This window comes from Drosophila virilis, unplaced genomic scaffold, assembly GCF_030788295.1.
Source record: "Drosophila virilis strain 15010-1051.87 unplaced genomic scaffold, Dvir_AGI_RSII-ME tig00000574, whole genome shotgun sequence".
Classification (NCBI taxonomy): Eukaryota; Metazoa; Arthropoda; class Insecta; order Diptera; family Drosophilidae; genus Drosophila; species Drosophila virilis.
In genome coordinates this window covers 232,824-304,912 of record NW_027212813.1, presented here as the reverse complement: position 1 = coordinate 304,912, position 72,089 = coordinate 232,824, and the positions used below count along the sequence as shown (strand labels likewise).

General features: G+C 36.9%; 2 protein-coding genes and 2 pseudogenes across 2 annotated transcripts; all 4 read left to right on the top strand.

Annotated features, from left to right (window-relative positions):
- The first annotated feature begins 27,967 nt into the window (after positions 1–27,967).
- Positions 27,968–28,344, top strand: LOC6636884 (peptidyl-prolyl cis-trans isomerase Fkbp12-like; annotated as a pseudogene).
- Positions 28,345–34,298: 5,954 nt separating this feature from the next.
- Positions 34,299–34,689, top strand: LOC116652151 (peptidyl-prolyl cis-trans isomerase Fkbp12-like; annotated as a pseudogene).
- A 19,613-nt stretch (positions 34,690–54,302) lies between these two features.
- Positions 54,303–56,350, top strand: LOC138911483 (uncharacterized). Its single transcript, XM_070210785.1, has 2 exons — positions 54,303–55,986; positions 56,070–56,350. Exons 1-2 carry the CDS (start codon positions 54,303–54,305, stop codon positions 56,348–56,350), a joined length of 1,965 nt encoding a protein of 654 aa, XP_070066886.1.
- A 1,171-nt stretch (positions 56,351–57,521) lies between these two features.
- On the top strand, positions 57,522–58,478 carry LOC138911482 (uncharacterized). The gene has a single exon (XM_070210784.1). It carries the CDS (start codon positions 57,522–57,524, stop codon positions 58,476–58,478), a length of 957 nt encoding a protein of 318 aa, XP_070066885.1.
- Positions 58,479–72,089: the final 13,611 nt, after the last annotated feature.

Genomic DNA, 72,089 nt, shown 5'->3' with positions numbered 1-72,089 from the left:
TTATTAATGATCTTAGTATTCAACCTAAATGATTAATAGAAGAAAAAGCTATAAGTTTTCGTAAAGAAGTTTGATTTAAACCTCCAATTGCTCCAATAATTACTGAAAGAATTACTCTAATAAGTAATAAATTTTTTAAATTTAAATAAGACATTAATATTAGAGGAGCAATTTTTTGTCATGTTATTAAAAGAAGATCATTTATTCAAGTTAATCCTTCTATTAAATTAGGGAATCAAAAATGAAAGGGGGCGGCTCCTCTTTTTAGCAATAAAGTTGATAAAATAATTATTGAAGCAAATGAGTTATTAATTTCAATTGTTATTCTATTGTTTAACATTAATAAAATCACTGAAAATAATAAAGCAGTTGAAGCTAAAGCTTGGGTTAAAAAATATTTTAAAGAAGCTTCCGTTGATTTAAAATTATTATTATCTCTTATTAGGGGAATAAAAGATAACAAATTAATTTCTAAACCTATTCATGCTCCTAACCAAGAATTAGAGGTTACTGTAATTAATATTGCGATAATTATTATTGTAATAAATAAAAGTTTTGAAGAATTATTAAAAATTAAAAAGAAAAGGATTAAAGCCTTTATAAATGGGGTATGAACCCAGAAGCTTAGTTAGCTTATCTTTTTATATTTTGGTGTACGATGCACAAAAGTTTTTGATACTTTTAGTAATAGTTTAATTCTATTAAATATAAAATCCTTCAAAAAATAACAATAAAATCAATCAATGAATGTAGAATCCTACATAATTTACACTATCAAGGTAATCCTTTTATCAGGCAATTCATTTACAATAAAATCCCGTCTATTTTTTTTTTTTTTTTTTTTGTATAGTTTACTAATATATTTTGGAAAATACTTTAATTTTTATTATTATAATTATTCAAATTAAATAATACATTTTAGTAGTAAATTTATTTTAATATAGTTTTAATTATAAATATTTAACATGTTCTATATAGATATATATATTATAGTAAATCATCAACAATATATAAATATATAAATATATAATAATTTATAGGATCTATATTAATTTATATAAATGAAAAGAATTATTAGATAAATCTTTAAAATATAGATTTTTTTTACCATATTTGTAATGATTTTTGGATTGCGAAATTTTTTATTTGAATTGTTAATTATATAATAATATTTTAAATATTTATATAAAATTAAAAAATCATTGTATTTTTATTTTACTAAAATGTAGTATTATTATTTAATATTAATTATTTTAAAATTATGTAAAATTTTAAAAATTTATGTATTAATATGGAAAATTAAATAATATTTAATTTTCATTTTTATTTTAAAATGAAAATTATATTAATAGGGGTTTATTTTTGATTATTCTGAGTTTTAGTGATTAAATAAAATTATTATAAATTTATTAAATTATAAAAAAAATAAAATTTTAAATAAATTATTATAGAGGAAATTTATAAATAGTTTATTTTATATTAAATTATTTAATTATATTTATAAAGTTTTATTTCGGCTTAAAAGTTTGTTATTAATTTGATTTATATGTAAATTTTTGTATGAATATTTAATAATTTAAAAAATTATTAAATTTATTATAATCGCAGTAATTAATTTTATTAGTTAAAGAAATTTAGAAATAATATTAAAGAGTATAGTTTAAATTGGTGCCAGCAATCGCGGTTACACCAATTATACAAATGAATTTTTTTAGTAAAAGTTAAATTGGTTTGATTTAAATATAATTAAATTTATTAAGTGAAATTTTAAATTTAAAATTTTTGTTAAGTGAATAATTGAAACTTGAAAATTTTAAATAAAAACTAGGATTAGATACCCTATTATTTAAAACGTAAATATAAATACTTAAGTAGTAATAGTTAAGTTCTTGAAACTTAAAAAATTTGGCGGTATTTTAGTCTATCCAGAGGAACCTATTTTCTAATCGATAATCCACGATGGACCTTACTTAAGTTTGTAACCAGTTTATATACCGTCGTTTTCAGAATATTTTATAAGAATATTAATATTCAATAATTTTTATTAAAATTTATATCAGATCAAGGTGTAGCTTATATTTAAGTAATAATGGGTTACAATAAATTTATTTAAACGGATAAAATTATGAAAAAATTTTTGAAGGTGGATTTGGTAGTAAAATTATAAAGATTAATAATTTGATTTTAGCTCTAAAATATGTACACATCGCCCGTCGCTCTTATCATTAAGGTAAGATAAGTCGTAAAAAAGTAGATGTACTGGAAAGTGTATCTAGAATGACAATTTAAAGCTTATTAAGTAAAGCATTTCATTTACATTGAAAAGATTTTTGTGCAAATCAATATAAATTGACTAGATTTTATTTATTAATTTTATTTATTTTATTTTAAAATATTAAAAATAATTATATAGGAAAAAGTTTTAGTATTGTTTAAAGAAAAAATAATTTTAATAATAGTTTAATAGTATTGTAAAAGATAATTGAAATATTTTGAAAAATTTTTATTATAAAAGAAAATTTAATTTATTGTACCTTGTGTATCAGTATTAAATAAAAAATATATAAGTATATTTTTCTCGATTTTAAAAGAGTTAATATAATATTAAAGTTAATGTAATAAAATTATTTTAAATATTATATTAGAAATGAAATGTTATTCGTTTTTAAAGGTATCTAGTTTTTCAAGAAATAAATTTAATTTAGAAATTATAAATTTATTTAAAAAAATTTTTAATTAAATAATTTATAATTTTAATATTTTATGGGATAAGCTATAAAATAAATTTTTAAAAATAATAAATAAATTTAAAATATATATGCTTAGAATTAGCAATTATTAAAAATTGTGTTATAATTTATTTTATAAATTAAATTATTTACTATATTTTAAATTTTTATTGAAATATTAATTTTAATTTTTTAAGAAATAATGATAGAATTAGTATATTTTATTGTAAAATAAATTTAAATGATAAGCTTAAGTAAAGAATTCGGCAAAAATAATATTCGCCTGTTTAGCAAAAACATGTCTTTTTGAATTAAATTTATAGTCTAACCTGCCCACTGAAAATTTTTAAATGGCCGCAGTATTTTAACTGTGCAAAGGTAGCATAATCATTAGTCTTTTAATTGAAGGCTGGAATGAATGGTTGGACGAAATATTAACTGTTTCATTTAAATTTTTTATAGAATTTTATTTTTTAGTCAAAAAGCTAAAATTTATTTAAAAGACGAGAAGACCCTATAAATCTTTAAATGTTATTTATTTTAATTATAAAGATTATTTTTATTATTATAAATTAAAATATTTTATTGGGGTGATATTAAAATTTAAAAAACTTTTAATGAATAAAATCATTAATGTATGAATATTTGATCCATTAATAATGATTAAAAGTTTAAGTTACTTTAGGGACAGCGTAATTTTTTTGGAGAGTTCATATCGATAAAAAAGATTGCGACCTCGATGTTGGATTAGGATATAATTTTGGGTGTAGCCGTTCAAATTTTAAGTCTGTTCGACTTTTAAATTCTTACATGATCTGAGTTCAAACCGGCGTAAGCCAGGTTGGTTTCTATCTTTAAAAATATATAATATTTTAGTACAAAAGGACCAAATATTAGAATAATTCTATTTTTATTTAGAATAATATTAATTAATATAACTATTTTGGCAGATTAGTACAATAAATTTAGAATTTATTTATGTAATATTTATTACAAATAGTACTTGTTTTATATAGAATTTATTATATATTTAGTAGGGAGTTTATTATTAATTATTTGTGTATTAGTTAGAGTAGCTTTTTTAACTTTATTGGAACGAAAAGTTTTAGGTTATATTCAAATTCGTAAGGGTCCTAATAAAGTTGGTTTAATAGGAATTCCTCAACCTTTTTGTGATGCAATTAAATTATTTACAAAAGAACAGACTTATCCATTATTATCTAATTATTTAAGATATTATATTTCACCTATTTTGTCTTTATTTTTATCTTTAGTGGTTTGAATATGTATACCATTTTTTGTAAAATTGTATTCTTTTAATTTGGGAGGATTATTTTTTTTATGCTGTACTAGATTAGGGGTTTATACAGTTATAGTAGCTGGGTGATCATCTAATTCAAATTATGCTTTATTAGGAGGTTTACGGGCTGTTGCTCAAACTATTTCTTATGAAGTTAGTTTAGCTTTAATTTTATTATCTTTTGTATTTTTAATTGGAGGGTATAATTTTTTATATTTTTATTATTATCAAACTTATATTTGATTTTTATTTATTTTATTTCCTATAGCTTTGGTTTGGTTAACTATTTCTTTAGCTGAAACTAATCGAACACCTTTTGACTTTGCTGAAAGAGAATCTGAATTAGTATCGGGGTTTAACGTTGAGTATAGAAGAGGAGGGTTTGCATTAATTTTTTTAGATGAATACGCAAGAATTTTATTTATAAGCATATTATTTTGTGTGATTTTTTTAGGGTGTGATGTGTTTAATTTATTATTTAATTTAAAATTAATATTAATTTCATTTATTTTTATTTGGGTTCGAGGTACTTTACCTCGGTTTCGTTATGATAAATTAATATATTTGGCATGAAAGTGTTTTTTATCTTTTTCATTAAATTATTTAATATTTTTTATTGGATTAAAAATTTTATTATTTTCTTTATTATTATGAATTAAAATTAGTAATTTATTAAGTTAATAGAAAGTAAGATTTCTATCTTATGTTTTCAAAACATATGCTTATTCAAGCTCATTAACTAATTTAAAAGATTATCTCATCATTTATATACTAAAGGGTTAATAATATAATATAAAAAATAAACAACGGTTAAAATTTGTCCAATTAAAACATAAGGTTCTTCTACAGGGCGAGATCCAATTCAGGTTAATAAAATTACTGTTACTACTATAATTCAAAATAAAATTTGATTAATTGGGTAAAATTGAATACCTCGGAATTTTCTTAAGTTATAAAATGGAAGAATTATTAAAATTGCAATTGAAAGAACTAAAGCAATTACTCCTCCTAATTTATTAGGAATAGATCGAAGAATTGCGTAAGCGAATAGAAAATATCATTCTGGTTGAATGTGGGCTGGTGTTACTAATGGGTTAGCTGGGATAAAATTATCCGGGTCTCCTAATAAATTTGGATTAATTAAAATTAAAGAAATTAGTAAAAAAATCATAATAATAAATCCTACAATGTCTTTGTAAGTAAAATATGGATGAAATGGAATTTTATCTCTATTTGAATTTAACCCAATTGGGTTATTTGACCCTGTTTGATGAAGGAATAATAAATGAATTAAAGTTATTGCTAATACAATAAAAGGTAAAATAAAGTGGAATGTAAAAAATCGAGTTAAAGTTGCGTTATCAACAACAAATCCTCCTCAAACTCATTGTACATGATCAATCCCAAGATAAGGTACTGCTGATAATAAATTTGTAATAACTGTTGCTCCTCAAAAAGATATTTGTCCTCATGGTAATACATAACCTATAAAAGCAGTTCCTATTACTAAAAATAAAATAATTACTCCAATTATTCATGTAGGTGTAAATAAATAAGATCCGTAGTAAATTCCTCGTCCTACATGTAAATAAATACAAATAAAGAAAAAAGAAGCACCATTAGCGTGTATTGTTCGTAATAATCATCCATAATTTACATCACGACAGATATGATTAACTCTATTAAAAGCTAAATTTACATCTGCGGTGTAGTGTATAGCTAAAAACAATCCAGTTAAAATTTGGATAATTAATAATTTGTTCATTAATTTATAATTCGTAATGGTCCTTTGAATATTTTAGTAATTTTTACAATAACAATCAGGGTAATTAATAAATAATTTATTAAAAGAATTGTAATTAAGTTGGTAGGAAAGTTATAAAGTTTATTTAATGATAATGAATTTTCTATAAAATAAGAATAATTTGATGAAATTGATTCTATTTCATTATTTAATAAAAAAAATCTAATTGAATTTTTGTCGATAAAAAAAATTAAAATTAAAGATATAAAAAATAAAGATTTTGAAATTATTGTTAATTTAATTGATAAATTAAATATTTCATTAGAAGCTTAAGATGTGACATAAATAAATAAAACTAGTATACCTCCTAGAAAAATTAAAAATAAAATATATGAAAATCAAAATGTTTTTGTTATTAACCTTGTAATTAAAGAAATTAAAATTGTTTGAATTAAAAGTGTAAATCCTATAGCTAATGGGTGAATTATATTCATAAAAATAATTGAAGTTAAGAAAATTAAAGAATATAAAATTATTTGAAGAATTTCAAGAGGTAGTTTATATAAAATATTAATTTTGGGGATTAATGAAAAAGAAATTCTTTTCTCTTGAAGTTTTAAAAGAATTAATCTTATTTTTGTTTTACAAGACCAATGTTTTTATTAAACTATTAAAACTAATGATTATAGTTTTGTACTGAAGTTTACCAATGATTTTATTTATTTGTGGATTATTTTGTTTTGTTTCTAATCGAAAACATTTGTTATCAATACTTTTAAGTCTTGAATTTATTGTTTTAATTTTATTTTTTATATTGTTTATTTATTTAAATATAGTAAATTATGAAAGTTATTTTAGTATAATATTTTTAACTCTTAGAGTTTGTGAAGGTGCTTTGGGCTTATCTATTTTAGTATCAATAATTCAAACACATGGGAATGATTATTTTCAATCTTTTAGAACTATATAATGTTAAAATTAATTTTTTTTTTAGTATTTTTATTACTTCTTTGTTTTATTAATAATATATTTTGAATGGTACAGGTTTTATTATTTTTTATTAGTTTTTTATTTTTATTAATAAATAATTTTATAAATTATTGAATAAATATTTCTTATTTTTTAGGTTGTGATATACTTTCTTATGGGTTAGTTTTATTGAGTTTATGAATTTGTTCATTAATATTAATAGCAAGAGAAAGAGTTTATGAATATAATAATTATAGGAATTTATTTTTTTTTATTAAATGTTGTTATATTATTATTATTACTTGTTTTAACATTTAGAAGAATGAGTTTATTTATATTTTATTTATTTTAATTTTAGGTTGGGGGTATCAACCTGAACGATTGCAAGCTGGTATTTATTTATTATTTTATACTTTATTAGTTTCTTTACCTATATTAATTGGAATTTTTTATTTAATAAATAAAATAGGAACAATAAATTTTTATTTAATAAATAATTTTATATTTAATTATGATTTATTATATTTTTGTTTAGTGTGTGCTTTTTTAGTAAAAATACCGATATTTTTAGTTCATTTGTGCTTGTGGTTACCTAAAGCTCATGTTGAAGCTCCTGGGGTTTATTCTTTTAGAAGAGGTAATATTCGTGAATATTTATTAATATTATTACATTGATTACCTTTAAATATATTAATTATAAAATGAGATATATTTTTATTGTGATTATATTTAAATAGTTTAAAAAAATACTAATTTGTGGTGTTAGTGATATGAGTAATTATATTGTGACATCGTCCACCCATACAAATTTTTTGAAAATAAATACATTAAATATTGAGAGGGTTTTATGCTATCATAATTATTTATATACTTATGATTAGCAATTGAATATCTCTGACAAAATTGTACTAATCCCCCCCGAATACCATTTTGTATAAATACTTTCATATCTATGTCTATAAATAATTCTAATTCTATTCCAGTTGATTTTAGCATAGCAACCCAAGATAGCCCCGGAGCAGTGTAATAATGGGCTGGGTCCAAAGAATAAATATTCCTGCAAATTAAACGAAAATTTTCAAAAAACATCTGCAAGCAAAAGTACATCTGTCTTTAAATACAGGTCCAAAAAAACTTTGAGGGTTTTACAATTAAGAACTCTCCACACGTTCTGAGCGTGTAAATAATCATCATCTTAACATTCTCTATTTGCAAGACTGTTAAAAAATTTTGCCGTTGGTGGAAGTGCAGTTTCTTGCAAACATTCAAATTTAGTAAAGTAATCATATGGGAAAACTCCTTTTCTATGTACTAGATTAAAGTGTGTTTCGTCCGAGAAAAGCCGTTTAACAGTTGTGAAATTATTACGTTCTAAATTTGAGCTAAGACCAACCAAACTTGCAGCCATAAATCGAAACTAGTCTAAAAAACGTATATCCAAATTTGTATTATGCTCTGTAATACATGTGTATTTTTAAACGGAAATGTAAGCTTTTGACAACTCTATTGCAAAAAAATGAGTATCCTAGTGTGAAAAAGTATGGCGATAAATGAGGCAATTTTGTAATTTATGTTACAGGCATTATGAGCTGCCCCTCTAAATTTACCAGTTAGTGCAAAGGTGGCAATTTATAGCATTTTTAAATTTATGCTCGTCTTATAAGCACATTTCGATTGGCTTTACTGTAGATAAATACTTACTGTAAACCTCTCTTGCATCAGCAATGAGAGATGTTACAAAATGTAATCCTACATTTTCTCCACTATATATAACGAATATATCTAAACTAGAATCATATGCAGATTTTCTAAAATATGCATATGCAACAGGAATGTGTTCTTGAATGCTTATTACATTCTCGCTCACATTCCTGTGGATTGGTTTTAAGACGCACTCGAAAACTGCATGAATTATAAAAGGTATATCTAAACTATTTGCATAATTCTTAAATTTTACACTCGCCTTATTCGCTGTTGGAAGCTTCGCCACCACACTGCTCGCCATGCATCCTGTCGATATGCGAATATTTTAAGCATACATTACAGAAATGTAATTTCCTCGTATGCGAAGTCACATCCATCGTAAACAAATGTGATCTTGCTCCCCACACACAAATGGAAACAAAACACCGTCCACTTCCTCAACACACACACAAACAAACACACACAAATGTCAAACTTAACACAAATAATCATGATCTTGTGCATGCGTTGCCAACGCAATCCCTCTCCCCTTCTCCCCTTCCATTCCAATCACATCCAGCGTAAGCAAATGTTATCTTGCTCCCCACACACACACACGCACAAATGGAAACATAACACCCGGTCCCATTCCTCATGTCCAACCAATTCCCCTTTCACTATCCCCCCTTCCCGTTTTGCGCAAGCGACACCAACGTACTCCCCCTCCTCCTCTATGTGATCTTGCTTCCCACACAAAAATGGAAACATAAGACCCCCCCGCCCACCTCACCAGACGTTCTTTGGGCAGATTACCCATCATATGCTCTACTAGCAAGAAGTGCCCGTGGACTAGCGTGTAAATCCTGGCTATAAAATCGTGTGATGACTGAATCTGTGATGGGATGGTGACACGGGAGATTATTGGATGGCGAGCGTCAAAATCCAGCGAAGAGTTTTTCAAGCGCCCATTAACTCTAAGTATGCCGAAATCGTTCAAAAAAGGGTTAAGTGATGCTATACAACTGGACGCTTTAACAATTCTTTTCGATTGCAATGCTTTGATCTCTTCCCACCGGTGTGCTCTCTGGACAAGCCTTAGTAAGAGTTGGGTCCCATGTTGTATATCACACACTGTTTGTCCGGGATGCCCGCTTCTGTGTATGAATTTATAAATATATCCGAATATACGCTACATTGTATTAAATGGGTTGACGTACTTACAAGTGGCAGTTATATCAACGAAGGGAGATGACGCAATAACGACCTTTTTTTTATGTTCGTGTTATGTCTTTTCTGACAAGCAAGAAGCAGGCCAGTACAATTTGGTTTTAACTAGAAATTCTGGGCCGTTGAACCACAGTGACGATTGATCTAATTCACTGGGCGTAGATCCTCTCGTGAGTATATCTGCCGGGTTGAGTAAAGTAGGCACGTAACGCCATTCCATCCCATTTGTTAGCTCTTGAACTGATGTGAGGCGATTAGCCACAATCACGTTGAGCTTGCAGGACTCGGTCCTTATCCAGGAAAGGCATACAGAAGAATCCGACAAAGAGATTCATTTTAGATATCTCACGTTTGAGATTAGATAGAAAGACGGCGCCACAAAGCTCTAGCTTTGGAACTGTAATTGTTATCAGAGGAGCTACACGCGATTTGGAACACAAGAGCTGACAACTGGCTGATGTTCGTCGAGAAAACACGTAGACACAGGCCTCATATGCTTCGATCGGCGTCGCAGAAACCGTGAACTTCTAACGCTGCTGCAGGTATTGACACGAGACGAGGAAGTTTAAGAAACTGTGCCTTCTCAAAACTGCAGCAAAGATCATGCCAAGCTGTTGCTAGTGATAATGGCAAGCTCTCGTCCCACTCAAGCTTTTAGCCTTGTCGATTACCGGCCCTATGAGTCCAAGCGGGTCATACAAGCGAGCTATGGTCGTTAGTATTGATATTTTGCTTCTGAATGGACGAAAAAGAAAACAGCAACCGATCTGGCGCAGAGTCCAAAGCGAGTCCAAAAGTTTTGGTGATGTCGATACCATCATCAAGCTTCAGAGCTCCCACTTGCAAAGATTACAGCCGTCTGATTAAGAATTTCGTTTGCTTCTTGAATTGAATCACCCCCTGAAATGAGGTCGTCAACGTAGTAGTCTTGCCGCAGAATCCGAGATCCAATTGGAAAATTAGTTTCCTCATCCATAGACAAGTGATGCATAACACGGACAGAGAGGAATGAAGCTGGCTTTGTTCCGTATTTAACTGTATCCAGGTTAAAAATCTTTATATCCTGTTCTGGCGAGTCTCGCCACAGAATGCATTGGAGAAAATTGTCCGGTGCTGAAACACATCGAAACATTCTTCCAATATCTCCTGTTAGGGCGATCGGGAAATTACGAAAGCGAAAAAGGAGATGAAACAGCGAGCTTTGAATAACAGGTCCAGCTATCAATATTTCATATAACGAATAACCTGATGAGGTAGCTGCTGAGCCGTCGAAAGCAACTCGCAACTTTGTCGATAAACTGTCTTCCTTAAAAACACAATGATGAGGTAGAACTAATTGACAAAGTCCTTTAGACTCTGGAGCTGAAGGCCACATATAACCAAGATCCAAGTACTTCTTAAGAAAGTTTGAATATTGAATCTTCAGGTCAGGACGATTTTGTAGTTTGCGTTCCAGGCTCAGGAACCGACGAAAGGCTTGTTGGTATGACGTCCCCAGACATTCCAAAACTTCGCTTGAAGGGTAAACGTACTAAATATTGGCCACTAGGCAATCTAATTTGAGTCTTTACGAAATGTTCTTCACAAATATTTTCTTCCTTTGAAGTGGTAGGTGTAATTTCCAAGCAGTATTATATCTCCCAAAATCTTCGCACCTATTCATCAACACGTTCTTCAGAACTTGACTGAAGTTTCTTTGCTTTGCCATTAACGTAGAACCACTCAAGCGCGGTCCGCCTCCAGAAACGACCCAACGAAGCCGTGTTTTTTTAAGACACGGTAGTCCTGGGAGATGCGTTGTCTGCCCGACACTGAGAAGGTCGTAAAACAGGCTACCTCCAAGCTGCAAGTCCACGCGTTGAGGTTTAAAGAAAGACGGATCTTTTATGTTTTTATGTTTTATGTTATCGGGAATGTTCCAATTCGTCGTGTTGATAGTAAAACTCGGTTGACTATCAGTTATGTTAGGCGATACCAGAGCTGTGAGGCAAGTTGAGTATTCACAGACTTGAGACCGTATTGTGATAGTGACCATGTTTCCTTCTGAGAATCTCCTAGACCAGAGGCAATGGCTGAGGACTTGTGCTTCTTTAGCTGAAGCTGTTCAGAAAGGCGCGAAGTTATAAGGTGAAGCTGAGAACCGGAATCCAAAAGGACACGACAAGGTGTCAAAGTGCCGGACCAATTTTTAACGAAGACCATAGCAGTAGCCAAGAGGATGACATCACTACTAAAATACTGGGCAACAAGAGAGGTGGAGGTAGATGGCGATGTCTTAGCGAAAGAGGCATGGATATTATGACCAGGGCTGTCACAAAAGAAGCAGACAGGGGCTTCGTGGTTAAGGGCGATAAATAACTATCTGCTTGTGTTAATTGCACTAGTTTTTCCCTGATGGCTGATGGCTAGGGGCATAGCTTGACATATCAAAATTTAGTTTATTTTCCATTGTTCGGCATCTCTGCTCCAGAAACGTAGCCATATGCTTCCACGATGGTATTAAGTTGAAGAACGACGAATCCTCTAGCCTTTCTTCCCACTTGGCTTGTGATGTTGGGTCCAGCTTTTTGTAAAATAATCTGCACAATGATGCATCCAGCGATCTGTTCGGAGTTGCCTATGGTCTTTAACGCGCGAATTGGTCGGATAACTCTCTTAGCGACACGGCCACCTGCCACCCTCTTGAACCCCAATATCTCAAGTATGTGTGCCTGAAAAACCAACCGTCTATAATTAAACCTTTTCTCCAATAAATTAAGTGCTATGGCATAATTATCGTTTAATTTATTATTATTATTTATTTATTTATTTATATCCAATGATCAAGTCGCGTCCAGCGCTGATGCTGCAGCTTTTCGATGTCTGCTAAATCAGGATGATTTTCTACGACGGTTGTGAACATAGAAACTGCTAACTCGTCGAAGTCCTCAACGCAATTGGTTACCGATTTCATCAAAGTCTAGCTCTTCGATGCTAGTGAGAGTAATATCAAATGAGGTCTGAAGCCGTTCGATTTGCTTCAGCCTAACACTAAGGCCGCACTCATCAATTGCACGAAGTGGCGAATTAGTTAGAGCATTTCGAAGTGTTTGCAAATTGAAATGACTTTGCGCTTCAGAAAAGTCACCCTGTTTGCAGAGGGCACTGCAGTAGAGGCATTATTTTCGGTAGCCTTTAGAAGCGTTGATAGAAAGCGTGTGCGAAACTAACTGAGTAACTAACAATGGTGATCTCTAGTACATGCAAACCGTTCAAAGAACAATAGCTATAACAACTTCGGCGAATGCGAGTGTCAAGCTTTGTAACGAAGCCACGACAATAGCTATATACATAAGTATATCTTTTAAGATTATTGCTTTGATCTTACAACAACAATCACGTCGGAGTCACCAAAATGTTGCGCTATTGAGCTTTTTCAATAGCTTTCACAAATAGAAATAATTACCCTTATTTTATTTCTTGTGCTCCAATTTGTTTGTATATTTCTTAAAGTTACGAAAAGTAGGCAGACCCGAATTGGTCTGTGCCTATTATTTAAGAACAACAGTGTTATGTAGACAAGCGAACCCGAATTGGTACGTTCCAATTTTAGCGAACAATTATTAGTTATAATTTTGAGTAATGCAAGTAGCCGATGTGAACCAAATGCATGAAGCGAACGAACTTAACTAACTCAATATCAAGTGGCAGTTATATCAACGAAGGGAGATGACGCAATAACGACCTTTTTTTTATGTTCGTGTTATGTCTTTTCTGACAAGCAAGAAGCAGGCCAGTACAATTTGGTTTTAACTAGAAATTCTGGGCCGTTGAACCACAGTGACGATTGATCTAATTCGCTGTTGGTGAAGTAGGTTGAGTGAAGTAGGCACGTAACGCCATTCCATGCCATTTGTTAGCTCTTGAACTGCTGTGAGGCGATTAGCCACAAACACGTTGAGCTTGCAGGACTCGGTCCTTATCCAGGAAAGGCATACAGAAGAATCCGACAAAGAGATTCATTTTAGATATCTCACGTTTGAGATTAGATAGAAAGACGGCGCCACAAAGCTCTAGCTTTGGAACTGTAATTGTTATCAGAGGAGCTACACGCGATTTGGAACACAAGAGCTGACAACTGGCTGATGTTCGTCAGCTCGGACTCTGACGCAGAGTCCAAAGCGAGTCCAAAAGTTTTGGTGATGTCGATACCATCATCAAGCTTCAGAGCTCCCACTTGCAAAGATTCCAGCCGTCTGATTAAGAATTTCGTTTGCTTCTTGAATTGAATCACCCCCTGAAATGAGGTCGTCAACGTAGTAGTCTTGCCGCAGAATCCGAGATCCAATTGGAAAATTAGTTTCCTCATCCATAGACAAGTGATGCATAACACGGACAGAGAGAAATGAAGCTGGCTTTGTTCCGTATTTAACTGTATCCAGGTTAAAAATCTTTATATCCTGAGCCGTCGAAAACGACTCGCAACTTTGTCGATAAACTGTCTTCCTTAAAAACACAATGATGAGGTAGAATTAATTGACAAAGTCCTTTAGACTCTGGAGCTAAAGGCCACATATAACCAAGTTCCAAGTACTTCTTAAGAAAGTTTGAATATTGAATCTTCAGGTCAGGACGATTTTGTAGTTTGCGTTCCAGGCTCAGGAACCGACGAAAGGCTTGTTGGTATGACGTCCCCAGACATTCCAAAACTTCGCTTGAAGGGTAAACGTACTAAATATTGGCCACTAGGCAATCTAATTTGAGTCTTTACGAAATGTTCTTCACAAATATTTTCTTCCTTTGAAGTGGTAGGTGTAATTTCCAAGCAGTATTATATCTCCCAAAATCTTCGCACCTATTCATCAACACGTTCTTCAGAACTTGACTGAAGTTTCTTTGCTTTGCCATTAACGTAGAACCACTCAAGCGCGGTCCGCCTCCAGAAACGACCCAACGAAGCCGTGTTTTTTTAAGACACGGTAGTCCTGGGAGACGCGTTGTCTGCCCGACACTGAGAAGGTCGTAAAACAGGCTACCTCCAAGCTGCAAGTCCACGCGTTGAGGTTTAAAGAAAGACGGATCTTTTATGTTTTTATGTTTTATGTTATCGGGAATGTTCCAATTCGTCGTGTTGATAGTAAAACTCGGTTGACTATCAGTTATGTTAGGCGATACCAGAGCTGTGAGGCAAGTATTGAGAATTCACAGACTTGAGACCGTATTGTGATAGTGACCATGTTTCCTTCTGAGAATCTCCTAGACCAGAGGCAATGGCTGAGGACTTGTGCTTCTTTAGCTGAAGCTGTTCAGAAAGGCGCGAAGTTATAAGGTGAAGCTGAGAACCGGAATCCAAAAGGACACGACAAGGTGTCAAAGTGCCGGACCAATTTTTAACGAAGACCATAGCAGTAGCCAAGAGGATGACATCACTACTAAAATACTGGGCAACAAGAGAGGTGGAGGTAGATGGCGATGTCTTAGCGAAAGAGGCATGGATATTATGACCAGGGCTGTCACAAAAGAAGCAGACAGGGGCTTCGTGGTTAAGGGCAATAAATAACTATCTGCTTGTGTTAATTGCACTAGTTTTTCCCTGATGGCTGATGGCTAGGGGCATAGCTTGACATATCAAAATTTAGTTTATTTTCCATTGTTCGGCATCTCTGCTCCAGAAACGTAGCCATATGCTTCCACGATGGTATTAAGTTGACGAACGACGAATCCTCTAGCCTTTCTTCCCACTTGGCTTGTGATGTTGGGTCCAGCTTTTTGTAAAATAATCTGCACAATGATGCATCCAGCGATCTGTTCGGAGTTGCCTATGGTCTTTAACGCGCGAATTGGTCGGATAACTCTCTTAGCGACACGGCCGATCCACCTGCCACCCTCTTGAACCCCAATATCTCAAGTATGTGTGCCTGAAAAACCAACCGTCTATAATCAAACCTTTTCTCCAATAAATTAAGTGCTATGGCATAATTATCGTTTAATTTATTATTATTATTTATTTATTTATTTATATCCAATGATCAAGTCGCGTCCAGCGCTGATGCTGCAGCTTTTCGATGTCTGCTAAATCAGGATGATTTTCTACGACGGTTGTGAACATAGAAACTGCTAACTCGTCGAAGTCCTCAACGCAATTGGTTACCGATTTCATCAAAGTCTAGCTCTTCGATGCTAGTGAGAGTAATATCAAATGAGGTCTGAAGCCGTTCGATTTGCTTCAGCCTAACACTAAGGCCGCACTCATCAATTGCACGAAGTGGCGAATTAGTTAGAGCATTTCGAAGTGTTTGCAAATTGAAATGACTTTGCGCTTCAGAAAAGTCACCCTGTTTGCAGAGGGCACTGCACTAGAGGCATTATTTTCGGTAGCCTTTAGAAGCGTTGATAGAAAGCATGTGCGAAACTAACTGAGTAACTAACAATGGTGATCTCTAGTACATGCAAACCGTTCAAAGAACAATAGCTATAACAACTTCGGCGAATGCGAGTGTCAAGCTTTGTAACGAAGCCACGACAATAGCTATATACATAAGTATATCTTTTAAGATTATTGCTTTGATCTTACAACAACAATCACGTCGGAGTCACCAAAATGTTGCGCTATTGAGCTTTTTCAATAGCTTTCACAAATAGAAATAATTACCCTTATTTTATTTCTTGTGCTCCAATTTGTTTCTATATTTCTTAAAGTTACGAAAAGTAGGCAGACCCGAATTGGTCTGTGCCTATTATTTAAGAACAACAGTGCTATGTAGTCAAGCGAACCCGAATTGGTACGTTCCAATTTTAGCGAACAATTATTAGTTATAATTTTGAGTAATGCAAGTAGCCGATGTGAACCAAATGCATGAAGCGAACGAACTTAACTAACTCAATGCGCAGCATTGAGGCATCCGCAAAAGTATAGCTATTCTTAAAAGCGAAAATTAGGCAATTGCTTTACAGAGCGAGTATTATAAGAACAGGATTTATTTATCGATTTTTATCGATTGCTTGGGGGAAAGGAAGTTATCGATTATCGGAAACAAACTCGATCTGTGCATGTACTAAGAGGACCTACAGCTAAAATTTCAAGTCTCTAGCTTTTTTAGTTACAAAGATCTTACGGTCATACATACGGACGGACGGACGGACAGACGGACATTGTTACATCGACTCGGCTGTTAATGCTGATCAAAAATATATATACTTTATGGGGACGGAAGAGCTTCCTTCTGCCTGCCACATACATTTTGCACAAATACAATAAATAAGTTCCCTACGCAGGGTTCGAGCTCGCAACTAACCGTACCACTTGCCACCGCCTCCACTCAAGTACCACACTAATAATCGAGTATTAGTGAGCAGAAAACCAATTAATTAAATAATAGACAAAATAATACAATCGCAATTTTAATGCTGTTGATAAATACGAAGAAGACGAGCATAAATGTGTGTGTGTACATGCAAGTTATCACCCAGCCCGCAAGGCAATTCTTATTGCAATCATAAACAACATTTCAGTATAAGTCGCTATCCCAATTACTTAGCCCTTTCAGACTTATTAGACCCGTTTCAATCACTACGTCCACTTAACGCACAGCTGCAGCTCTGCTAACATAAATATCCAGATTCCCGGCTCTAACATAAACATAACAGGGCAACCACTTAACATAAAGATTCATATTCTCATGCGCAATTCATAACGTAAACTAAAGACCCAGTCTCTAGAACGCAATTGCTAACGTAAACATGACTCAAAGCGTCTAGCTTACGCAAGCAACCCCCGCGAGCTTTTAAACTTAACGGGAAGAAGCTTTAGCATAAACACAGATGACTCGCATAATCATAACCATTGCTGACTTGCAGCATAAGTTCACAATTGTACTTTAGTTCTAATCTTGGATTCAAATAAATCGGAAATCTTCAGCCTCCCACTTAAAAAAATATTTTTTTCCAATTAGTTGCCAACAACCGGTTAATTGGTGCCCAACGTGGGACTCGCGATTATTTACACAAAAAAAGGATAATTAAGAGAAATAAAATCCTTAGTGACTCGCGAGTGAGAAAAAGTGCCGATTTACCAGTCCAATATTGTCTCAAAAGAGCATTAAAAATTTTCTAAGAACGAAAATGTCGAGTGCCTCTAAAAGAAACATTAAAAATTTCCGATGAACGGAAATACCCTGTTTACCCTGAAAACTTGAAGAGTAGTGAAAATACCCTGAGGTGGAAATATTGATTGTTCACAAGACTTAAAAGTGAAATCCAATTTTCCCATTCAAGTTAAATGAAAAGATTCCAAAAAATTAATCGATCAAAGAAGCGAAACAAATATTTTCGCCAAAAAAAATTGTTTCACCAATCAAAAATTTTTAACCAAATAAAAAATATCAGGTCAACTTGAGACCCCCATAAAAGAAGACCCTAAAGCCCAGAAGGAAGGAAGGAAGGAAGGAAGGAAGACTTGAACGACATATCACCCATAAAAGCCTTTTACATGAGCCATCATCAAGAGCAAATTGCAGAAATGAAGTAACAAGTCACTCTCTCATTTAATAATGAACAAGAATATAAGATTACTGAAATAAATAAATTCATCGTTGCGATGAATCTTTTGATGTTATCAAGTCCAAACCAGAATTCTCAGGCAGCTATAATGTATATGTTAGTTGGCGCGAAGCCGCTTGCTGTGCCATGTGAATGTCTAAAGAAGGAAGTAGAAAGTACGTAGGTGCTTTAACAATATTAAAAATAAAACAACAGGTAAAGCTAAAGACACCTTGACGACACCTCACGGTGCCGTTCTTAATTTTGAAGCTATACTTGCAAGGTTGGATTTCGCTTACAGTGATAGACGACCAATCTATATAATAGAACAGGAGTTATGTATTTTCCGACAGGGTAACTTATCCGTTCTCGAATACTACAATTTAGTTAATAAAAACCTTATTGATAAACAAAACTGATATGACGTATGGTGATAAGGCCCACATCATTACGGAAATGAATAAGGAAAACAGCAACAACGCCTTAGGAATTTTCATTACAGGTCTTAACGGTTCTTCATCAGTAGTTTTGTTCTCCCTTAAACCTGAAAATTTGCCTAATGCTTTGGCAAAAACTCAATAACTGGAAGCGAATTACCAAAGGGCTACCTCCGCTTACCACCATTTCGCAAATACCCATCAACGTAACAATCTCAACCCATGGCATAACAATCAGCAAAAGAAAGCTGAATCCCCAAAACAACCTAATAAAAGATATGACAATCACTTAAAATTCAATCAAGTTCCACAAAATCAAATTTTTGCGCAAAGCAACAAGACTTCTCAACCTCCACCGGAGCCCATGGATGTAGACAAATCCATACAACTACAGAATGCACCTTATCCGTATCCCCAAAATCGAAATTCGGCTCAACCAAAGAAACGGGAATACGCTCCCCCTTCGGTTCAACAACCTAACAAACTCATGCGTATCAATAACCTCGAGGAAGACCATTTTTTAGAAGAGGAGGGGGAGAACTCCCTTACATTTTCAGAATACACAAAAAAAAATAAATAAAATTAAAAAAAAAAAATTTTAAAAAACGCAGAAGAATTAGTTATAAAAAAAGAATTAAAACTGTAAATGGCTACATTATCATAACTCATTTTCATAACATAAACATATTTGGCAAACGCCACAGATTTTATGAAATTAATTATCTAGACGCAGATCTATTAGTCGGTTATAATCTACTAAAGGAGATTAAGACACTAATCGACTTGTCATAGGGAACTTTGTTTTATAATAACAAAAAGGAAAAAATTAATTTTACAAAACATGTCCACGAAACGGTTGGCAATTTAAAAAGTTCAGACGAAGCCTATAACGTTGCTTCGTATTTCAACTACCAAAGTGGGAAATGTAAATCATTTTCTTTATTTAATGTATCCGATACAGAATCATCGTCTTTAAGTGACGCTGATAACCCACGTATCGAAAAAACTAAAGTTGACGATATTCTTAATGAAGGAAAGCTAAAGAAATTAAAACTCAAAAAGAGCAGACGTCGAAAGATGTCGGTATCCTCTACAACAAGTTCTTCTTTAGGCAAAATAAATCATTCCATTAATGAAATGCATATTTTGAATATCCTTGAGCAACAAGTCGTTCAACAAATAGAAACAAAGCATTCTCAGATTCAAACATGTCTCCCTTTTAGAACAGATATTAGAGGAGAGATAAGAACATTAAACGAAAATGCAATTTACAGTAAACAATATCCTTATCCTCATTCAGCTAACAAGTTTGTTAGTCAGGAAATAAACAGGATGTTAAATGAAAATATAATAAGGCCCAGCAGAAGTCCTTATAATGCCCCGGTATGGGTGGTAGGGAAAAAAGGTTTTAATGAAGATGGAACGCCTAAGAATCGATTGGTAATAGATTTTAAGAAACTGAATAATGATACAATCCCCGATAGGTAACCAATGCCTGATCCTTCAGTCATTCTACCCAACCTAGGCAATGCTAAAATGTTTTCGACAATTGATTTTAATGGGGATTTCATCAGATTCTAATGAAAGAAGAAGACATCAAAAAAACAGCTTTTTCCATTAACAATGGAAAATATGAATTTCTTCGATTGCCATTTGGGCTTGCGAACGCGTCAAGCATCTTTCAGAGAGCAATGGACAATATATTACGTGAAAAAATCGGAAAAACTAGTCACATTTATATGGACGACATAATAGTTTTTTCAAATACCCCTAATGGCTTAACAGGCTACTACAGGAAGTTTGTATAAAACTACGCGACTATAGCAAAACCACTCACTAAATTGTTACAGGGACATAACGGAATGGTTTCAAAACATATCTTCAAAAAACAGAAATATCTCCAGACGAAGAAGCAATCTCTGCGTTTGAAAACTTAAAATCACACTTAATTGCAAACATCGAACTAACTCAGCCAGATTATACAAAAAAGTTCGGCACCACAAACGCTTCCGACATCGCCATAGGCGCCGTCCTTTCACAGGAAAACAAAACAGTGACCTTTGTTTCAAAAACCTTAAATAAAACAGAAAGATATTACGCCACAAATGAAAGGGAATTATATTCCATTGTATGGGCATTAAAAAACCTTAGGAACTACTTGTATGGTGTTACAAATTTAGAAATCCAAACAGACCATGCACCACTTCCTTTTGCAGTTTCTGCACGAAACCCTAACTCAAAATGAAATGAAAAACATGAAAAGATGGCATGCTTTCGTAGAAGAATTTTCCCCTAAAATATTTTACAAACCAGGATCTACCAATGTCGTCGCTGACGCGTTATCAATGGTAATGATCAATCATATTTCCAATGAAAGTAATCTCGTGTCCGAAGAAGAACCGTCGTCCAATGATAAAACTATCCATTTAGCCGACAGTAGTTATAAAGGCGTATTTGAAGAAACACACAAGCCAATGAACCAATTTAAACAACAATTACTTGTTTCTAAAACCAACATAACAATTCATGGAAAATATGAAATGAAAAATGAAAATATGAATCAACAAAACAAGTCATATTATAGAATACGACAAAGTACACAAATTAATAATCATGCTTAAAGAATTTCTTCAACCAAACCTGACTTCAGGAGTTCATTGCAGTCTTGAAGATTTATACGAAATCAAAAACTCATTAAAAAATACTTTTAGCAACAAATTTTTATTTACTAAAAAGTTTGTCCTAGACATCGAAAACAAAAATGACCAAGAAATTATAATAGAAGAAACACATGCTCGTGCTCATAGACGTTTGGACGAAAATCTTAAGCAAATTCTCAAATACTATTATTGGCCAACACTATATAAAACCCTTAAGCAACATATACGCTACTGCAAAATTTGTAATAAAAATAAATATGACTGAAACCCTAAGCAAATTCCTATTTCTTAAGCCCCTATTCCGGAGAGAGAGGGTGAACAATTAATCATGACAAATGCTCAAAAATTAATATTCCTGACATGCCTAGACGCATATTCTAAATTTTTAGTGATTAAGGAAATCAATGACAAATCAAATATTTCAAACAAAGTGTTGGAACTTATCCAAACTTTTCCTTTCGCTAAATCTATTATGATGGAAAACGAACCTACGTTTCCCTCGACACAATTCAAATCGTCAATGTCTCGTTCAGGTATAGCGATTTATCGTGCAGACCCCAGACACAGTTTAAGCAACGGTTAGGTAGAATAAGTTCATTCAACAATTATCGAAATTTCTCGTTGTATTCGAGAAGAATACAATATAATGGATCATTCCGAAGTTCCGAAAAACAAAATACAACACGACATTTTTTATGCTCAAAAATTAACATTCTTGACATGCCTAGACGCATATTCTAAATTTTTAGTGATTAAGGAAATCAATAACAAATTAAATATTGCAAACAATGTGGTGAAACTTATCCAAACTTTTCCTTTCGCTAAATCCATAATGATGGACAACGAACCTACGTTTTCCTCGACACAGAAAGAAAGAGTTCATTCAACAATTATGGAAATTTCTCATTGTATTCAAGAAGAATACAATATAATGGATTATTCCGAAGTCGTATACCGAGCAGTTAAAGATTATAACAACACAATTCAATCGACAACTCAACAAAAACCATGTGAAATATTATTTAACAAAATAGAACACCCAAAATTGTCACACACACACCCAAAATTGTCAAAATTGAAATCAGCAGAAGCCAAAATGTTAGAGTACCATAACAAAAAGAGGTCACCAAAAAATTACCAAGTAGGTGAAATAATTTATGAAAAAAAAACATGGCGAACGAAACAAACTACAACCTAGATCTAAAAAAACAGGTAGTTAAAGAAGACTTAGGAAATAAAGGCAAAATAAACAAAAGGGATCGTATTATTCACAAAGACAATATCAAATTCTAACCTATTTTATGTTTTTTTTTTTTAATGTATTTTTAGAATGCACATTTTATGTATCTTATCTGTTATACTGCCGTTTTGCGGGGCAGACATTAATTATTCAAATCATGATTATGTCCTACTTGAGGATCTTTTTTTATACGAAGCATACGGAGAAGTTTTTCACGTTACTAACCTAAGTTTTTATAACGATATTTTTGAAAAATAATGAAATTTTTTCAAAAACAAAAACAATACCATTGATTGGCAAGTAACCTTGGAATTGAATTTAATCAAAACAGTCCTTTCTGAACTTACACCTCACAATATTGTCAAACGTAGTATTAATTAGCTAGGCACAATTTTTAAATAGATCACAGGAACACCAGACCATGATGACATGATAACTATTCAAACAATAATATGCAAAATTAAATCAATTCTGCAATTTTTAAAGAAGTCACTAAAATCACAAATCTTTTAAGAGATATTAAATTTAATCAGAAATTATTTATGAAAAAATATCGACTTATCACTTGACCTACAAAATCTGCTGGATACTATCACTTTTTCCAACGCCGCAATATTGAATCCAAAAATCTTAAATAAACAAGACATGATAAATATATTTAACGAAACACTCAATATCACTCTAATCGATCTTTGAGACATTTCCCCTTTTTATAAAATACCCTACAATTAATTACAATTGTAAGTTATACCACGCTAAAGCAATATCCCAAACAGGTGGAAAATTTTTCGTTAACGACAAAATTGCTAAATGTAATAACACGTTTTACCTCGTTAACAAGTTGTATAAAATTATCCGAAAAAAATAGAATAGAATTTATAACGGTAAAGCTTCTTAAACGCTGCACTTGAAAAAATCTAAATCTAAAGCCCGCAAGGCAATTCTTATTGCAATCATAAACAACATTTCAGTATAAGTCGCTATCCCAATTACTTAGCCCTTTCAGACCTATTAGACCCGTTTCAATCACTCCGTCCACTTAACGCACAGCTGCAGCTCTGCTAACATAAATATCCAGATTCCCGGCTCTAACATAAACATAACAGCGCAACCACTTAGCTAACGTAAACATGACTCAAAGCGTCTAGCTTACGCAAGCCACCCCCGCGAGCTTTTAAACTTTAAGGAAATAAGCCTTAGCATAAGGACAGCTGATTAGCAGCATAAGATCACCGCGAGATTTTGAGCTTTAAGAGAAGAGAAGCTTTATCATACCCATAGCTGACTTGCAGCATAAGTTCACAACTGTACTTTAGTTCTAATCTTGGATTCAAATAAATCGGAAGTCTTTAGCCTCCCACTTAACAAAATATTTTTTTCCAATTAGTAGCCACCAATTGGTTAATTTGCATACAGATATTCTTCGAACTTGAGCTGGAGCCGAAAACGGATGTTTCTTACCCTATTTACTCAAGAAACAGGATTTCGATATCGATTTGTATCTAAAGCTTGGCGGAAAGGAAGTTATCAATTACCGGGAACAAACTCGATCTGCGCATGTACTAAGAGGACTCACAGGTAAAATTCCAAGTCTCTAGCTCTTATAGTTACTAAGATCTTGCGTTCATATATACGGACGGACGAATAGACAGACATGGCTAGATCGACTCGGCTTTTGATGCTGATCAACAATATATATTTTTAATGGAGTCGGAGATGCTTTTTTCTGCCTGGTACATATATTTCCATTTTGAAAAAATACAATATATCCTATTAACCCATTTTCAATGGGTTCAGGGTATAAAAAAATAATAAGTTCCCTTGGCATGGTCCGAACTTGCATCTAACCGTACCACTTGCCACCGCCTCCACTCAACAACCACCCTAATAATCGAGTATTAATGAGAAGAAAACCAATCAACTTAGTAATACAGAAAACAATACAATCGCAATTATAATGCTGTTGATAAATACGAAGCAGACGCGCATTAATGTGTGTGTACATGCATACAGATATTCTTAGAATTTGCGCTGGTGCCGCAAACACGTGTTTTTTAACAGATCTTCCTGAAATTTTCTACAGTATATCTTAATGTAACATAGAATATTTGTGTATTCTCAATAAGCTACCAGAAGTAGCCCCCCCCCCAACAGTTGTGAACCCACGGCAAGGAGCCGGCGTTTGCTTCGCCAAAGTCATAAGGATCCATCTTCCTATCTGTTAGTTTAGTCTTACTAGTTTATAAGCTTAATATAGGAAAAGGTAATAGATTTGTAAGAGGCAAGAAGCCTTCGATATTATAACTAAGTTTAAGTAGGATTAAAAGGCAAGGAGCCGTTAACCGCATAGCCTGTGTATAATTAGGATAAGTACGTAGATATGAGCCTAGTTTGAATTAAACCACCGGCCGCCGCTAAAAACGTTCGTTGCTGATCGGTTGCTCAACATTGCCTTCGAGAGCGCAGCTTCAATTCGGCGGCGATGAGCGAAAGCTCCGAGGCGAAGTAGCGAAAGCTCGCGGCGAAGTTGAGCGGCCGAGGCAAGCGATCGCTCGCTAGCGAGCCGGCACTTCCATTTTTGGACCACGATCAGAGTGAGTAGACGTGTCGAGCAAGGAGCGCGAGTGATAACAAATAAGTGTCCAGCCGAGCACTAGGGCTCCAAAGCAGTGCGGCAAAAATAATTGTAATAATAATAAAAATAAAATATATATTAAAATATATTCGTAAAAAAAAGAAAAAAAAAATGAAGAATCAGAAACCTGGATATAATATCAATAATAATCAGTGAAATTTTTGTTTTAATTGTTTTGGTGGATTGATCAACAAAATATAAAAAAAAATACTCCGAGTGAGCGGAAAACTTAGAATGGAATCAGGTGAGTGCCAAAACCCGGGGGTAGGCGTGCGTTGGATCCACCAGCGACGCAAGGAGGAGTTGGTGGCCATCGCCCAGGAGTTCGGGCTAGAAAAGGAAGGGCGTGTGGAAGAGCTGCGTAGGCGGAATCTCACTTCGCGAAATCGTTGGAACCGCTACCCTGGTGTTTTCCGTCTGACGTAGCTGGGAGACCGCACCAAAAGTCAGAGCCTGACCTTAGAAGCTCGCAACTATACGGGCGTCCGCAGCCGCCTATCCCTGGTGTGGCCGTCACGGGGGTGGAAGAGGCTCCCGAGCCGGGGGAAAACGGGGATCGCCGGGCCACCACGATCAACGGGGGGCGGAACCCGACCGACCCCAATGACGTCCCCTACGATCCCCAACCATATTCTCGGCTGGAAGTTAGTCCTTTCTCAAACGTTCCGGAACAAGTTCGGAAGTGGGGCATGAAATACGATGGCCGCTCCGACCCCCTCGGGTTCTTGGAGGACCTAGAGGAACGAGCTCTACGGTGTTCAGGAGGGGAAGAACTCCAAGCCCTCGGTCCCGCAAGCAACGCGTGGGGGAGGAGTTCAATGAATACCTGATCGAGCTGAGAGCTCTGATGCATCACGCCAGTTTCGAGCCGACACAGGAGTTGCACCGGATCTACGAAAACGCCGCTCCCGAATACAAACTCTATGTGCGTCGGCAAGATTTCTCCTCGCTGGCACAGCTGACCCAGCTGGCAGTGGAGTATGAAACGATGATGAGACAGCGAGCGGAATACTCCGGAAGCAGGGCAGGGAGTCGGGTGGTCGCGAGCTCAAGTAGCGCGGAGTGGGAAAGGACGGTACAGCCCCCGGGGGACACCTTAATCCATTCCGGTCTACTACCATCGGATCCGGAGCGATCGTTGTGGATAGACAAGCCCTCGCCCCGCCGGCGACGGACCCTGCGGAAGTGGCTCATCGAATAATGAACCAAGAGGCCGGAACCGAGTATGATCCGCGACACGCATGTCGTAGGTGCGCACAGAAGAGGCACTTTGCCAGGGAATGTCCCAATGCACCCGTTTTGTTCTTTTGAGTATATGTGAGCACCGGGGCAGAAGTAGCCAGGATTGTTATCGCCGCACGGAGGCGGGAAACGGGTCAGGTCAGGGTCGGGTCGACGCAAACACATACGGGACGCGGTAGTAGTACACCCGCTTAAGGTGGAGTGTGGCCGGATCGTCGCCACGGTGGAAATTGGCGGGCGGACGATGCCTGCTACCATCGACACAGGGGCCACTCGCAGCTTCATGGCAACAGAGGGAGGATACCAAGAAAGAACCGGAGGAAGGCCTCCCAGGTCAGGAAGAGGAAGCAACTGCCCGGCAACCTATGGAAAGAGGAACCAGGAAGGGAACGTCGAAGGGGTCTCACGCAGGATTGGACCAAACGCTAAAAGAGTCCAAAAGGCGGCGGGTAGACTTTCAGCAACAGGTCTACGCTGGTCATGGAGGCGGCACGGAAAGGTGCTAGAATCCATGCGGACACAGGGGGTCAGGCGCGACTGCCAGAGGTTGGAGTGGTGCCCGGAGGAGGCATGACGCGGAGCGAGCCCGGCACCGAAGGGGCTGAGTGGCCAGAGGATCTGGATCGGGAACTTGGGGTGTTCCTGGATTCGGAACTGGCGCTCTTCGAGGGGCTGCAGGGAGCACAGGATCCGGCTAAAGGACGACAAACCATTAAAACAGCGATATTACCCGAAAAACCCGACCATGCAGAGGGTGATTGACGAACAGGTAGATGAGCTTATCCGGGAAGGTGCTATCGAGCCGTCGCGTAGTCCGCACAGCGCCCCAATCGTCTGAGTCAAAAAGAAGACTGGCGAATGGCGTATGTGCATCGACTACCACCAACTAAACGCGCATTCCATCACAGATGCTTATCCTGTTCCCAGGGTTTATCACATCCTTGAACAGTTGCGTCACGCCCGCTTAATTTCCACTCTGAATTTGAAGCACGGATACTGGCTGATACCGATGGACCTATTGCTAAAATTTCAAATCTCTAGCTTTTATAGTTACTAAGATCATTGTGTTCATACAAACGGACTGACAGACAGACGGACATGGCTAGATCGACTCGGCTGTTGATTCTGTTCAAGAATGTATATACTTTATGGGGTGGGACAAGCTTCCTTCTGTCTGTAACATACAATTACATTTTGCACAAAAACAATATACCCTTTTTATCTAATTTTAGTGGGTTCAGGGTATAAAAAATAATAAGTTCCCTTGGCAGCGTCCGACCTCGCAACAAACAGTACCACTTGTTAGTTTGTACCACTACAATCGCAATTATAATGCTGTTGATAAACACGAAGCAGACGCACATAAATGTGTGTGTGTATGCATGCATATCATGCATCATGCATACAGAATTTCTTCGAAGTTTCGCTGGTGCCAAGAACACATGTTTCTTAACCGATCTTCATGAAATTTTCTACAGTATATCTTAATGTACCATAGAATATCTCTGTATTCTTACAAAGTAAATTGCATTAAGACTCTAGCGTAAATTGGTGGGCAATGGAAGTTCGGTTATTAACTTCGACGCGACGAGAAAACATGCTAGTTTTTTTCAGAAGCCCGATTTATTAAATTAAACAAACGAAAAAACATAACAATGGGTGTACAAGTTGTTCCAATATCAGCTGGCGATGGCAGTACCTTCCCCAATAATGGTCAAAAAGTTTCGGTGCATTACACTGGCAATTTGGACGAAGGAACCAAGTTTGATTCGTCTCGTGGCCGCAACAAACCCTTCAAATTTATAATTGGCAAGGGCGAAGTTATTGGCGGCCAACGGCCATGATGATCTGGTCACCTGACTACGCATACGGCAGCCGAGGCCATCCAGGTGTCATTCCCCCTAACGCTACCTTGACTTTTGATTTTGAATTGCTCAAGGTCGAATAAGTGTTCGGATGCAGCAAACATCCAAAGACAGTGTGTGTGTATGTGTGGTGAACACCTGTTACACACATGCACACACGCACGCAGTTTCCCACCTGGTGCAACAGAACAAAACAAGAACAATCCAATCCAACTTGATTTATAGGTATCAGGTAGAAGCGGGAAGATGGCGATAGGTATACAATGAATTATACTTGATATATATATACTATTCTACAGAGAACATATTAATTTTGGTGGATCTTGTTCTTATTATTTTTTACTCATAAAACAGGATTTTGGTATTGCTTGGGGGAAAGGAAGTTATCGATTATCGGAAACAAACTCGATCTGCGCATGTACTAAGAGGACCTACAGCTAAAATTTCGAATCTCTAGCTTTTGTAGTTACTAAGATATTTGCGTTCATACATACGGACGGAAGGACAGACAGACGGACATGGGTAAATTGACTCGGCTGTTGATGCTGATCTAGAAATAAATCTTTAATGGGGTCGGAGATGAAGCTTCCTTCGGCCTGTTGCCACCGCCTCCACTCAACAACCACACTAAAAATCGAGTATTAGTGAGAAGAAAACCAATTAACTTAGTTATACAACAAATAATTCAATCGGGACAATAAAGCTGTTGATTAATACTATGCAGACACGCAATCACAAGCTTCTTAACCGATCTTAATGAAATTTTCTACAGTATACCTTAATGTACCATAGAATATCTCTGTATTCTTAAAAAGTAAATTGCATTAAATTCTAGCTTAAATTGGTTGGCAATGGAAGTTGGATTATAAATTTTATTTATAGCTATCAGGTAGTAGCACGAAGGTAGCGATAAGTATAAAAAGAATGACACTTGACATATATATACTCTTCTAGAGTAAAAATGTCAATTTTGTTGGATGTAGCTCTTATAATTTACCCTATTTACGAAAAAAACAGGATTTCGATATCGATTTGTGTCGATCGCTTGGGGGGAAAGAAAGTAATCCATTATCGAAAACAAACTCGATCTGCGCATGTACTAAGAGGACCTACAATTAAATTTGAAATCTCTAGTTCTTATAGATACTAAGATCATTGCGTTCATACAAACGGACCAACCGGCAGACAAACGGCGTGGGTAGATCGACACGGCTGTTGATGCTGATCAAGAATATATATACTTTATGGGTTCGCAGAAGCTGCCTCCTGCCTGTTATAAACATTTACATTTTGCACAAATACAATATACCCTTTTAATCCATTTTCAATGGGTTCAGGGTATAAAAAAAAATAAGTTCCCCTCGCAGGGTCCGAGCTCGTAACTAACCGTACGACTTGCCACCACCTCCATTCAAGAACCACACTAATAATCGAGTATAAGTAAGAAGAAAACCAATTAACTTAGTTATACAAAAAATAATTCAATCGGGACAATAAAGCTGTTGATTAATACTAAGCAGACACGCAATCACAAGCTTCTTAACCGATCTTAATGAAATTTTCTACAGTATACCTTAATGTACCATAGAATATCCATGTATTCTTAAAAAGTAAATTGCATTAAATTCAAGCTTAAATTGGTTGGCAATGGAAGTTGGATTATAAATTTTATTTATAGCTATCAGGTTGTAGCACGAAGGTAGCGATAAGTATAAAAAGAATGACACTTGACATATATATACTCTTCTAGAGTAAAAATGTCAATTTTGTTGGATGTAGCTCTTATTATTTACCCTATTTACGAAAAAAACAGGATTTCGATATCGATTTGAGTCGATCGCTTGGGGGGAAAGGAAGTAATCCATTATCGAAAACAAACTCGATCTGCGCATGTACTAAGAGGACCTACAATTAAATTTCAAATCTCTAGTTCTTATAGATACTAAGATCATTGCGTTCATACAAACGGACGAACCGGCAGACAAACGGCGTGGGTAGATCAACACGGCTGTTGATGCTGATCAAGAATATATATACTTTATGGGTTCGCAGAAGCTGCCTCCTGCCTGTTATAAACATTTACATTTTGCACAAATACAATATACCCTTTTAATCCATTTTCAATGGGTTCAGGGTATAAAAAAAAATAAGTTCCCTTCGCAGGGTCCGAGCTCGTAACTAACCGTACGACTTGCCACCACCTCCACTCAAGAACCACACTAATAATCGAGTATAAGTGAGAAGAAAACCAAATAACTTAGTTATACAAAAAACAATACAATCGGGACTATAAAGCTGTTGATTAATACGAAGCAGACGCGCAATCACAAGCTTCTTAACCGATCTTCATGAAATTTTCTACAGTATATATTAATGTACCATAGAATATTTCTGTATTCATAAAAAGTAAATTGCAAATAAATTCTAGCTTAAATTGGTTGACAATGGAAGTTGGATTATTAATTGTTCTCTGTTCCGGCTAGACCAACCAGAAATTATCGCCCCTTATTACTATCTACGTGCACAACAGATTACGCTATGCACAATTCTTTTCGCGTGCTATGTAAAAATTATAATAGTTTGCATCACGTTTTCTCTACCGAACTGTCTCTACCCCTAATAAAATCGTTGCTTTCAGGATACCTTCGGGAAGTCGCTGACCATTCCCAGCTATGAGCAGGGGCATAGCTAGCCGGACAGGCTGAAAAATTTTCCCCCACCGTGTCGGTGATTTCCCAATACTTTTCTCTTTGTCCTATCCACTTAACACTCTTTATCTAACTTACATTGCTTTACTTTATTAACAATTTTCTTACTTTCTTTTTTCCTATTTATTGTATTTTCTTTATTAATTTAGCAAATTAAGATTATTTTTAATTTCACTTGAGATCACTTTTTTCCTACTTACAACCTTCTGCTTAGATGTAGGCTCTAATAGCGTCACTGACAAAATTAGCTGTGAAAAGGGGCACAGCTGGCCGGACTGGCAAATAAAACACCTCCATCGGTCGGTGATGCTATTTAGAAAATTGTATCCTTTAACTAGGCTTTTAGAATATACTTATATTGTACAACCTTTTGAATAATGAGGAAGACACTCGTTTTGTCGACCATTAATAAATAAATAAATAAATAAATAAATAATTTGATTTATAGATATCAGCTGGTAGCACGGAGGTAGCGATAAGTGTAAAAAGAATGACACTTGACATATATATACTATTTTAGAGTAAAAATGTCAATTTTGTTGGATGTAGCTTTTATTATTACGAAAAATACAGGATTTGGATATCGATTTGTATCGATTGCTTGGGGAAAGGAAGCTATCGATTAACGGAAACAAACTCGATCTGCGCATGTCTCTATCTTCCCTCTGTTATATCACATGCCCGGGTACTCATGTATGCAGACGATGTCAAACTTTTTCTATCATACACTAATCCCCTACATCATTCTCGTCTACAAGCCGATTTGGACGCTATGCAACTGGGTGATAACTCCTCCCTTTCTTAAAAATAATCGTCCCCGATTCTTAATTATTTCCTTTTAAAGATTCAATTTGTTCGTTTAATTGGTTTAATATGTCAAACTCTGTTGCTGTAGTTTGAGTGTTATGGTACTTTTGATTACTTGACGATTTCAATTTCAGTATTTTGAGGGGATTTCGATTTATTCAAGTGCAGCGTTTAAGAAGCTTTACCATAGTAAAAATAAAAATTAGTATAAATACTAAAAAGGTTATTTATGAATGATTACTTTCTAATTTTATAACAATTTTTATAGTATATTTGTATTTTCTAATTGAAGTTCAGTATTATTAGTAACTTGATATTCACTAATTAAGTAGTTTGTGAATTTATTGTGTTTTTCCTTCTTTTAGAATTTTTTCTTTTACATTGGTGTAGGTAACATTGTTTATGTTTACTATGGTTTTAAATGTAACAAGGTAAATGCCTGTAAGCGAGGTTTCGTTAATACAGTTTGTGCCTGATACTAAATTAGCGCCGTCTGTTATAAATTTTGTTGGTTTATTTTTTTCGGATAATTTTATACAGCTTGTAAATTTTTTATTAAAGAGATTTACAAAACAGTTAGGTTCAAAATTACTGTGGGCAAAACTGTTATAAATTTCTCTTTTAAAGTTATCAATGAGGTAATACATGTTATTACATTTAGCAATTTTGTCGTTAACGAAAAATTTTCCATCTGTTTGGGATATGGCTTTAGCCTGGTATAACTTATAATTGTAATAAATTGTAGGGTATTTTATAAAAACTATGATTAAACCTTGGTATGAAACGATCGAAAAAGAGGAAATGTCTAAAAGATCGATTAGAGTGATATTGAGTGTTTCGTGATTAAATATATTTATCATGTCTTGTTTATTTAAGATTTTTGGATTCAATATTGCAGCTTTGGAAAATGTGATAGTATCCAGCAGATTTTGTAGGTCAAGTGATAACAACTTAAGTCTATATTTTTCCTTGAAAATTGCAGAATTGATTTGATTCTGCATATTATTGTTTTGAACAAGTTCATTGACTTTAGTTTGAATAGTTATCATGTCATCATGGTCTGGTGTTCCTGTGATCCATTTAAAAATTGTGCCTAGTTCATTGATACTACGTTTGGCAATTTTGTGAGGTGTAAGTTCAGAAAAGAAGTGTTTTGATTAAATTCAATTCCAAGGTTACTTCCCAATCAATTGTATTGTTTTTGTTTTTAAAAAAATTTAATTCGTTTTCAAAAATATCGTTGTAAAAACTTAGATTAGTAACGTGAAAAACTTCTCCGTATGCTTCGAATAAAAAAAGATTATCTGTATCCTCAAGTAGGACATAGTCATCATTTGAATAATTAATAATGTCTGCAAGCAAACGCATAAAGAGTCCAAAAGGCGGCAGGTAGACTTTCAGCGAAGGGTCTACGCTGGTCATGGAGTCGGCACGGGAAGGTGCCAGATAACGGAGAGACTAGGAGGAATGGCTAGAATCCATGCAGACACAGAGGGTCAGGCGTGACTGCCAGAGGTTGGAGTGGTGCCCGGAGGAGGCGTGACGCGGAGCGAGCCCGGCACCGAAGAGGCTGAGTGGCCAGAGGATCTGGATCGGGAACTTGGGGTGTTCCTGGAGTCGGAACTGGCGCTCTTCGAGGGGCTGCAGGGAGCACAGGATCCGGCTAAAGGACGACAAACCATTAAAACAGCGATATTACCCGAAAAACCCGACCATGCAGAGGGTGATTGACGAACAGGTAGATGAGCTTATCCGGGAAGGTGCTATCGAGCCGTCGCGTATTCCGCACAGCGCTCCAATCGTCTGAGTCAAAAAGAAGACTGGCGAATGGCGTATGTGCATCGACTACCGGCAACTAAACGTGCATTCAATCACAGATGCTAATCATGTTCCCAGGGTTAATCACATCCTTGAACAGTTGCGTCACGGCCGCTTAATTTCCACTCTGAATTTGAAGCACGGATACTGGCAGATACCGATGGACCTATTGCTAAAATTTCAAATCTCTAGCTTTTATAGTTACTAAGATCATTGTGTTCATACATACGGACTGACAGACAGACGGACATGGCTAGATCGACTCGGCTGTTGATTCTGTTCAAGAATGTATATACTTTATGGGGTGGGAGAAGCTACCTTCTGCCTGTAACATACAATTACATTTTGCACAAAAACAATATACCCTTTTTATCTAATTTCAGTGGGTTCAGGATATAAAAAATAATAAGTTCCCTTGGCAGCGTCCGACCTCGCAACAAACCGTACCACTTGTTAGTTTGTACCACTACAATCCCAATTTTAATGCTGTTGATAAACACGAAGCAGACGCACATGAATGTGTGTGTGTACATGCATACAGAATTTCTTCGAAGTTTCGCTGGTGCCAAGAACACATGTTTCTTAACCGATCTTCATGAAATTTTCTACAGTATATCTTGATGTACCATAGAATATCTCTGTATTCTTACAAAGTAAATTGCATTAAGACTCTAGCGTAAATTGGTGGGCAATCGAAGTTCGGTTATTAACTTCGACGCGACGAGAAAACATGCTAGTTTTTTTCAGAAGTCCGATTTATTAAATTAAACAAACGAAAAAACATAACAATGGGTGTACAAGTTGTTCCAATTTCAGCTGGCGATGGCAGTACCTTCCCCAATAATGGCCAAAAAGTTTCGGTGCAACCGGACGGCAACAAGCCCTTCAAATTTATAATTGGCAAGGGCGAAGTAATTCGCGGCCAACGGCCAAGATGATCTGGTCACCTGACTACGCATACGGCAGCCGAGGCCATCATTCCCCCTAACGCTACCTTGACTTTTGATTTTGAATTGCTCAAGGTCGAATAAGTGGTCGGATGCAGCAAACATTCGAAGACCGTGTGTGTGTATGTGTGGTGAACACCTGTTACACACATGCACACACGCACGCAGTTTCCCACCTGGTGCAACAGAACAAAACGAGAACAATCCAATCCAACTTGATATTTAGGTATCAGGTAGAAGCGGAAAGATGGCGATGGGTATACAATGAATGATACTTGATATATATATACTATTCTACAGTGAACATATTAATTTTGGTGGATCTTGTTCTTATTATTTTTTTACTCATAAAACAGGATTTTGATATTGCTTGGGGGAAAGGCAGTTATCGATTATTGGAAACAATCTCGATCTGCGCATGTACTAAGAGGACCTACAGCTAAAATTTCGAATCTCTAGCTTTTGTAGTTACTAACATCATACATACGGACGGAAGCACAGACAGACGGACATGGGTAAATTGACTCGGCTGTTGATGCTGATCTAGAAATAAATCTTTAATGGGGTCGGAGATGAAGCTTCCTTCGGCCTGTTGCCACCGCCTCCACTCAACAACCACACTAAAAATCGAGTATTAGTGAGAAGAAAACCAATTAACTTAGTTATACAACAAATAATTCAATCGGGACAATAAAGCTGTTGATTAATACTAAGCAGACACGCAATCACAAGCTTCTTAACCGATCTTAATGAAATTTTCTACAGTATACCTTAATGTACCATAGAATATCTCTGTATTCTTAAAAAGTAAATTGCATTAAATTCTAGCTTAAATTGGTTGGCAATGGAAGTTGGATTATAAATTTTATTTATAGCTATCAGGTAGTAGCACGGAGGTAGCGATAAGTATAAAAAGAATGACACTTGACATATATATACTCTTCTAGAGTAAAAATGTCAATTTTGTTGGATGTAGCTCTTATTATTTACCCTATTTACGAAAAAAACAGGATTTCGATATCGATTTGTGTCGATCGCTTGGGGGGAAAGGAAGTAATCCATTATCGAAAACAAACTCGATCTGCGCATGTACTAAGAGGACCTACAATTAAATTTCAAATCTCTAGTTCTTATAGATACTAAGATCGTTGCGTTCATACAAACGGACGAACCGGCAGACAAACGGCGTGGGTAGATCGACACGGCTGTTGATGCTGATCAAGAATATATATACTTTATGGGTTCGCAGAAGCTGCCTCCCGCCTGTTATAAACATTTACATATTGCACAAATACAATATACCCTTTTAATCCATTTTCAATGGGTTCAGGGTATAAAAAAAAATAAGTTCCCTTCGCAGGGTCCGAGCTCGTAACTAACCGTACGACTTGCCACCACCTCCACTCAAGAACCACACTAATAATCGAGTATAAGTGAGAAGAAAACCAATTAACTTAGTTATACAAAAAATAATTCAATCGGGACAATAAAGCTGTTGATTAATACTAAGCAGACGCGCAATCACGAGCTTCTTAACCGATCTTCATGAAATTTTCTACAGTATATCTTAATGTACTATAGAATATCTCTGTATTCTTAAAAAGTAAATTGCAAATAAATTCTAGCTTAAATTGGTTGACAATGGAAGTTGGATTATTAATTTGATTTATAGATATCAGCTGGTAGCACGGAGGTAGCAATAAGTGCAAAAGAATGACACTTGACATATATATACTGTTTTAGAGTAAAAATGTCAATTTTGTTGGATGTAGCTTTTATTATTACGAAAAATACAGGATTTGGATATCGATTTGTATCGATTGCTTGGGGAAAGGAAGCTATCGATTATCGGAAACAAACTCGATCTGCGCATGTCTCTATCTTCCCTCTGTTATATCACATGCCCGGGTACTCATGTATGCAGACGATGTCAAACTTTTTCTATCATACACTAATCCCCTACATCATTCTCGTCTACAAGCCGATTTGAACGCTATGCAACTTTGATGTTCGGTCAATCAATTGCATCTAAATTGTTCAAAGTGTATGTTTATGACATTAAATCGTACTAAAGCTTATCTTGTCAGTTATACTAACAGTTACGTCGTTTCAGTTACGGCGTCTTCAATTCTCTGTTGAGGCTAGACCAACCAGAAATTATCGCCCCTTTTACTATCTACGTGCACAACAGCACAATCCTTTTCGCGTGCTATGTAAAAATTATAATAGTTTGCATCACGTTTTCTCTACCGAACTGTCTCTACGCCTAATAAAATCTTTGCTTTCAGGATACCTTTGGAAAGTCGCTGACCATTCCCAGCTATGAGCAGGGGAATAGCTTGCCTGACAGGCTGAAAAATTTTTCGGTGATTTCCCATTACTTTTCTCTTTGTCCTATCTACTTAACACTCTTTATCTAACTTACATTGCTTTACTTTATTAACAATCTTCTTACTTACTTTTTCCTATTTATTGTATTTATTTTTATTAATATAGCAAATTAAGATTATTTTTAATTTTACTTGAGAACACTTTTTCCCTACTTACAACCTTCTGCTTAGATGTAGGCTCTAATAGCGTCACTGACAAAATTGGGTGTGAAAAGGGGCATAGCTGGCCGGACTGGCAAATAAAACACCTCCATCGGTCGGTGATGCTATTTAGAAAATTGTATTCTTTAGCTTAGCATATAATTCTATTGTATAATCTATTTAATAATAAGGAAGACACTCGTTTTGTCGACCATGCATTCATACATACGGATGGACAGACAGACTGACGGACATCGCTAAAATGACTCGGCTGTTGATGCTAATCAAGAATATATATACTTTATGGGGTCGGAGAAGCTCTTTTCTGCCTGTTACATAAATCTACATTTTAAACAAATACAATAAACACTTTTACCCATTTTCAATGGGTTTAGGGTATAATAATATAATAAGTTCCCTTGGCGGAGTCCGTTCTTGCAACTAACCGTGCCACTTGCCACCGCCTTCACTCAACAACCACACTAATAATCGAGTATTAGTGAGAAAAAACCCAATAATACAGAAAACAATACGATCGCAATTAAAATGCTGTTGATAAATACGAAGCAAACGTGCATGATTTGTGTGTGTATGTACATGCAAATTAACCGATTAGTGGCTACTAATTGGAAAAAAATATTTTTTTAAGTGGGAGACTAAAGGCTTCCGATTTTTTTGAATCCAAGATTAGAACTAAAGTACAGTTGTGAACTTATGCTGCAATTCAGCTATAGGTATGAGAAAGCTAATTCTCTTAAAGCTCAAAAGCTCGCGGTGATCTTATGCTGCGAATCAACTGTGTTTATTCTAAAGCTTCTTTCCTTAAAGTTTACAATCTCGCGGGGATGGCTTGCGTAGGCTAGACGCTTTGAGTCATGTTTACGTTAGCAATTGCGCTCTAGAATATGAATCTTTATGTTAAGTAGTTGCGCTGTTATGTTTATGTTAGAGCCGGGAATCTGGATATTTATGTTAGCAGAGCTGCAGCTCTGCGTTAAGTGGACGGAGTGATTGAAACGGGTCTAATAGGTCTGAAAGGGCTAAGTAATTGGGATAGCGACTTATACTGAAATGTTGTTTATGATTTCAATAAGAATTGCCTTGCGGGCTGGGTGATAACTCCTCCCTTTCTTAAAAATAATCGTCCCCGATTCTTGATTATTTCCTTTTAAAGATTCAATTTGTTCGTTTAATTGGTTTAATATGTCAAACTCTGTTGCTGTAGTTTGAGTGTTATGGTACTTTTGATTACTTGACGATTTCAATTACAGTATTTTGAGGGGATTTAGATTTATTCAAGTGCAGCGTTTAAGAAGCTTTACCATAGTAAAAATAAAAATTAGTATAAATACTAAAAAGGTTATTTATGAATGATTACTTTCTAATTTTATAACAATTTTTATGGTATATTTGTATTTTCTAATTGAAGTTCAGTATTATTAGTAACTTGATATTCACTAATTAAGTAGTTTGTGAATTTATTGTGTTTTACATAATTTAGAATTTTTTCTTTTACATTGGTGTAGGTAACATTGTTTATGGTTACTATGGTTTTAAATGTAACAAGGTAAATGCCTGTAAGCGAGGTTTCGTTAATACAGTTTGTGCCTGATACTAAAATAGCGCCGTCTGTTATAAATTTTGTTGGTTTATTTTTTTCGGATAATTTTATACAACTTGTAAATTTTTTATTAAAGAGATTTACAAAACAGTTTGGTTCAAAATTAATGTGGGCAAAACTGTTATAAATTTCTCTTTTAAAGTTATCAATGAGGTAATACGTGTTATTACATTTAGCAATTTTGTCGTAAACGAACAATTTTACATCTGTTTGGGATATGGCTTTAGCGTGGTATATCTTACAATTGTAATTAATTGTAGGGTATTTTATAAAAACTATGATTAAACCTTGGTGTGAAACGATCGAAAAAGAGGAAAAGATCGATTAGAGTGATATTAAGTGTTTCGTGATTAAATATATTTATCATGTCTTGTTTATTTAAGATTTTTGGATTCAATATTGCAGCTTTGGAAAATGTGATAGTATCCAGCAGATTTTGAAGGTCAAGTGATAACAACTTAAGTCTATATATTTTTCATAAATAATTCCTGATTAAACTAAATATCCCTTAAAAGATTTGTGATTTTAGTGACTTCCTTGAAAATTGCAGAATTGATTTGATTCTGCATATTATTGTTTTGAACAAGTTCATTGATTTTAGTTTGAATAGTTATCATGTCATCATGGTCTGGTGTTGATCCATTTAAAAATTGTGCCTAGTTCATTGATAGTACGTTTGGCAATTTTGGGAGGTGTAAGTTCAGAAAAGAAGTGTTTTGATTAAATTCAATTCCAAGGTTACTTCCCAATCAATTGTATTGTTTTTGTTTTTAAAAAAATTTAATTCGTTTTCAAAAATATCGTTATAAAAACTTAGATTAGTAACGTGAAAAACTTCTCCGTATGCTTCGAATAAAAAAAGATTATCTGTATCCTCAAGTAGGACATAGTCATCAATTGAATAATTAATAATATCTGCACCGCAAAACGGCAGTATAACAGATAAGAAACATAAAATGTGCATTCTAAAAATACATTAAAAAAAACATATAATAGGTTAGAATTTGATATTGTCTTTGTGAATAATACGATCCCTTTTGTTTATTTTGCCTTTATTTCCTGTCTTCTTTAACTACCTGTTATTTTAAATCTAGGTTGTAGTTTGTTTCGTTCGACATGTTTTTTTTCATAAATTATTTCACCTACTTGGTAATTTTTTGGTGACCTCTTTTTGTTATGGTACTCTAACATTTTGGCTTCTGCTGATTTCAATTTTTCTGACAATTTTGGGTGTTCTATTTTGTTAAATAATATTTCACATGGTTTTTGTTGAGTTGTCGATTGAATTGTGTTGTTATAATCTTTAACTGCTCGGTATATGACTTCGGAATGATCCATTATATTGTATTCTTCTTGAATACAATGAGGAAATTTCGATAATTGTTGAATGAACTCTTTCTTTCTGTGTCGAGGAAAACGTAGGTTCGTTGTCCATCATTATGGATTTAGCGAAAGGAAAAGTTTGGATAAGTTCCACCACTTTGTTTGCCATATCTAATTTGTTATTGATTTCCTTAATCACTAAAAATTTAGAATATGCGTCTAGGCATGTCAAGATTGTTAATTTTTGAGCATAAAAAATGTCATGATGTAATTGTTCACCTTCTCTCTCCGGAATAGGGGCTTTAGAAATAGGAATTTGCTTAGGGTTTCTGTTATATTTATTTATTACAAATTTCGCATTAGCGTATGTATTGCTTAAGGGTTTTATATAGTGTTGGCCAATAATACTATTTGAGAATTTGCTTAAGATTTTCGTCCAAACCTCTATGAGCACGAGCATGTATTTCTTCCATTAGAATTTCTTTGTCATTTATGTTTTCGATGTCTAGGACAAACTTTTTAGTAAATAAAAATTTGTTGGTAAAAGTGTTTTTAAATAAATTTTGGATTTATAAATCTTCGAGACTGCAATAAACTCCTGTAGTCAGGTTTGGTTGAAGAAATTCTTTAAGTATGTGTTGCGCTATTGAGCTTTATCAAAGCTTTCACAAATATAAATAATTAACTATTTATTTTTTGTGTTCAAAATTGTTTTATATTTCTTAAAGTTACGAGAAGCAGGCAGACCCGAATTAGTCTGTGCTTATTATTTAAGAACAAAAGCTTATATATAGGCAAGCGAACCCGAATTAGTACGTGCCAATTTAAGCGAAGAGACAATTATTACTTATAATTTTGAGTAATGCAAGTGGCCGATGCGTACCAAATGCATGAAGCGAACTGACTTAACTAACTCGATGCGCAGCATCGAGGCCTTCGCATAAGTAAAGCTAGGGCAATAAAACGATCGTTACAGCGAAGAGCGGCAGCTCTATGTTAATGAATTCTTCAGAGCGAAAATTAGGTACTTGCTTTGCAGAGCGAGTATTATAAGATAAATTTAAGATGCTGCTCTTATCAGTTGCGAGGTCGCTCCAGTTATTTTGGCTGCGTAACCAGACATTCTGCCCCCGTTGGAAGGCATGGGCTTTCAACAGATTCCCTGATGGGCAATAGGCATAGCTTGTTTGGAGCTCTTCTCGTTTCTCCTGTTGCGGTGCGCAAAATGGCTACTCGAGCGACTCCATCCTTTCCCACGATTAACTCTGTGATTCTCGCCAGTGGCCACCTTAGAGGCGGCAGATTTTCATCCTTTACGAGGACTATGTCGTTGACGCATAGGCTTGGTTTCGGAGTACGCCATTTGGAGCGCTGCTGAAGCAGTGTTAAGTATTCTTCACGCCAGCGAGACCAAAACAGTTGTTGGACGTACGTTACGCGTTGCCAACCATCCAGACGATTGAATTAAAGGTGCGTCACATCAGGTTCAAAGAACGATGAGCTGGGTCCACCAATCAAGAAATGAGCTGGAGTGAGCACTTCTAGATCTGCTGGATCTTCTGAAAGAGGAAACAATGGCCTGGAATTAATTATCGATGCTATGTGGCAGACTAGGGTGCGAAACTCTTTGAAGTTGAGAACACAAGATCCAACAGCACGATAAAAATGATTTTTCGCTGTCTTCACTGCTGCTTCCCAAAGGCCGCCAAAATGCGGTGAACGAGGAGGTATAAATTTCCAATCAATGAAATCAGCCATGCAAAAATTATGCACTGACTCAATATGATTACTTTTGAATAGACGCTTGAGATCCAGAAGCTCGTTTTTGTCCGACCATATCTGAGATGGCCTGCTTCGAGTCGATATAAACCTCTTAAGCGCATTCAAGCAAGAAGCTGTCGACAGATCCTTGACCAGTTCCAGGTGAACCGCTTTAGTCGCGAAGCAGACGAAGACAGCCATGTAACATTTGACTGGAGCTTTATTTCGCACGTCTGGCTTATAGGAAAATGGTCCACAATAGTCAACACCAAGGACTTCAAAGGCTCGACAAACAGTCAAACGTTCTTTGGGCAGATCACCCATTATATTCTCTATTAATCGAGGCTTGGCACGAAAGCATCTCACACATTTTCCAACCACCTTGGATACGGTCTTCCTTCCACCAATCGGACAAAACTGCAACCGAATATGAGCAAGAAGTGCCCGTGGACCAGCGTGTAAGTCCCGATTGTGAAACCGTGTGATGACTGAGTTTGTGATGGGGTGGTGACACGGGAGAATTATTGGATGACGAGCGTCGAAATTCAGTGAAGAGTTTTTCAAGCGCCCATCATCCAAAAAAGGGTTAAGTGATGCGATACAACTGACGGTTTAACAACTCTTCTCGATTGCAATTGATCTCTTTCCACAGGTGTGCTCTCTGGACGAGCCTTAGTAAGAGTTGGGTCCCATGTTGTAGATCAGACACTGTTAGTCCAGGATGCCTGCTTCTGTGTATGAATTTATAAATATATCCGAATATACGCTGCATTGTATCAAATGAGTTGACGTATTTACAAGTGACAGTTATATCAACGAAGGGAGAGTTCTGTCCTTTCTGACAAGCAAGAAACAGGCCAGTCCAATTTTTTTTTAACTAGAAATTCTGGGCCGTTGAACCACAGTGACGATTGATCTAATTCACTGGGCGTAGATCCTCTCGAGAGTATATCTGCCGGGTTGAGTGAAGTAGGCACGTAAGGCCATTTCATGCCATTAGTTAGCTCTTGAACTGCTGTGACGTGATTAACCACAAACACATTGAGCTTGCAGGGCTCGGTCCTTATCCAGGAAAGGCATACAGAAGAATCCGTCCAACAGTAGAATTTTCCATCGAACTGATTCATTTTAGATATCTCACGCATGAGATTAGATAATAAGATGGCACCACAGAGCTCTAGCTTTGGAACTGTGATTGTTTTCAGAGGAGCTACACGCGATTTGGAACACAACAGCTGACAACTGGCTGATGTTCGTCGAGAAAGGACGTAGACACAGGCCCTATATGCTTCGATGCTGGCGTCGCAGAAACCGTGAACTTCTAACTCTGCTGCAGGTATTGACACGAGACGAGGAAATTTAAGAAACTGTGCCTTCTCAAAACTGCAGCAAAGATCATGCCAAGCTGTTGCCAGTGATGATGGCAAGCTCTCATCCCACTCAATCTTTTCCTTCCAGATCTGCTGCATAAAGATTTTAGCCTTGGCAATTACCGGCCCTATGAGTCCAAGCGGGTCATACAAGCGAGCTATGGTCGATAGTATTGACCTTTTGGATGGTTTAGATCTCTGCTGAATGGACGAAAACGAAAACAACAATCGATCCGACGCTGAGTCCCAAGCGAGTCCAAGAGTTTTGGTGATGTCGCTACCATCATCAAACATTAGGGAAGATTCTCTGTCCTCTACGGGTATCCCTTTAAGTACAGCAGAATTGTTTAGCACCACATTCGCAACTTAACGCCCCTTGTCAAGATTCCAGCCGTCTGATTAAGAAGTTTCTTTGCTTCTTGAATTGAATCACCCCCTGAAATGAGGTCATCAACGTAGAGGTCACGCCGCAAAATCCGAGATCCAATGGAGAATTAGTTTCCTCATCCATAGACAGCTAATGCATAGCAGGGATAGAGAGGAACGAAGCTGGCTTTGTTCCGTATGTAACTGTATCCAGCTTAAAAATCTTTATATCCTGTTCTGGCGAGTCTCGCCACAGAATGCATTGGAGAAAATCATCCGGTGCTGAAACGCATACGCAGCGATACATTTTTCCAATATCTCCTGTTAGGGCGATCGGGAAATTACGAAAGCGAAAAAGGATATGAAACAGCGAGCTTTGAAAAACAGGTCCAGCCATCAATAGTTCATTTAATGAATAACCTGACGAGGTAGCTGCTGAGCCGTCGAAAACGACTCGCAATTTTGTCGTTGAACTGTCTTCTTTAAAGACAAAGTGATGACGAAGAAAGTATTGACAAAGTCCTATAGGCTCTGGAGCAAAAGGCGACCTATGACCAAGATCCAAATATTCCTTTAGAAAGTTTGAATATTGAATCTTTAGATCTGGACGATTTTGTAGTTTGCGTTCCAGGGTCAGGAACCGACGAAAGGCTTGTTGGTATGACGTCCCCAGACATTCCAAACTTCGCTTGAAGGGTAAACGAACTGAATATTGGCCACTAGGCAATCTGATATGAGTCTTTACGAAATGTTCTTCACAGATGTTTTCTTTCTTTGAAGTGGTAGGTGTACTTTCCAAGCATGATTCTATCTCCCAAAATCTTCGAACCAATTCATCAGCACGTTCTTCAGAACTTGACTCAAGTTTGCCCGCAGTATGCTACCACTCAAGCGCGGTCCGCCTCCAGAAACTACCCAACCAAGCCGTGTTTTTTGAAGACACGGTAGTCCTGGGAGAAGCCTTATCTGGCCGACGCTGAGAGGGTCGTTCTTTAGGCAATTCAAGCACAGTGCAACTCGTTTTGCCTCCCTAAGCCGTAATGCAGGGGTCAAATTGCCAAATCGAGAACAATTATGTATACTATGACCAGGGCTATCACAAAAGACGCAGACAGGGGCGTCGTGGTTAGTGGTGATAAATGACGATCTACTGGTGTTAATTTCTCTAGTTTTTCCCACCTGATGGCTAGGGGCATAGCTTGCCATAGCAAAATTTACGGTTTCTATTGTTCGGCATCTCTGCTCCAGAAACGTAGCCATATGCTCCCACGATGGTATTAAATTAACGAACGACGAATCCTCTAGCCTTGGCTTGTGATATTGGGACCAGCTTTTGTAAAAATAATCTGCACAATGATGCCTCCAGCGATTTGTTCGGAGTTGCCCATGCTCTTTAACGCGCTAAAATGTGCGTTGAATTGGTAGGATAACTCCCTTAGCGACACGGCCGATCCACCTGCCACCCTCTTGAGCCCCAATATCTCAAGTATGTGTGCCTGAAAAACCAAACGTCTATTATTAAACCTTTTCTCCAATAAATTAAGATCTTTGGCATAATTATCGTTTGTTATTTCCAATGATCGAATCGCGTCCAGCGCTGTATCCTTCAGGCACGATCGAAGATGCTGCAGCTTTTCGATATCTGCTAGATCAGGATGATTTTCTATGACGGTTGTGAACATAGAATAAAAGTCGGCCCATTCTGTGTAACCACCACTGAACGTAGGCAACTTTATTGAGGGTAGTGTTGGCGGTGCTTTAGCTCTAACTGTCTGCGAGGGCAGCACAATGTTGCGAAATGTTGAGCAGGGCAATATTGAGACACGTTTCGCAATTTCACTCCGAACCGAAATTTCCATAGATACTGCTGACTCGTCGAAGTCCTCACGCAATTGGTTACCGATTTCATCAAAGTCTAGTTCTTCGAGGCTAGTGTGAGTAATATCAAATGAGGTCTGAAGCCGCTCGATTAGCTTCAGCCTAACACTAAGACCGCAGTCATCAATTGCACTAAGTGGCGAAGTAGTTAGAGAATTTCGAAGTGTTTGCAAACTGTCATAAATTGAAATTGCTTTGCGCTTCAGAAAGGTCACCCTGTTAGCAGAGGACACTGCACTAGTGGCATTATTTTCGGTTGCCATTAGAAGCGTGATAGAAAGCGCGTGCGAAACTAGCTGAGTAACTAACAACGGTGATCGCTAGTACATGCAAACCGTTCAAAAAACAATAGTTGTACAATAAGAACTTCTGCGAACGTACGTGTCAAGCTATGTAATGAAGCAACGGCAATAGCTTTTACATAAGTACCGCACGAATGAGCAGAGACTTTAAGCGACCGAGAGAGTAGGCAAAGCAACGGCGATAAGTATGTATGTATATAAAGTGCACAAAACGAAATGTCAAGTGGTGCCTTTTAAGATTATTGCTTTAATGTAAAGCAAATAATCTTACAACAACAAAAATAAAAAATCACGTCGGGGTCACCAAATGTTGCGCTCTTGAGCTTTTTCAATAGCTTTCACAAATAGAAATAATTAACTATTAATTTTTTGTGTTCAAAATTGTGGCCGATGCGTACCAAATGCATGAAGCGAACTGACAGCATCGAGGCCTTCGCATAAGTAAAGGAACCGATGTCAATTTTGCTGGATCTAGCTCCAAATATTTACCCTATTTACTCAAGAAACAGGATTTCGGTATCGACTTGTATCGATTGCTTGGGGGAAAGGAAGTTATCGATTTTCGAAAACAAACTCAATCTGCGCATGTACTAAGAGGACCAACAGCTCAAATTTCAAATCTCTAGCTCTTATAGATACTAAGATCCTTGCGTTCATACATACGGACGGACGGACAGATAGACGGACATGGCTAAATTGATTCGGCTGTTGATGCTGATCAAGAATATATATACTTTTCGGCCCGGAGAAGCTTCTTTCTGTATTTTATATACATTTACATTTTGCAAAAATACAATAACCCCTTTTATCCACTTTCAATGGGTTCAGGGTATAAAAATAAATAAGTTCCTTTCGCAGGATTCGAACTCGCCACTAACTATAAAACCTGCCACCGCCTCCAGTCAACAACCACACCATAATCGAGTGCTAGTGAGAAGAAAACCAATTAACTTAGTAATACCAAAAACAATACAATCGCAACTAAAATGCTGTTGTAAAATACGAAGCAAACGTGCATGAATGTGTGAGGTGTACATGCATACAGATATTCTTCGAATTTGCGATGGTGCCGCAAACACGTGTTTCTTAACCGTTCCTCATGAAATGTTCTACAGTATATCTAAATGTACCATAGAATATCTGAGTATTCTCAAAAAATAAATTGCAGTTATATTCTAGCTTAAATGGTGGGCAATGGAAGTTGGGTTATTAACTTGATATATAGCTATCAGGTAGTACCGCGAATGAGGCGATATAAAAGGAATGACACTTGACATATATATATACCTTTCTACAGTTAACATGTCAATTTTGATGTATCTAGCTCTTATTATTTACCCTATTTACTCAAAAAACAGGATTTCGATTGATTGGGGAAAGAAAGTTATCGATTATCGGAATCAAACTCGATCTGCGCATGTACTAAAAGGACCTATAAGTAAAATTGCAAGTCTCTAGCTCGTATAGTTACAAACATCTTGCGTTTATACATATGGACGGACGAATAGACGGACAGACAGAGGGACATGGTTAGATCGAATCGGTTGTTGATGCTGATCAACAATACATATATTTAATAGGGTCGGAGGTGCATTTTTCTGTTACATACTTTTACATTTTTAACAAATACAGTATACCCTATTAACCCATTTTCAATGGGTTCCGGGTATAAAAAAATAATAAGTTCCCTTGGAAGGGTCCGAGCTCGCAAATAACTGTACCACTTGCAACCGACTCCACTCAACAACAACACTAATAATCGAGTATTAGTGAGAAGAAAACCAATCAACTTAGTAATACAGAAAACAATACAATCGCAATTATAATGCATGAATGTGTGTGTGTACATGCATACAGATATTCTTCGAATATGCGCTGGTGCCGCAAACACGTATTTCTTAACCGATCTGCATGAAATTTTCTACAGTATATTTTAATGTACCATAGAATATCGGTGGAATCTCAAAAAGTAAATTGCATTAAAATTCTAGCTTAAATTGGTGGGCAATGGAAGTTGGGTTATTAACTTCATTTATAGCTATCTGGTAGAAGCGGACATGTTAATTTTGGTGGATCTAGCTCTTATTATTTACCCTATTTACTCAAAAAACCGGATTTCGACATCGATTTATATCTATTGCTTGGGGGATATGAAGTTATGGATTATCGAAAACAAACTCGATTTGCGCATGTACTAAGAGGACCTTCAGCTAACATTTCAAGTCTCTAGCGATTATAGATACTAAGATCCTTGCATTCATACATACGGACGGACGGAGACAGACGGACATTGCTAAAAGGACTCGGCTGTTGACGCTGAACAAGAATATGTATACTTTATGGGATTGGAGAAGCTTCCTTCTGCCTGTTATATACATTTACAATTTCCACAAATACAAAATACCCTTTTTATCTATTTTCAATGGGTTCAGGGTATAACAAAAATAAGTTCCCTTCGCAGGGTTCGAGCTTGCAACTAAGCGTAGCACTTGCCACCGCCTCCATTCAACAACCACATTAATAATCGAGTATTAGTGAGAAGAAAACCAATTAACTTAGTAATATAGAAAACAATACAATCGCAATTATATTGCTGTTGATAAATACGAAGCAGACGTGGATTAATGTGTGTGTGTGCATGCATACAGATATTCTTCGAATTTGCGCTTGTGCCGCAAGCAAATGTTTCTTAACCGATCTTCATGAACTTTTCTACAGTTTATTTTAATGTACCATAGAATATCTGTGCATTCTCAAAAAGTATATTGCACTAATGTTCTAGCTTAAATGAGTGGGCAATGGAAGTTGGGTTATTAACTTTACTATAGCTATCAGGTAGAAGCGGGAAGATGTCGATAGGTTTACAATGAATTATACTTGATATAGACATACTATTCTAGAGTTAATATGTCAATTTTGGTGTATCCAGCTTTTATTATTTACCCCTTTTATTCAAAAAACAGGATTTCGATATCGATTTGTATCGATTGCTTGGCGGAAAGGAAGTTATCGATTATCTGAAACAAACTCGATCTGCGCATGTACTAAGAGGACCTACAGCTAAAATTTCAAATCTCTAGCTCTTAAAGTTACTTAGATCCTTGCGTTCTGATCAAGAATATATATATTTTATAAGGTCGGAGAAGCTTCCCTCTGCCTGCAATATATATTTACATTGCACAAATTCAACATTCCCTTTTTATCTAATTTCAATGGGTTCAGGCTATAAACAAAAAAATGGTGCCCTTTGCAGGGTGCCAGCTCGCAACTAACCGTTCCACTTGCCACTGCCTCCACTCAACAACCACACTAATAATCGAGTATTAGTGGGAAGAAAACCAATTAACTTAGTAATACAGAAAACAACACAATCGCAATTATATTGCTGTTGATAAATGCAAAGCAGACGTGAATGAATGTGAGTGTGTACATGCATACAGATATACTTCAAATTTGCACTGGTGCCGCAACCAGGTGTTTCTTAACCGATCTTCTTCAGTATATCTTAATGAACCATAGAATATCTCTGTATTCTCAAAAAGTAAATTGCATTAAAATTCTAGCTTAAATTGGTGGGCAATGGAAGTTGGGTTATTAACTTCATTTATAGCTATCTGGTAGAAGCGGACATGTTAATTTTGGTGGATCTAGCTCACACTATTTGCCCTATTTACTCAAAAAACCGGATTTCGACTTCGATTTATATCTACTGAATGGGGGAAATGAAGTTATGGATTATCGAAAATAAACTCGATCTGCGCATGTACTAAGAGGACCTTCAGCTAACATTTCAAGTCTCTAGCTTTTATAGATACTAAGATCCTTGCGTTCATACATACGGACGGACGGAGACAGACGGACATGGCTAAAAGGACTCGGCTGTTGCCGCTGAACAGAATATATATACTTTATGGGATCGGAGAAGCTTCCTTCTGCCTGTTATATACATTTACAATTTCCACAAATACAAAATACCCTTTTTATCTATTTTCAATGGGTTCAGGGTATAAAAAAAATAAGTTCCCTTCGCAGGGTTCGAGCTTACAACTAACCGTAGCACCGCCTCCATTCAACATCCACATTAATAATAGAGTATTAGTGAGAAGAAAACCAATTAACTTACTAATACAGAAAACAATACAATCGCAATTATATGGCTGTTGATAAATACGAAGCAAACGTGGATTAATGTGTGTGTGTACATGCACACAGATATTCTTCGAATTTGCGCTGGTGCCGCAAACACGTGTTTCTTAACCGATCTTCATAAACTTTTCTATAGTATATCTTAATATACCATAGAATATATGTGCATTCTCAAAAAGTATATTGCATTAGTGTTCTAGCTTAAATGAGTGGGCAATGGAAGTTGGGTTATTAACTTTACTATAGCTATCAGGTAGAAGCGGGAAGATGTCGATAGGTTTACAATGAATTATACTTGATATAGACATACTATTCTAGAGTTAATATGTCAATTTTGGTGTATCCAGCTTTTATTATTTACCCCTTTTATTCAAAAAACAGGATTTCGATATCGATTTGTATCGATTGCTTGGCGGAAAGGAAGTTATCGATTATCGGAAACAAACTCGATCTGCGCATGTACTAAGAGGACCTACAGCTAAAATTTCAAATCTCTAGCTCTTAAAGTTACTTAGATCCTTGCGTTCTGATCAAGAATATATATATTTTATAAGGTCGGAGAAGCTTCCCTCTGCCTGCAATATATATTTACATTGCACAAATTCAACATTCCCTTTTTATCTAATTTCAATGGGTTCAGGCTATAAACAAAAAAATGGTGCCCTTTGCAGGGTGCCAGCTCGCAACTAACCGTTCCACTTGCCACTGCCTCCACTCAACAACCACACTAATAATCGAGTATTAGTGGGAAGAAAACCAATTAACTTAGTAATACAGAAAACAACACAATCGCAATTATATTGCTGTTGATAAATGCAAAGCAGACGTGAATGAATGTGAGTGTGTACATGCATACAGATATACTTCAAATTTGCACTGGTGCCGCAACCAGGTGTTTCTTAACCGATCTTCTTCAGTATATCTTAATGAACCATAGAATATCTCTGTATTCTCAAAAAGTAAATTGCATTAAAATTCTAGCTTAAATTGGTGGGCAATGGAAGTTGGGTTATTAACTTCATTTATAGCTATCTGGTAGAAGCGGACATGTTAATTTTGGTGGATCTAGCTCACACTATTTGCCCTATTTACTCAAAAAACCGGATTTCGACTTCGATTTATATCTACTGAATGGGGGAAATGAAGTTATGGATTATCGAAAATAAACTCGATCTGCGCATGTACTAAGAGGACCTTCAGCTAACATTTCAAGTCTCTAGCTTTTATAGATACTAAGATCCTTGCGTTCATACATACGGACGGACGGAGACAGACGGACATGGCTAAAAGGACTCGGCTGTTGACGCTGAACAGAATATATATACTTTATGGGATCGGAGAAGCTTCCTTCTGCCTGTTATATACATTTACAATTTCCACAAATACAAAATACCCTTTTTATCTATTTTCAATGGGTTCAGGGTATAAAAAAAATAAGTTCCCTTCGCAGGGTTCGAGCTTACAACTAACCGTAGCACCGCCTCCATTCAACATCCACATTAATAATAGAGTATTAGTGAGAAGAAAACCAATTAACTTACTAATACAGAAAACAATACAATCGCAATTATATGGCTGTTGATAAATACGAAGCAAACGTGGATTAATGTGTGTGTGTACATGCACACAGATATTCTTCGAATTTGCGCTGGTGCCGCAAACACGTGTTTCTTAACCGATCTTCATAAACTTTTCTATAGTATATCTTAATATACCATAGAATATATGTGCATTCTCAAAAAGTATATTGCATTAGTGTTCTAGCTTAAATGAGTGGGCAATGGAAGTTGGGTTATTAACTTCATTTATAGCTATCAGGTAGAAGCGAGAAGATGGCGATAGGTATACAATGAATTATACTTGATATAGACATACTATTCTATAGTTAACATGTCAATTTTGGTGTTTCTAGCTGTTATAATTCACCCCTTTTACTCAAAAAACAGGATATCGATATCGATTTGTATCGATTGCTTGGCGGAAAGGGAGTTATCGATTATCGGAAACAAACTCGATCTGCGCATGTACTAAGAGGGCCTACAGCTAAGATTTTAAGTCTCTAGCTCCTATAGATACTAAGATCCTTGCGTTCATATATACGGACGGACGGACAGACAAACGTATATGGCTATATTGACTCGGCTGTTGATGCTGATCAAGAATATATATATTTTATAAGGTCGGAGAAGCTTCCCTCTGCCTGCAATATATATTTACATTGCACAAATTCAACATTCCCTTTTTATCTAATTTCAATGGGTTCAGGCTATAAACAAAAAAAAGGTGCCCTTTGCAGGGTGCCAGCTCGCAACTAACCGTTCCACTTGCCACTGCCTCCACTCAACAACCACACTAATAATCGAGTATTAGTGGGAAGAAAACCAATTAACTTAGTAATACAGAAAACAACACAATCGCAATTATATTGCTGTTGATAAATGCAAAGCAGACGTGAATGAATGTGAGTGTGTACATGCATACAGATATACTTCAAATTTGCACTGGTGCCGCAACCAGGTGTTTCTTAACCGATCTTCTTCAGTATATCTTAATGAACCATAGAATATCTCTGTATTCTCAAAAAGTAAATTGCATTAAAATTCTAGCTTAAATTGGTGGGCAATGGAAGTTGGGTTATTAACTTCATTTATAGCTATCTGGTAGAAGCGGACATGTTAATTTTGGTGGATCTAGCTCACACTATTTGCCCTATTTACTCAAAAAACCGGATTTCGACTTCGATTTATATCTACTGCTTGGGGGAAATGAAGTTATGGATTATCGAAAATAAACTCGATCTGCGCATGTACTAAGAGGACCTTCAGCTAACATTTCAAGTCTCTAGCTTTTATAGATACTAAGATCCTTGCGTTCATACATACGGACGGACGGAGACAGACGGACATGGCTAAAAGGACTCGGCTGTTGACGCTGAACAGAATATATATACTTTATGGGATCGGAGAAGCTTCCTTCTGCCTGTTATATACATTTACAATTTCCACAAATACAAAATACCCTTTTTATCTATTTTCAATGGGTTCAGGGTATAAAAAAAATAAGTTCCCTTCGCAGGGTTCGAGCTTACAACTAACCGTAGCACCGCCTCCATTCAACATCCACATTAATAATAGAGTATTAGTGAGAAGAAAACCAATTAACTTACTAATACAGAAAACAATACAATCGCAATTATATGGCTGTTGATAAATACGAAGCAAACGTGGATTAATGTGTGTGTGTACATGCACACAGATATTCTTCGAATTTGCGCTGGTGCCGCAAACACGTGTTTCTTAACCGATCTTCATAAACTTTTCTATAGTATATCTTAATATACCATAGAATATATGTGCATTCTCAAAAAGTATATTGCATTAGTGTTCTAGCTTAAATGAGTGGGCAATGGAAGTTGGGTTATTAACTTCATTTATAGCTATCAGGTAGAAGCGAGAAGATGGCGATAGGTATACAATGAATTATACTTGATATAGACATACTATTCTATAGTTAACATGTCAATTTTGGTGTTTCTAGCTGTTATAATTCACCCCTTTTACTCAAAAAACAGGATATCGATATCGATTTGTATCGATTGCTTGGCGGAAAGGGAGTTATCGATTATCGGAAACAAACTCGATCTGCGCATGTACTAAGAGGGCCTACAGCTAAGATTTTAAGTCTCTAGCTCCTATAGATACTAAGATCCTTGCGTTCATATATACGGACGGACGGACAGACAAACGTATATGGCTATATTGACTCGGCTGTTGATGCTGATCAAGAATATATATATTTTATAAGGTCGGAGAAATTCCTTCTGCCTGTAATATACATTTTCATTTTGCACAAATTCAATATTCCCTTTTTATCTAATTTCAATGGGTTCAGGGTATAAAATAAATAAGTTCCCTCCCAAATAAGCGCAGCACTCGCCACCGCCTCCATTCAACAACCACATTAATAATCGAGTATTAGTGAGAAGAAAACCAATTACCTTAGTAATACAGAAAACAATACAATCGCAATTCTATTGCTGTTGATAAATACGAAACAGACGTGGATTAATGTGTGTGTGTACATGCATACAGAAATTCTTCGAATTTGCGCTTGTGCCGCAAACACGTGTTTCTTAACAGATCTTCATGAAACTTTTTACAGTATATCTAAATGTACCTGTTTGGTCAAGTGACCGGTAGAGATAACAGCGACGGCTGCGTGCAGTAACAGCAAAAGACAATAATCATAAATACAGCTTAAGAGCAAATGATGTTTGCTCTTTGTAGGTTGCTGTCTGCTCTCTTCATCGGCCCTTTGCCTCCTTCATTGACGCCCGCTGGATACAATTCGCTCGTTAGAAATGTCAAACGCTAATTATGCTGCCGCTCTAGAACTGCTTGATAAGCGTTTTAATAAGAAGCGTATTTTTTCAGGCACATATTGCATAAATTTTGAGTTTAAGAAAGGTGGATAAGGATGCGACGAAACAACTGCGTGAAACTCTCATTTACGTGCGTTAAAATCGATGGGCAGATCGCCGGCTGCATCATAGTACACACACTGCTGCAAAAGCTAGATAGCGCCACGGAAGCTAGCTGGGAGGATGATGCGCCATTGGACGTCATACCATCATGTGAGCGGCTTACAGCTTTCATTGAGCAGCGTTGTCAAAGGCTGGAAAATGCGGATCATGCGACGGCAATGAACACGCCTGGCTCCCAGGTGGGCCAGAACAACAATAGTAGAAGAACGTTTGTGGTGATTAAGAATGGAACATATGCATGTGTATTTTGTGAAGCCGCAGGCCACTCCTTTTACCCAAAACTTATGCAATGTTTGCAATTCGCAAAATTATCGCCCTCGCTGCGCCTTCATGAAGCTAAACGGCTTGCGCTGTGGCTTAATTGCCTGCAAAGGGGACATCAGCTGAGAGTCTGCGGTTTCAGTACTTGCAAAGTCTGTGGAAGCAAACATCATAGCCTGTTGCATCTTGGCAACACAAGCAGTCACAGCGTTGCTTCTAGCTCACACAATGTTCAAGAAGCAGAAACTCATACGTCATCTCAAAACATCCTGGCGGAAACTTCATCGTCGACACTCTCCATCGACCAGCATCTTAAGCATGATGTCATCCTACTTGCCACTGCCGTCAACAATTTTAAAAATCCCGCTGGCTCTTTGGTGCCCTGCCGTGCGTTGCTCGACTCTGGGTCGCAATTGCACATCATCACCTCTCGTCTTGCTCATCAGCTTCAGCTGCGCAAATTCAATTCCACAGCAGTCGTCTCTGGCATTGGTGATGCAGCGTTTTCGTCAGATGGTTTTTCGGTAAACATCAATGTCCAATCTCGAGTGTCTGAATACTCCACATGCATCCCGACATTGATTGCACCATCCATCACCGATAATCAGCCTGGCTTCACTCTCGACCCTGCATCATGGAACATTCCGTCAAACATACAACTAGCTGATCCTGAATTCTTCAAATCTCAGCAAATCGTAATGTTGATCGGAGCCAGTCTGTTTTTCGATCTGCTTTGCGTTGGCCAGATCAAACCAGCTGCTGGACTGCTGACACTGCAAAAGACTCGCTTTGGTTGGGTCGCGACTGGAGGTGCTGCATATGCAGGAAAATCATCGCTCGTGGCTAGGCGATTTGTGATGAATCCAGATCTGCTGGTAGACTCGCATCTGCAGACGAATGCACAGATTGACGAATTAATCCGTCGGTTTTGGGAGCTGGAATCTTGCACCGAGCCTGAGTCATCCCCGAACAGGGAGGAGCGTGACTGCGAGGCACACTTTCAGGCCAATTTTAAGCGTCTGCCGACTGGCGAGTATTCAGTTCGCTTACCGCTTCGACTAAGCCTGGATCAGCTGGGTGACTCCAATCAACATGCGCTTCGCCGATTTCTTAATTTAGAAAGGGAACTAGACCGCAACCCAACTTTGAGAACCCAGTATGCAGCATTTATCAAGGAATATCTTGACTTAAATCATATGTCACTTGTTAGCTTAGCTGCATTGGGCCAATGCAAATACTATCTGCCACATCACAGCGTGCTGAAGGAGGATAGTACTACAACCAAGCTAAGGGTCGTGTTTGAGGGATCAGCAGCTACTACCTCTGGACACTCGCTGAATGATGCACTGATGGCAGGTCCTACCATCCAACCGAAACTGTTTCGATACTTACAGGCGACATATGCAAAATGTATCGATGCGTACGAGTCGAACCAGCAGACAGCTATCTTCAATGTATCCTGTGGCGTGATTCTCAGCATCAGAAGATACAGACTTACAAATTAGACACTGTCACCTACGCCACCAAACCAGCATCGTTTCTCTCAGTGCGGGCTATGCACCAACTGGCCATGGATGAGCAGCAGGCATTTCCTATTGGCGCTGACATTATTAAAAGGGATTTCTACGTGGATGATCTCATCTTTGGTGGTATCTGTGTTCAAGAAGCAGTCGAGATATTGAAGCAAACGTCTGGACTATTCGCCAAGGGCAACTTTTAGCTGCGAAAATGGTGTTCTAGCGACGCTACTGTACTCCAAAGCATATCGGAAGAGGATAGAGAATCGCTGCTTAAGTTCAACGATGGCAGCGATATCATGAATACGTTAGGCCTCGTTTGGGATCCCGCCTCAGACTGTTTTCTTTTTTCTTTTTCTCCACTGAGGCTACCCTCGACACTGACAAAACGATCAATCCTGTCCTTAATTACACGTTTTTACGACCTCCTTGGTCTTGTTGAGCCTGTAATAACAAAATCTCAAATTTTTATGCAGGATCTCTGGAGAGAAAAACTAGACTGGGATGAGAGCTTGCCTGTACACTTAAGCACAGCCTGGGTCAACTTCTGCGCTGATTTTAAGCAGACTCAGCAATTCCAGTATCCCCGTCGTGCACTCTCATCAGACAGCACAGCTAAGCGCTTGTCGAGCATGCGTCTATACAGTTTCAAGGTGCCATGGCAACACAAACGTACGTCTCTTGTGTTCCAAGTCGCGTGTCGCGCCTGCGAAAACCATCACTGTACCAAAGCTGGAAGTCTGCGGAGCTGCATTATTGGCTGAACTTCTCAGCGAAATCTGCCAACTGAAAGTGTTTAACTGTCGTTATTACTGTTGCTCAGACTCTGCTGTAGTTTTGGCTTGGATTCGCAATGATGCTTCCAAATTCAATATTTTCGTTGCCAATCGGGTCGCAGCCATCCAAGAGCTCACCACTGGCATGGAATGGCATCATATTCCCAATGAATTAAGCCCGGCGGATATAATTTCACGACGAGCGCTGCCCAGTGAGCTTTTCAGGTCCCCGTTATGGGCCCATGGCCCGAGCTTTCTCAGAAAGGAAAAGGAAGAGTGGCCTGATTCCTGTGTACCTGTCGAATCCTTGCCAGAACTCCGACATAATGTATTACTCGAAACTGCAGCGCTACTTGTTCTGTCAATTGGCTGCAAGTTTATCAACTCTACTACCAGGCACTGATGGAAGGAAGGCCCGTCAAACGGTCTAGCTCAATGGCTTCTCTCGCGCCATTCCTTGACGACTTTGGCTTACTCCGCATCGGTGGACGGCAGAAAAATTCGTCGTTGGACTTCTCAGCGCGACATCCGATTATATTGCCTCGCCAGCATGCTGTGACCCGAGCAATAATAATCCACTCTCATAAACGGAATTTACATGCTGGACTTCGCGCCGTATTGGCTTCGATTCGGCTCCAATACTGGCCCATTTGGCTCCATTGCCAAATGCACAATCTGTTTTCGTGCCAAGCCACGATTGGCAGAGCATATAATGACAGATCTACCAGCTGATCGTCTCGACACATCGTATCCTTTTATGGTCACTGGCGTTGATTACTGTGGACCATTCTTCTACAAAAGCGAAGTCCGCAACAGGCTTCCCGTGAAATGCTACATTAGCCTGTTCATATGCTTCGCTACAAAGGCAGTACACTTAGAACTTGTAAAGGATTTGTCAACAATATCGTTTCTAAACACCCTAAAACGGTTCATCCTAACTCGCACTCGACTTTCAAGAATCTGGTCCGACAATTCGACAAACTTCGTAGGCGTTAAGAATGAGCTGGCATATCTGAGCCGCCTGTTCCTGAGTGACCAGCATGTCAAAGCTGTTCACGAGTTTTGCCTATCCGATTCAATTGAATGGTCGTTCATCCCTCCTCGCTCTCCACACTTTGGCGGGCTATGGGAAGCCGCTGTGAAGACTGCGAAGCACCATTTTTATCGCTCTGTCGGCCCTTCCATCTTGGACTTCGATTCGCTGCGCACGCTCGTCTTCCACATAACGGCAATTATTAATTCTCGTCCATTACTTCCACTTTCAGAGCATCCCGATGATCTTGAGGTCTTGACACCCGCACACGTTCTGGGTACAGCGCCATCTTCGTCATACATTGAGCCTGATCTAAGGAAGCTTAATTTCAATCGGCTTAGATATTTTCAGCGCGTCACATACCTCCAACAAGTATTTTGGGCCCGTTGGCGCGAAGAATATTTAACGCTTCTTCAACAGCGCTTCAAATGGCGCACTCAGCCAGGACTGTCCATCAACGATGTCGTCCTTGTAAAGGATGAGAACCTACCGCCGCTGAAGTGGCCAGAGCTAGAGTTCTAGAGCTGATCTCGGGATCTGATGGGGTATCTAGAATTGCAGTGCTTCAGACTGCGACTGGAGTCTTACGCAGAGCCGTACGAAAGCTGTGTTTGCTGCCAAAACAGGATGATGTTAAAAGGCCTTCCAACGGGGGGAGGATGTTTGGTCAAGTGACCGGTAGAGATAACAACGACGGCTGCGTGCAGAGGACAATAATCATAAATACAGCTTAAGAGCAAATGATGTTTGCTCTTTGTAGGTTGCTGTCTACTCTCTTCATCGGCCCTTTGCCTCCTTCATTGACGCCCGCTGCCCATCGTTCTGAGCGGAGCTCAATTCCGTTCGTTTTGCATATCGTTGATTAGTTTTTCGTTTGATCGCAAGCAAGGCACAGCTAATTCGAGTTGACTGCCGAGCACTATTATAACATTTCGTAAACCATAATAAGTGCCCTGTGCGGTAAATAAATACATTTGAAACAAAATATAAAACATCGAATTTCTTTGCACACAAAGCAGAGCTAATTAATTAGTTGCAAAAAGGCTTGTATCTACACAGTACCATAGAATATCTCCGTATTCTTAAAAAGTAAATTGCATTAAAATTTGAGCTTAAATGAGTGGGCAATGGAAGTTGGGTTATTAACTTCATTTATAGCTATCTCGTAGAAGCGGGAAGATGGCGATAGGTATACAATGAATTATACTTGATATATACATACTATTCTAGAGTAAAGATGTCAGCTTTGGTGGATCTTGCTCTAATTATTTACCCTATTTACTGAAAAAACCGGACTTCGATATCGAGTTGTATCGATTGCTTGCACGAAAGGAAGTTATCGATTATCGAAAACAAACTCGATCTGCGCATGTCCTAAGAAGATTTACAGCTCAAATTTCAAATCTATATCTCTTAAAGTTACTAAGATCCTTGCGTTCGTACATACGGACGGACATACAGACATCCTCGGCTGTTGATACTGAACAAGAATATATATACTTTATGGGATCGGAGAAACTTCCTTCTGCCTGTTATAGACATTACAATTTCCACAAAAACAATGTATCCTTTTTATCTATTTTGAATCGGTTCAGGCGATAAAAAAAGAAGTTCCCTTCGCAGGGATCGAGCTTGCAACTAACCGTACCACTTGCCACCGCCTCCATTTAACACCCACATTAATAATCGACTATTAGTGAGAAGAAAACCAATTAACTTAGTAATACAGAAAACAATATAATCGCAATTATATTGCTGTTGATAAATACAAAGCACACGTGGATGATATACCGATATACTTTGAATTTGCACGGGTGCCGCAACCACGTGTTTCTTAACCGATCTTCATGAAATTTTCTACAGTATATCTTAATGTACCATAGAATATCTCTGTATTCCCAAAAAATAAATTGTATTAAAATTCTAGCTTAAATTGGCTGGCAATGGAAGTTGGGTTATTCACTTAATTTATAGCTATCTGGTAGAAGCGGGAAGATGGCGATAGGTATACAATGAATTATACTTGATATATACCTACTATTCTAGAGTAAACACGTCAATTTTGGTGGATCTAGCTCTTATTATTTACCCTATTTACTCAAAAAACCGGATTTCTACATCGATTTATATTGAATGCTTGGGGGCAATGTTGTTATCGATTATCTCAAACAAACTCGATCTGCGCATGTACTAAGAGGACCTTCAGCTAAAATTTCAAGTTTCTAGCTTGTATAGATACTAAGATCCTTGCGTTCATACATACGGACGGACGGAGACAGACGGACATAGCTAAAATGACTCGGCTGTTGACGCTGAACAAGAATATATATACCGTATGGGATCGGAGAAGCTTCCTTCTGCCTGTTATATACATTTACAATTTCCACAAATACAAAATACCCTTTTTATCTATTTTCAATGGGTTCAGGGTATAAAAAAAATAAGTTCCCTTCGCAGGGTTCGAGCTTACAACTAACCGTAGCACCGCCTCCATTCAACATCCACATTAATAATAGAGTATTAGTGAGAAGAAAACCAATTAACTTACTAATACAGAAAACAATACAATCGCAATTATATGGCTGTTGATAAATACAAAGCAGATGTGGAAGATTGTGTGTGTGTACATGCATACAGTTATACTGCGAACTTGGGGTGGTGCGCAACCACGTGTTTCTTAACCGATCTTCTACAGTATATCTTAATGTACCATAGAATATCTCTGTATTCTCTAAAAGTAAATTGCATTAAAGTTCTAGCTTAAATTGGCGGGCAATGGAAGTTGGGTTATTAAGTTGTTTTATAGCTATCAGGTACATGCGGGAAGATGGCGGTAGACATACAATAATTTATACTTGATATATCTATGCTATTCTAGAGTAAACATGTCAAATTTGGTGGATCCAGCTCTTATTATTTACCCCATTTACTCAAAAATCCGAAATTCGATATCGATTTGTATCGATTCTTTGGAGGAAAGGAAGTTATCAATTATCGAAAACAAACTCGATCTGCGCATGTACTAAGAGGACCTACAGCTAAAATTTCAAGTCTCTAGCTCCTATAGATACTAAGATCGTTGCGTTCATACATATGGACAGACGGATAGACAGACGGACATGGCTAAAAGGACTCGACTATTGACGCTGAATAAGAATATCTATACTTTATGGGGCCGAAGAAACTTCCTTCGGCCTGTTATATAACATTTACAATTTTCACAAATACAATGAACCCTTTTTTATCTATTTTCAATGAGTTCAGGGTATAAAAAAATAAGTTCCCTTTGCAGGGCTCGAGCACTAACCATACAATGTATAGACATACGAAATGGCACTTTTAATCGAAACAGGAAAAATTGAAACGAGGCGACCCCAATGGTACCTGCGACCATTTTAGTGTGCCCAGACAGAGTAAGACTGCTGAGAGTGGCAGCCGAACGCCGGCCTCAAAATCCGAACGTTCAGTATGAAGCACAACATCGCGGCTGATGCATTTTCTTAAAATATGTATGTATGCCATTTTTAAAACTTTACAGCCCAAAAATATATGTGTGTATGCATGTGCCTCACTCATTGCTTTGCGCACTTGCGTCCATCTCTTTCTCCCTCCCCGAGATCTACAAACATTCTTATGTTTGTGTTGTGTGGATGTGCGCACCAGTAGATCGCGGCGTTTGTTGTTTGTTTTTTCTTCAATTGTGTGCCTTTTGTGCCTGTGATAGCGATAGGCAGTCACATTTAAATGCTCTATCATGTATTTCGTTGTCCAGTCAGGCATGATGAGAAGAATTTGATCTTATTTTATTTAATACACAATTAATTGACCTAAATGAAATATTTAAATTTATTTTCTATTTACTGTAGGGAAAAATATCTAAGTCGTATTTCTGCAAGGGTAATTCATCGTCGGCTTGTCGAAGAATTTAAGAAAAGTCAAAATATTGATGCACACTCTTTCAAGTAAGCAGTTGTGTGAAATTGTTAAAGGGTTTGGCCTGTTCATGTGCAATATTGCTATTTTCCATGCTTGTAGGGGTGAGGGTACCTGATCGCTGGCATGTGTGCATGATAACTTTTTGGGTCGGCCAACCATGCACACTAACACACTTTTCTGTATGGATGGAAGCATTAATGCGCTTGTGTGCCTGTTGGTTGCCTGCCTGCCCACCCAATGCAAATTTGACAAAATTTGAAGTTTTTGGCATTTGTGAATTTCGAGCTCTACACACTCACAAATGTGTGTGAATGAGCTGAACAGGGGTTTATTGTGAGGCAGAGATATTTTTATCAATGGGTGCGTAAATTTGGGCGACTGGGTTCAGGATATAAAAAAATAAGTTCCCTTCGCAGGGTTCGAGCTTGCAACTAACCGCAGCCTTGCCACCGCCTCCATTAAACAACCACATTAATAATCGAGTATTAGTGAGGAAAAAATTAATTAATTTCAATTAATTCAGTAATACAGAAAACAATACAATCGCAATTATATTGCTGTTGATAAATACGAAGCAGACGTGGATTAATGTGTGTGTGTACATGATACATACAGATATTCTTCGAATTTGCATTGGTGCCGCAAACACGTGTTTCTTAACCGATCTTCATGAAATTTTCTACAGTATATCTAAATGTACCATAGAATATCTCTGTGTTCTCAAAAAGTAAATTGTATTAAAATTCTAGCTTAAATTGGTTGGCAATGGAAGTTGTGTCATTCACTTCATTTATAGCTATCTGGTAGAAGCGGGAAGATGGCGATAGGTATACAATGAATTATACTTGATATATACCTACTATTCTAGAGTAAACACGTCAATTTTGGTGGATCTAGCTCTTATTATTTACACTATTTACTCAAAAAACCGGATTTCGACATCGATTTATATTGATTGCTTGGGGGCAATGTTGTTATCGATTATCTCAAACAAACTCGATCTGCGCATGTAGTAAGTTGACATACATCTAAAATTTTAAGTCCCCAGCTCTTATAGATACTAGGATCCTTGCGTTCATACATACGGACGGACGGAGAGAGACGGACATGGCTAAAAGGACTCGGCTGTTGATGCTGAACTAGAATATATATACTTCATGGGAGAGGAAAAGCTTCCTTCTACCTGATATATACATATACAATTTCCACAAATACAAAATACCTTTTTTATCTATTTTTAATGCATTCAGGGTATACAAGAAAAAGATCCCTTCGAGCTCGCAACTAACCGTACCACTTGCCACCGCCTCCACTCAACAACCACACTAATAATCGAGTATTAGTGAGAAGAAAACCAATTAACTTAGTTATACAAAAAATAATTCAATCGGGACAATAAAGCTGTTGATTAATACTAAGCAGACACGCAATCACAAGCTTCTTAACCGATCTTAATGAAATTTTCTACAGTATACCTTAATGTACCATAGAATATCTCTGTATTCTTAAAAAGTAAATTGCATTAAATTCTAGCTTAAATTGGTTGGCAATGGAAGTTGGATTATAAATTTTATTTATAGCTATCAGGTAGTAGCACGGAGGTAGCGATAAGTATAAAAAGAATGACACTTGACATATATATACTCTTCTAGAGTAAAAATGTCAATTTTGTTGGATGTAGCTCTTATTATTTACCCTATTTACGAAAAAAACAGGATTTCGATATCGATTTGTGTCGATCGCTTGGGGGGAAAGGAAGTAATCCATTATCGAAAACAAACTCGATCTGCGCATGTACTAAGAGGACCTACAATTAAATTTCAAATCTCTAGTTCTTATAGATACTAAGATCGTTGCGTTCATACAAACGGACGAACCGGCAGACAAACGGCGTGGGTAGATCGACACGGCTGTTGATGCTGATCAAGAATATATATACTTTATGGGTTCGCAGAAGCTGCCTCCCGCCTGTTATAAACATTTACATTTTGCACAAATACAATATACCCTTTTAATCCATTTTCAATGGGTTCAGGGTATAAAAAAAAATAAGTTCCCTTCGCAGGGTCCGAGCTCGTAACTAACCGTACGACTTGCCACCACCTCCACTCAAGAACCACACTAATAATCGAGTATAAGTGAGAAGAAAACCAATTAACTTAGTTATACAAAAAATAATTCAATCGGGACAATAAAGCTGTTGATTAATACTAAGCAGACGCGCAATCACGAGCTTCTTAACCGATCTTCATGAAATTTTCTACAGTATATCTTAATGTACTATAGAATATCTCTGTATTCTTAAAAAGTAAATTGCAAATAAATTCTAGCTTAAATTGGTTGACAATGGAAGTTGGATTATTAATTTGATTTATAGATATCAGCTGGTAGCACGGAGGTAGCAATAAGTGCAAAAGAATGACACTTGACATATATATACTGTTTTAGAGTAAAAATGTCAATTTTGTTGGATGTAGCTTTTATTATTACGAAAAATACAGGATTTGGATATCGATTTGTATCGATTGCTTGGGGAAAGGAAGCTATCGATTATCGGAAACAAACTCGATCTGCGCATGTCTCTATCTTCCCTCTGTTATATCACATGCCCGGGTACTCATGTATGCAGACGATGTCAAACTTTTTCTATCATACACTAATCCCCTACATCATTCTCGTCTACAAGCCGATTTGAACGCTATGCAACTTTGATGTTCGGTCAATCAATTGCATCTAAATTGTTCAAAGTGTATGTTTATGACATTAAATCGTACTAAAGCTTATCTTGTCAGTTATACTAACAGTTACGTCGTTTCAGTTACGGCGTCTTCAATTCTCTGTTGAGGCTAGACCAACCAGAAATTATCGCCCGTTTTACTATCTACGTGCACAACAGCACAATCCTTTTCGCGTGCTATGTAAAAATTATAATAGTTTGCATCACGTTTTCTCTACCGAACTGTCTCTACGCCTAATAAAATCTTTGCTTTCAGGATACCTTTGGAAAGTCGCTGACCATTCCCAGCTATGAGCAGGGGAATAGCTTGCCTGACAGGCTGAAAAATTTTTCGGTGATTTCCCATTACTTTTCTCTTTGTCCTATCTACTTAACACTCTTTATCTAACTTACATTGCTTTACTTTATTAACAATCTTCTTACTTACTTTTTCCTATTTATTGTATTTATTTTTATTAATATAGCAAATTAAGATTATTTTTAATTTTACTTGAGAACACTTTTTCCCTACTTACAACCTTCTGCTTAGATGTAGGCTCTAATAGCGTCACTGACAAAATTGGGTGTGAAAAGGGGCATAGCTGGCCGGACTGGCAAATAAAACACCTCCATCGGTCGGTGATGCTATTTAGAAAATTGTATTCTTTAGCTTAGCATATAATTCTATTGTATAATCTATTTAATAATAAGGAAGACACTCGTTTTGTCGACCATGCATTCATACATACGGATGGACAGACAGACTGACGGACATCGCTAAAATGACTCGGCTGTTGATGCTAATCAAGAATATATATACTTTATGGGGTCGGAGAAGCTCTTTTCTGCCTGTTACATAAATCTACATTTTAAACAAATACAATAAACACTTTTACCCATTTTCAATGGGTTTAGGGTATAATAATATAATAAGTTCCCTTGGCGGAGTCCGTTCTTGCAACTAACCGTGCCACTTGCCACCGCCTTCACTCAACAACCACACTAATAATCGAGTATTAGTGAGAAAAAACCCAATAATACAGAAAACAATACGATCGCAATTAAAATGCTGTTGATAAATACGAAGCAAACGTGCATGATTTGTGTGTGTATGTACATGCAAATTAACCGATTAGTGGCTACTAATTGGAAAAAAATATTTTTTTAAGTGGGAGACTAAAGGCTTCCGATTTTTTTGAATCCAAGATTAGAACTAAAGTACAGTTGTGAACTTATGCTGCAATTCAGCTATAGGTATGAGAAAGCTAATTCTCTTAAAGCTCAAAAGCTCGCGGTGATCTTATGCTGCGAATCAACTGTGTTTATTCTAAAGCTTCTTTCCTTAAAGTTTACAATCTCGCGGGGATGGCTTGCGTAGGCTAGACGCTTTGAGTCATGTTTACGTTAGCAATTGCGCTCTAGAATATGAATCTTTATGTTAAGTAGTTGCGCTGTTATGTTTATGTTAGAGCCGGGAATCTGGATATTTATGTTAGCAGAGCTGCAGCTCTGCGTTAAGTGGACGGAGTGATTGAAACGGGTCTAATAGGTCTGAAAGGGCTAAGTAATTGGGATAGCGACTTATACTGAAATGTTGTTTATGATTTCAATAAGAATTGCCTTGCGGGCTGGGTGATAACTCCTCCCTTTCTTAAAAATAATCGTCCCCGATTCTTGATTATTTCCTTTTAAAGATTCAATTTGTTCGTTTAATTGGTTTAATATGTCAAACTCTGTTGCTGTAGTTTGAGTGTTATGGTACTTTTGATTACTTGACGATTTCAATTACAGTATTTTGAGGGGATTTAGATTTATTCAAGTGCAGCGTTTAAGAAGCTTTACCATAGTAAAAATAAAAATTAGTATAAATACTAAAAAGGTTATTTATGAATGATTACTTTCTAATTTTATAACAATTTTTATGGTATATTTGTATTTTCTAATTGAAGTTCAGTATTATTAGTAACTTGATATTCACTAATTAAGTAGTTTGTGAATTTATTGTGTTTTACATAATTTAGAATTTTTTCTTTTACATTGGTGTAGGTAACATTGTTTATGGTTACTATGGTTTTAAATGTAACAAGGTAAATGCCTGTAAGCGAGGTTTCGTTAATACAGTTTGTGCCTGATACTAAAATAGCGCCGTCTGTTATAAATTTTGTTGGTTTATTTTTTTCGGATAATTTTATACAACTTGTAAATTTTTTATTAAAGAGATTTACAAAACAGTTTGGTTCAAAATTAATGTGGGCAAAACTGTTATAAATTTCTCTTTTAAAGTTATCAATGAGGTAATACGTGTTATTACATTTAGCAATTTTGTCGTAAACGAACAATTTTACATCTGTTTGGGATATGGCTTTAGCGTGGTATATCTTACAATTGTAATTAATTGTAGGGTATTTTATAAAAACTATGATTAAACCTTGGTGTGAAACGATCGAAAAAGAGGAAAAGATCGATTAGAGTGATATTAAGTGTTTCGTGATTAAATATATTTATCATGTCTTGTTTATTTAAGATTTTTGGATTCAATATTGCAGCTTTGGAAAATGTGATAGTATCCAGCAGATTTTGAAGGTCAAGTGATAACAACTTAAGTCTATATATTTTTCATAAATAATTCCTGATTAAACTAAATATCCCTTAAAAGATTTGTGATTTTAGTGACTTCCTTGAAAATTGCAGAATTGATTTGATTCTGCATATTATTGTTTTGAACAAGTTCATTGATTTTAGTTTGAATAGTTATCATGTCATCATGGTCTGGTGTTGATCCATTTAAAAATTGTGCCTAGTTCATTGATACTACGTTTGGCAATTTTGGGAGGTGTAAGTTCAGAAAAGAAGTGTTTTGATTAAATTCAATTCCAAGGTTACTTCCCAATCAATTGTATTGTTTTTGTTTTTAAAAAAATTTAATTCGTTTTCAAAAATATCGTTATAAAAACTTAGATTAGTAACGTGAAAAACTTCTCCGTATGCTTCGAATAAAAAAAGATTATCTGTATCCTCAAGTAGGACATAGTCATCAATTGAATAATTAATAATATCTGCACCGCAAAACGGCAGTATAACAGATAAGAAACATAAAATGTGCATTCTAAAAATACATTAAAAAAAACATATAATAGGTTAGAATTTGATATTGTCTTTGTGAATAATACGATCCCTTTTGTTTATTTTGCCTTTATTTCCTGTCTTCTTTAACTACCTGTTATTTTAAATCTAGGTTGTAGTTTGTTTCGTTCGACATGTTTTTTTTCATAAATTATTTCACCTACTTGGTAATTTTTTGGTGACCTCTTTTTGTTATGGTACTCTAACATTTTGGCTTCTGCTGATTTCAATTTTTCTGACAATTTTGGGTGTTCTATTTTGTTAAATAATATTTCACATGGTTTTTGTTGAGTTGTCGATTGAATTGTGTTGTTATAATCTTTAACTGCTCGGTATATGACTTCGGAATGATCCATTATATTGTATTCTTCTTGAATACAATGAGGAAATTTCGATAATTGTTGAATGAACTCTTTCTTTCTGTGTCGAGGAAAACGTAGGTTCGTTGTCCATCATTATGGATTTAGCGAAAGGAAAAGTTTGGATAAGTTCCACCACTTTGTTTGCCATATCTAATTTGTTATTGATTTCCTTAATCACTAAAAATTTAGAATATGCGTCTAGGCATGTCAAGATTGTTAATTTTTGAGCATAAAAAATGTCATGATGTAATTGTTCACCTTCTCTCTCCGGAATAGGGGCTTTAGAAATAGGAATTTGCTTAGGGTTTCTGTTATATTTATTTATTACAAATTTCGCATTAGCGTATGTATTGCTTAAGGGTTTTATATAGTGTTGGCCAATAATACTATTTGAGAATTTGCTTAAGATTTTCGTCCAAACCTCTATGAGCACGAGCATGTATTTCTTCCATTAGAATTTCTTTGTCATTTATGTTTTCGATGTCTAGGACAAACTTTTTAGTAAATAAAAATTTGTTGGTAAAAGTGTTTTTAAATAAATTTTGGATTTATAAATCTTCGAGACTGCAATAAACTCCTGTAGTCAGGTTTGGTTGAAGAAATTCTTTAAGTATGTGTTGCGCTATTGAGCTTTATCAAAGCTTTCACAAATATAAATAATTAACTATTTATTTTTTGTGTTCAAAATTGTTTTATATTTCTTAAAGTTACGAGAAGCAGGCAGACCCGAATTAGTCTGTGCTTATTATTTAAGAACAAAAGCTTATATATAGGCAAGCGAACCCGAATTAGTACGTGCCAATTTAAGCGAAGAGACAATTATTACTTATAATTTTGAGTAATGCAAGTGGCCGATGCGTACCAAATGCATGAAGCGAACTGACTTAACTAACTCGATGCGCAGCATCGAGGCCTTCGCATAAGTAAAGCTAGGGCAATAAAACGATCGTTACAGCGAAGAGCGGCAGCTCTATGTTAATGAATTCTTCAGAGCGAAAATTAGGTACTTGCTTTGCAGAGCGAGTATTATAAGATAAAATTAAGATGCTGCTCTTATCAGTTGCGAGGTCGCTCCAGTTATTTTGGCTGCGTAACCAGACATTCTGCCCCCGTTGGAAGGCATGGGCTTTCAACAGATTCCCTGATGGGCAATAGGCATAGCTTGTTTGGAGCTCTTCTCGTTTCTCCTGTTGCGGTGCGCAAAATGGCTACTCGAGCGACTCCATCCTTTCCCACGATTAACTCTGTGATTCTCGCCAGTGGCCACCTTAGAGGCGGCAGATTTTCATCCTTTACGAGGACTATGTCGTTGACGCATAGGCTTGGTTTCGGAGTACGCCATTTGGAGCGCTGCTGAAGCAGTGTTAAGTATTCTTCACGCCAGCGAGACCAAAACAGTTGTTGGACGTACGTTACGCGTTGCCAACCATCCAGACGATTGAATTGAAGGTGCGTCACATCAGGTTCAAAGAACGATGAGCTGGGTCCACCAATCAAGAAATGAGCTGGAGTGAGCACTTCTAGATCTGCTGGATCTTCTGAAAGAGGAAACAATGGCCTGGAATTAATTATCGATGCTATGTGGCAGACTAGGGTGCGAAACTCTTTGAAGTTGAGAACACAAGATCCAACAGCACGATAAAAATGATGTTTCGCTGTCTTCACTGCTGCTTCCCAAAGGCCGCCAAAATGCGGTGAACGAGGAGGTATAAATTTCCAATCAATGAAATCAGCCATGCAAAAATTATGCACTGACTCAATATGATTACTTTTGAATAGACGCTTGAGATCCAGAAGCTCGTTTTTGTCCGACCATATCTGAGATGGCCTGCCTCGAGTCGATATAAACCTCTTAAGCGCATTCAAGCAAGAAGCTGTCGACAGATCCTTGACCAGTTCCAGGTGAACCGCTTTAGTCGCGAAGCAGACGAAGACAGCCATGTAACATTTGACTGGAGCTTTATTTCGCACGTCTGGCTTATAGGAAAATGGTCCACAATAGTCAACACCAAGGACTTCAAAGGCTCGACAAACAGTCAAACGTTCTTTGGGCAGATCACCCATTATATTCTCTATTAATCGAGGCTTGGCACGAAAGCATCTCACACATTTTCCAACCACCTTGGATACGGTCTTCCTTCCACCAATCGGACAAAACTGCAACCGAATATGAGCAAGAAGTGCCCGTGGACCAGCGTGTAAGTCCCGATTGTGAAACCGTGTGATGACTGAGTTTGTGCTGGGGTGGTGACACGGGAGAATTATTGGATGACGAGCGTCGAAATTCAGTGAAGAGTTTTTCAAGCGCCCATCATCCAAAAAAGGGTTAAGTGATGCGATACAACTGACGGTTTAACAACTCTTCTCGATTGCAATTGATCTCTTTCCACAGGTGTGCTCTCTGGACGAGCCTTAGTAAGAGTTGGGTCCCATGTTGTAGATCAGACACTGTTAGTCCAGGATGCCTGCTTCTGTGTATGAATTTATAAATATATCCGAATATACGCTGCATTGTATCAAATGAGTTGACGTATTTACAAGTGACAGTTATATCAACGAAGGGAGAGTTCTGTCCTTTCTGACAAGCAAGAAACAGGCCAGTCCAATTTTTTTTTAACTAGAAATTCTGGGCCGTTGAACCACAGTGACGATTGATCTAATTCACTGGGCGTAGATCCTCTCGAGAGTATATCTGCCGGGTTGAGTGAAGTAGGCACGTAAGGCCATTTCATGCCATTAGTTAGCTCTTGAACTGCTGTGACGTGATTAACCACAAACACATTGAGCTTGCAGGGCTCGGTCCTTATCCAGGAAAGGCATACAGAAGAATCCGTCCAACAGTAGAATTTTCCATCGAACTGATTCATTTTAGATATCTCACGCATGAGATTAGATAATAAGATGGCACCACAGAGCTCTAGCTTTGGAACTGTGATTGTTTTCAGAGGAGCTACACGCGATTTGGAACACAACAGCTGACAACTGGCTGATGTTCGTCGAGAAAGGACGTAGACACAGGCCCTATATGCTTCGATGCTGGCGTCGCAGAAACCGTGAACTTCTAACTCTGCTGCAGGTATTGACACGAGACGAGGAAATTTAAGAAACTGTGCCTTCTCAAAACTGCAGCAAAGATCATGCCAAGCTGTTGCCAGTGATGATGGCAAGCTCTCATCCCACTCAATCTTTTCCTTCCAGATCTGCTGCATAAAGATTTTAGCCTTGGCAATTACCGGCCCTATGAGTCCAAGCGGGTCATACAAGCGAGCTATGGTCGATAGTATTGACCTTTTGGATGGTTTAGATCTCTGCTGAATGGACGAAAACGAAAACAACAATCGATCCGACGCTGAGTCCCAAGCGAGTCCAAGAGTTTTGGTGATGTCGCTACCATCATCAAACATTAGGGAAGATTCTCTGTCCTCTACGGGTATCCCTTTAAGTACAGCAGAATTGTTTAGCACCACATTCGCAACTTAACGCCCCTTGTCAAGATTCCAGCCGTCTGATTAAGAAGTTTCTTTGCTTCTTGAATTGAATCACCCCCTGAAATGAGGTCATCAACGTAGAGGTCACGCCGCAAAATCCGAGATCCAATGGAGAATTAGTTTCCTCATCCATAGACAGCTAATGCATAGCAGGGATAGAGAGGAACGAAGCTGGCTTTGTTCCGTATGTAACTGTATCCAGCTTAAAAATCTTTATATCCTGTTCTGGCGAGTCTCGCCACAGAATGCATTGGAGAAAATCATCCGGTGCTGAAACGCATACGCAGCGATACATTTTTCCAATATCTCCTGTTAGGGCGATCGGGAAATTACGAAAGCGAAAAAGGATATGAAACAGCGAGCTTTGAAAAACAGGTCCAGCCATCAATAGTTCATTTAATGAATAACCTGACGAGGTAGCTGCTGAGCCGTCGAAAACGACTCGCAATTTTGTCGTTGAACTGTCTTCTTTAAAGACAAAGTGATGACGAAGAAAGTATTGACAAAG

Excerpts from the sequence above, each read along its gene's own strand:
- LOC138911483 (XM_070210785.1), top strand. The coding sequence starts at position 54,303 with ATGCGACGAAACAACTGCGTGAAACTCTCATTTACGTGCGTTAAAATC. Across the intron at positions 55,987-56,069 it reads GAATGATGCACTGATGGCAG|ACAGCTATCTTCAATGTATC; the intron begins GTCCTACCATCC and ends TCGAACCAGCAG.
- LOC138911482 (XM_070210784.1), top strand. The coding sequence starts at position 57,522 with ATGCTGGACTTCGCGCCGTATTGGCTTCGATTCGGCTCCAATACTGGC.